Source organism: Palaemon carinicauda, chromosome 26 (assembly GCF_036898095.1).
Source record: "Palaemon carinicauda isolate YSFRI2023 chromosome 26, ASM3689809v2, whole genome shotgun sequence".
In the NCBI taxonomy this organism is placed as follows: domain Eukaryota; kingdom Metazoa; phylum Arthropoda; class Malacostraca; order Decapoda; family Palaemonidae; genus Palaemon; species Palaemon carinicauda.
The window spans coordinates 64,171,452-64,243,540 of NC_090750.1; the positions used below are offsets into that span (position 1 = coordinate 64,171,452).

General features: G+C 40.7%; 1 protein-coding gene across 2 annotated transcripts; it reads left to right on the plus strand.

The window, feature by feature from the left end:
• Positions 1–10,314: 10,314 nt before the first annotated feature.
• LOC137619549 (protein CDV3 homolog) lies at positions 10,315–49,058 on the plus strand. Of its 2 annotated transcripts, none has more exons than XM_068349645.1 (5): positions 10,315–10,602; positions 31,355–31,570; positions 31,918–32,026; positions 32,324–32,435; positions 45,748–49,058. In XM_068349645.1, exons 1-5 carry the CDS (start codon positions 10,396–10,398, stop codon positions 45,860–45,862), a joined length of 759 nt encoding a protein of 252 aa, XP_068205746.1. In that variant the 5' UTR covers positions 10,315–10,395; the 3' UTR covers positions 45,863–49,058. The 2 variants fall into 2 exon arrangements, with proteins under 2 accessions (XP_068205746.1, XP_068205747.1); XM_068349646.1 differs by having other exon boundaries at positions 31,921–32,026.
• Positions 49,059–72,089: the final 23,031 nt, after the last annotated feature.

A 72,089-nucleotide genomic window follows, 5' to 3' on the forward strand; every position in this document is an offset into this window, starting at 1 on the left:
ATATAATACTGTCTGGCCAGTCAAACTGTCAAATGACCCCATGAGTCTTTTTATAGTTTATTTATGACATATTTGTTTTTGATGTTGTTAATAGTTTATATATGACATGTCCGTTTTGACGTTGTTACTTATTTTAGAATGATTTATTGTTAATTTGTTCTCTTCATTTACTTATTTCCTTATTTCCTTTCCTCACTGGGCTATTTTTCCCTGTTGGAGCCCCTGGGCTTATAGCATCTTGCTTTTCCAACTAGGGTTGTAGCTTGGATAGCAATAATAATAATAATAATAATAATAATAATAATAACTCTCTAGCGATAGTATCTCAACAGAGGATGGTGCCCTCGACAACGTACTACCTTAACATTTTAAATATATTCTAATGTATTATTTACACACAAATAAGTATCTGTGTACTTACTTCAGGTGCCACACTTCGTTACGTCACTCGGCGTCAATGACCTTAGATGTAAGGATGCCAGAAAACTCAATCAATCAATCAATTAATCGATCGTTACGCTACTTGACCTTACATGTCAGGATGCCAGAAAACTCTCAATCAATCAATTAATCGATCGTTACGCTACTTGACCTTAGATGTCAGGATGCCAGAAAACTCTCAATCAATCAATTAATCGATCGTTACGCTACTTGACCTTAGATGTCAGGATGCCAGAAAACTCTCAACCAATCAATTAATCGATCGTTACGCTACTTGACCTTAGATGTCAGGATGCCAGAAAACTCTCAATCAATCAATTAATGCCAGAAAACTCTCAACCAATCAATTAATCGATCGTTACGCTACTTGACCTTAGATGTCAGGATGCCAGAAAACTCTCAATCAATCAATTAATCGATCGTTACGCTACTTGACCTTAGATGTCAGGATGCCAGAAAACTCTCAATCAATCAATTAATGCCAGAAAACTCTCAACCAATCAATTAATCGATCGTTACGCTACTTGACCTTAGATGTCAGGATGCCAGAAAACTCTCAATCAATCAATTAATGCCAGAAAACTCTCAACCAATCAATTAATCGATCGTTACGCTACTTGACCTTACATGTCAGGATGCCAGAAAACTCTCAATCAATCAATTAATGCCAGAAAACTCTCAACCAATCAATTAATCGATCGTTACGCTACTTGACCTTAGATGTCAGGATGCCAGAAAACTCTCAATCAATCAATTAATGCCAGAAAACTCTCAACCAATCAATTAATCGATCGTTACGCTACTTGACCTTACATGTCAGGATGCCAGAAAACTCTCAATCAATCAATTAATGCCAGAAAACTCTCAACCAATCAATTAATCGATCGTTACGCTACTTGACCTTAGATGTCAGGATGCCAGTAAACTCTCAATCAATCAATTAATCGATCGTTACGCTACTTGACCTTAGATGTCAGGATGCCAGAAAACTCTCAATCAATCAATTAATCGATCGTTACGCTACTTGACCTTAGATGTCAGGATGCCAGAAAACTCTCAATCAATCAATTAATGCCAGAAAACTCTCAACCAATCAATTAATCGATCGTTACGCTACTTGACCTTAGATGTCAGGATGCCAGAAAACTCTCAATCAATCAATTAATGCCAGAAAACTCTCAACCAATCAATTAATCGATCGTTACGCTACTTGACCTTACATGTCAGGATGCCAGAAAACTCTCAATCAATCAATTAATCGATCGTTACGCTACTTGACCTTAGATATCAGGATGCCAGAAAACTCTCAACCAATCAATTAATCGATCGTTACACTACTTGACCTTAGATGTCAGGATGCCAGAAAACTCTCAATCAATCAATTAATCGATCGTTACGCTACTTGACCTTAGATGTCAGGATGCCAGAAAACTCTCAATCAATCAATCAATCAATCAATTAATCGATCGTTACGCTACTTGACCTTAGATGTCAGGATGCCAGAAAACTCTCAATCAATCAATCAATCAATTAATCGATCGTTACGCTGCTTGACCTTAGATGTCAGGATGCCAGAAAACTCTCAATCAATCAATCAATCAATCAATTAATCGATCGTTACGCTACTTGACTTTAGATGTCAGGACGCCAGAAAACTCTCAATCAATCAATCAATCAATCGATCGTTACGCTACTTGACCTTAGATGTCAGGATGCCAGAAAACTCTCAATCAATCAATCAATCAATTAATCGATCGTTACGCTACTTGACCTTAGATGTCAGGAGGCCAGAAAACTCTCAATCAATCAATCAATCAATTAATTAATCGATCGTTACGCTACTTGACCTTAGATGTCAGGATGCCCGAAAACTCTCAATCAATCTATCAATCAATCAATTAATCGATCGTTACGCTACTTGACCTTAGATGTCAGGAGGCCAGAAAACTCTCAATCAATCAATCAATCAATTAATTAATCGATCGTTACGCTACTTGACCTTAGATGTCAGGATGCCAGAAAACTCTCAATCAATCAATCAATCAATCAATTAATCGATCGTTACGCTACTTGGTGACCGTAACAAAATCAATATTTCTATCCCTTACTTGCGCAGGGTAACTTCAGTTATTATATTCATTTATAAGTGACAAACCGCGTGCTCATAAGCGAAATATTTAAATCATTTCCAAACCACACACGTGTTTGTAAAGGAAATAGATACTTTTCATATCATGAAATCCATGAAAAAGTAACCAAATTGATTAATTAAGTTATCCATTAGATAATTAGCAAATCATATACGTTTTCTCAAAGGGAAAATGCAATTAACTTTTCTTCAAAATTCGAATATCGAAAAATAAATGAATGAATAGTTACCATTTAAAGTAATCCAGGACTATTTTGCGCATTTTGACAAGATAGAAAAATGTGTGGAACACAAATTTTAATAAGAAAATTGTGACATCTAGGATATATCAAAGTTACATTGACGATGTTTTCTGTTTCCGGTTAAGTACACAAGAACTCAAGAGTTATTTTTAATACGAGTTTTTAATCTAAAAATACTTCGACAAGAATTCGACAGAAATGTTTTAGATTTTACTAGCTGCGAGATTGGAAAAAAACAAAAAAAGAATTATCTAACATGTTTGTTTATCACACTTTATTTTCCCATGGACAAACTTAATATCGCCGACCAACTGTAGACTAATTTTCTTTGCAAGAGCAAAACAAAGTATAATCAGACAACAAACCAAATTAGGAAATCAAAGAAACTCAAGTACAATATATAAAATTCTCGTTATTTAAAGGAGTTAGCAAGTATTATCAAACAATGTCATATAATCATTCCTTTTCTACTTGCATGTCTGTATGTCTGACTGCCTATTCAAGGCTCAATATCTAACTGATGTCAGGTAAAAATTACCAAGATCTACATATATATCATTACTACGAGAGGTTGTGTGCACAATTAAGGATCTTTTGTGAAATACATACATACATATACCAAGGCCCCTCCCCCAACTTTGGGGGGTAGCCGACATCAACAATGAAACGAAAACAAAAAGGGGACCTCTACTCTCTACGTTCCTCCAGCCTAACCAGGGACTCAACCGAGTTCAGCTGGTACTGCTAGGGTGCCACAGCCCACCCTCCCACATTATCCACCACAGATGAAGCTTCATAATGCTGAATCCCCTACTGCTGCTACCTCCGCGGTCATCTAAGGCATCGGAGGCAGCAGCAGGGCCTACCGGAACTGCGTCACAATCGCTCGCCATTCATTCCTATTTCTAGCACGCTCTCTTGCCTCTCTCACATCTATCCTCCTATCACCCAGAGCTTTCTTCACACCATCCATCCACCCAAACCTTGGCCTTCCTCTTGTACTTCTCCCATCATCTCTTGCATTCATCACCTTCTTTAGCAGACAGCCATTTTCCATTCTCTCAATAGACAAAAAAAATAAATTTTCTGAAAAAAAGGAATGCAATCGCTGTATGTTCTACAGTGAAATGAAATGTAATCACATTTCGCTGGATAAGGAACTGAGTGGACCTCAAGTTTTTATCAACCATGAGATGAGAGATAGCTGCTTAAGACCAGAGAGAGGGAAACTTATCAAAACGCAGTGAAATAAAAGAATAAAATTATATCCTAAGGATCTATTAACTCCCATCTATTTTTTTCTTTTTTTTTTTTTTTTTGGTTTACATTCCTTATTCCTTTACTCAGTCCATCCATAACCAATACAAACATGGACTAAGTGGCACTCCATAAGTACTTAGCCCATCCTAGAGGCTAACCAGCTTTAACTTCCAATACTGTGCATACAATAGGTTTATATTACTGCTGTCCTTGTTCTTTTATACACCCTTTCAACCAACCTATTAACTTTTTCCTGACTTTCTTAAACACACACACACACACACACACACACACACACACACACACACACACACACACACACACAAAAAAAAAAAAAAAAAAACTCTTGGGTACTCTATCAAATGCCTTCTCAATGTCTATTAAAAACCAGTTGAACAGTTGAACTCCAGGTTAACTTTCCGTCTCTTTTCCTGTAACTGTCTCAGTATAAAGACAGCATCAACTGTACCCCTTCCTCTAATGAAACAATACTTTTTACTCATTAATTTTTATAATCGCTCATAGTCTATATTCAAGCATTATCCCTCAACTTTATGAAAAACAAGGTCCTTGTACTTGGATTTCTCTATAATTCATCTTCTCTTACGCCTATCGACGCAAAGGGCCTCAGTTAGATTTCACCAGTCATCTCTACCTTGAGCTTTTAAATCAATGCTTCTCCATTCATCATCTCCTGCCAGTAGTCATAAGATTGTCTCAAAGATTAAGCCATGAATGTGTCAATACAGACCGCTCTGAGGCGAAACCTCTATAATGAATACACTCATAATAATGGAATTCGACATAACAACATTTACTAACAGATTTTCTTCCCATATTGCCATTAACTGTCCTAGTATTCACTCTTCTCTTTCTATTCCAAATACCTTAAACATTTCATTGTTTTACCACTGCTGCTTCCTCCGGTGCCTTAGATGATCGCGGAGGTAGCAGCAGTTGGGGATTCAGCATTATGAAGCTTCATCTGTGGTGGATAATGTGGGAGGGTGGGCTGTGGCACCCTAGCAGTACCAGCTGAACTCGGTTGAGTCCCTTGTTAGGCTGGGAGGAACGTAGAGAGTAGAGGTCCCCTTTTTTGTTTTGTTTCATTGTTGATGTCGGCAACCCCCCAAAATTGGGGGAAGTGCCTTTGGTATAAGTATGTACCACTGATGTGCCTTTGTCATTCTTCGGAGTTCCTTTTACACATAGTACTCTATAATTTTGAAAATTGTATTTCCATCTCAGGTTCCTCTACCCTCTACAATTTTCGCTCTTTCATTTTCTGCTTATAATAGATCCTTATGGTGGTGGAAATATCAAAGAGAGTGCAGGAAGGGAGGCTGAGATGGTATGGACACCTGATGAGGAGAGATGAGGACCACGTTGGGAGACATACTATGGAGATGGAGGTTCAGGGAAGAAGAAGAAGAGGGAGACCAAGAAAGAGATGTAGGGACTGTGTGAGAGGAGACTTACAGGAGAAGGGGATTGATGAGGCAGAAGCGCAGAATAGAAAAAGATGAAAACGGCTCATCCACAACGGCGACCCCATATAAAAATGGGAACCAGCTGGGAAGAAGAAGAAGAATAGATCCTTATGTTCATCTGTTCATCTGCGTAATGTGTTATCATCCTTATACAAGATATTCCCTTCACAATCTTTGATGACACCTGGTGAACCAGGATCTTATCTTTACTTTTTCCTTGAGTTTGATATTCTGGACAAAAACTAAAGTTGTGATTCTTGATGGCAAATTTACTTTTATGATAACATCCAGTTCGTTTCTTCTTCTATTGCATAGAAAATTGGTTTATAGGTAAAATCTCTTAACCCTTTTACCCCCAGGCTCTTTGGAAATTTCCAACCCTTAACCCCCAAGGGGTTATTTTTTCCCCAGCACATTTTGCAGTATATTTTTATTTAAATTGCTCTAACAGCCTTAATTTTTGTTATAGAGAGGTCAGGTTGGTCTCATTCTCTTGGAAAATACCTGAATTTTCTCAAAAAATTATCAAAAATATGGAAAAAAAAAATTTATAGGATTTTTTTGCAAGGACGTACCGGTACGTCCATGGGGGTAAAGGGATGAGTTTTGTGAAACGTACCAGTACGTCCTTTGGGGGTAAAATCTCTCAAGATTTTCAGTGATCGATCCATCTAATAGAAATGTTTTAATCCTCTCAATGTTAAAAGATTATTATAGCTGAAAGGTTTAGCCAGAGGCAAGGGGCAGGACAATGTTTTTGCAGCTAACCATATTTAGGCTGCATTCGAACAGCGCTCCAGCCACTCTCCACCCAAGCTAGGATCAGGGAGAACCAGGCAATGACTGCTAATGACTCAGCAGGTAAACCTATTAGCTCCCACAAACACCCAATCCTTAGCTCACACCAATGATGAGGTTGTAAAGTACAAGAAACTATAGTCCATTTCTTTTAGCGATGCATACTTGCACCGACTCGCAGCGATGCCCTTTTAGCTCGGAAAAGTTTCCGGATCGCTGATTGGTTGGATAAGATCATTCTAACCAATCAGCGATCAGGAAACTTTTCCGAGCTAAAAGGGCATCGCCACGAGTCGGTGCAAATATGCATCGCTAAAAGAAATGGACTATACTGTATATGACTTGAGCAGATCCCACATTCCCGTCCAACAGTTTTTGCAGTTAACCGTATTTAGGCTACATCGAACAGCGCTCCAGCCACTCTCCACCCAAGCTAGGATCAGGGAGAGCCAGACAATGACTGCTAATGACTCAGCAGGTAAACCTATTAGCTCCCACAAACACCCAATCCTTAGCTCACACCAATGATGAGACTGTAAAGTACAAGAAACTATAGTCCATTTCTTTTAGCGATGCATACTTGCACCGACTCGCAGCGGTGCCCTTTTAGCTCGGAAAAGTTTCCGGATCGCTGATTGGTTGGATAAGATAATTCTAACCAATCAGCAATCAGGAAACTTTTCCGAGCTAAAAGGGCATCGCCACGAGTCGGTGCAAATATGCATCGCTAAAAGAAATGGACTATACTGTATATGACTTGAGCAGATCCCACATTCCCGTCCAACAGTTTTTGGGGCAAGGTCGTTTCCAACTGGCTACTACAGAAAGGATTGGAAAGATAACGTGAAAGATACATCCAGGAAGGAAAGGAGTTCGTGAAGCAGAGAGTTGAAGGGCGCAATATGAATTCATAGGGAGGTTCGACACGCTGTCGATGAGTCTTCATTGTAAATGTATGAAATCACTAATGCTGTGGGAGTTTTGCCACACAGGGGTTTCATCCACGGTTCAGCAGTTGAAAGATAAATGTGGCACAGAATTGCATTGTATATATATTTTTCTGAAATCCATCTCTACAATTGGAAACGGCTTATTGCTGGAACACACACACACAATATATATATATATATATATATATATATATATATATATATATATATATATATATATATATATATATATATATATATATATACATATCTATATATACATATATATATATATATATATATATATATATATATATATATATATATATATATATATATATATATATATATAGATATATATATATATATATATATATATATATATATATATATATATATATATATATATATATATATATATATATATACACACACACACATATATATATATATATATATATATATATATATATATATATATATATATATATATATATATATATATATATATATAGACCAGTGTACTATGTATGTGTAGTTGTTTTTGTAGTTTGCTCTCTATAATGTTCTATATTACCTTTATTCAATAATTATCTGGAAAGTTATACATAAACCTAATTCAATTTGTCTTTTCAATAACTAACATTAATATATGCTCTTGACATTCTTATTTGCAAGCCACAAATTCAAACTTCGTGTTTGATTACGGTCTCTCTCTCTCTCTCTCTCTCTCTCTCTCTCTCTCTCTCTCTCTCTCTCTCTCTCTCTCTCTCTCTCTCTCTCTCTCTCTCATTGCATAAAATCTTAGAGATAACATATCATAAGCATATGCAAACATATTTGGTAAGTGTAAAGAAGAGTAAACTCATTTAAAAAAAAACCCAAAAACTATGTTATTATGTGCTACAACTAAACTTGGCATCGTCTACTGAAGAATTATAGATTTCACGAATTTACATAAATGATTTTAAACCATTTACATTCGTAAAGTAACCACCCGAAAAAAAAATTACAAAAAAATTGTAGATCCGGGTAGGCCTACAAGCTCGGCATCAAAACTGGTTTTGGTTTCCTTGTGCATACACCTTGGCAGATGACCTTGACAAGGGAGCAGCAGCAGCATGTTACCGGTTGAGCTTAGTCCGAAAGGCAAAACCTTGAGAGGGAACTCTAGGAAAGTGTCTTTGCATGCCAGTTTCGTTGACCTGGCCCCAGAATATGAAATGCCATTTTTTTATATCTTTTCAACATATTCTGGCTTCTGGGCGTGACCTATTAGAGCAGAACCACTGTAGGGTACACTCAAATTAACTCAATGTACTGAGAAAACTAAGCCAACTATTCTGTCGTTGTTATAAGCAACTGAAGGAAAACGTAAAGTATTTCCTCATATCAAGAAAATGTCAATTACTCTGGAATGCAACTGCTTATACTAAGGTATTGATTTCTCTTGGCCAAAGAAAAAAAAAAAGGTTGAGACCCACATCTGTTTCCAAGTGTTCAAAATCAATTAACAATTTTCTCAGAGGAAATTAGCTGACTCGATTTGATAAATAAAGAAATGAAATTGGAAATGGCACAGATGACACATGGACACGATTTCTGAGTTATTCACAGAACATGACGTGGCAATACAAAGTGTCTACTCGGAATCCGCGTGGAAAGATTGCGTTGCCGGTTATCCAGTACTATTTACCGGTTATCCAGTATTATTGGATACTGGAAAGTAGTTGACTGTTAAATGGAAACTGGAAACTGCCCTTCTATGCAAGTTATTATACCAATAAATCATAAATGGGATGGAAAATTGTAAGCTTTAGCAATATAAAATCGTGTATTCTCTTCCAAGGTTCCTTCGGTCTTTTATCTCTTACACCAAAATAAAGAAGAAATTGGTCTTTAAATTAATTAAATAGAATATTAAGCATAATATAAGCAGAGATTTCGAAGCAGAGCATCTCTTTTATTGCTACTAAGAAGTGATAGTTGAATACCTGTACTTATGATACCAACAATGTGAAACTCATTCAATTCCAGTAATAAAATTATAGAGAAAATCATCCCACATGTTTAAAAGTAAGAAAATATCTTGAAATTCTATACAGTGGTGTCATTATATATATAAAAAATGTTGGAGAAGGAAAAACATCGTCCAAGAATTACTATAGTGGTATTATAACTTAGCCCCTTTGAACTCTTTGTTACTGGTTCTTGTTCCGGCAAAGGTCATTGTTGAAAGGCTTAATCGCGACCTGGGGTTCATACACCACCTGCTAATACCGGTCATATACCAATGAAGATTCTTGTCCTGATACCATAGGGATTGGAAAGACAGTTTGAGCTTATTATCTATTGACAATTACTAATAGAATTTCTTTATACATTAAATCCAATTCCTAGGTTAGTTAACAGCGAACCTCTTTGATAGCTTCTGCACTGGCATTGCACATTTGAATGTGCGCAATAAGTAAATCATCCCAAGACTCAGCTGCTGTGAAAATGTGAACATACTTATTTAATTGTACAACTATTCACAAAAGAGAAATGATATAAACCCGGCAAAATAATATCCCCATTTTCTTTTACAACATTAAATCATAGGGACATTAAACCCCCCATTTGTACTGGATCGCACACCCATGAGGTGAATGTTCTAAACAGACGCTTGCGCATTTAGGCCGTCACGCGATCGTCATTTGTTTAACCGTCTTGAGATCGAACTCCATCGACCGAACTCACACGTTTCCCCGATTGTCTTCGCCAGGGGTGCCATTCGTACGATAATTATCATACATGTACGTTATTTTAGGTCCAGGGCGATGTACGATACATACCTTAGGTATATACAAATGTGTGCGTGTGTGTGTTTGATTAAAGAATTATACTAAAATACCTTGAAATAAGTTATATATGTTACTCCTTAATAATCGTGTTGAAAGTGTGTACGATAATTTTGGTTAAAAAACGATAATTTTAAGGTTCATGTACGATAATCCAGTGAAAATAACCTGGTAACCCTGCTTGGTGATGTTTAGGTCCATGTGATTTTGCCATTTATTTCTCTCACATCTGGTCAGACTAAAACCATGGCGGATTTAGACAGTTTCTTCGCTAAAAAAGACAGGAAAAAGGTCAAAGGGAAAAAGTTCACCACGTCCGACGAGATCGCGAGGCGCCTCGAGGAGTCCGAGAAAAAGGACCAAATCCAAATCCTCAAGTACAAAGTAGAGCCCGTCAGGAAATTAGAAGAACCTTCGGAGGATTCCCCCGTTGTAGAAGAACCACCCCCGAAGGTAACTATGATAGACACAGACTCAACATTTAAGTTTTTGGTTTAAGACTTGGACGCCTAACGTACAGGGACTAGGCCTAGGCCTATCATATAGTGCGGTGGTGGGGGCCATAGACATTTTTGTCTGATGGTGAGCCTCGCCTTATCCCACACAGGCTTTTTTAACATAGTTTTGCCGTAGTTTTGAGTTAGCTAATTAAACAATTACATTTTACTAGTCTAGACCAACATAGCATAGGCTTTCATGTTTAGGCTGCTGCTAATATTAAGATATCCAACCACCTTGGTTTATCCATGCTAACCTGATCCCGTTTCCTACATTAGGCCTAAGATGTTCGAATTATAGGGGGTTACTGCATTTATAACCTGTCATATTAACCCAGGCTTATGTAGAGTTTAAAAGAATTCGCCTGGGTTACAGGATGACTCGGCCACCGTGTGAGGGGTCGACTCGCTCCTCCATACTAGACCTCAAAAATGGTGCGTTAGGAAAGAGGAGTAAAGGATGTGCTAACCAAAGAAACCTGGAGACCATTCCAATTCGTACTTTGAATAATTTGTTGCAGTACACAGTACACAGCGATGCAATTTATCCCAACATTTAGTTGATTATTTTTATCACTCAGATTTCATATATATATAGCTATTCATCCAGCTATTCACCCATTTTTAGAATATTCAAAGATTATAAGTATATAGTGTATATACATATGATTATTTTTTTTCCTTATCAATTGAATTTTGATAATCTTATAATTCTTTTTATCCCGATTTTATTTCGGGCCAGCCCTGTGGGAGTCAAGCTTGACTCATTGGGCTGGTAAAACTCCTTCCTTCAATAATAATATCCCAACATTTACTCACCTAACCTAGTGAAGGATGATATGCCCTTACCTGTATTGCTGCCTCTCCCTTTCTAATCTCATTGAGGAAAGTATAGAGAATGGCAAACACCCCTACAGCTATTTCATGACTTATTGATCCAGGTGACCAGATTTTGAAAATTGAAATAAGGGACGCATACACAGCCTACGTAAAGTTACCCACAGGGTATTGCAGCGAGAAGTCCTTCTCATCTGGGTCTAGATTGTCCAGAACCTACTTCATTGATTTCTTTTGTTTTTAAGTGTGTTCATTGTAGATTATGTTACAAACAGCTGTTCATTAGATGTCTCAAAGAGTTACAATATTGCAGTAGAGTGTTTTTCAGTGCTAAAGGATATCATAACTAAAGTGACTTGCCATGATTTATGGAATAAATTGCAGATCATTAAATTCACACGATGAAAACCTTCGGAGCCTTTGTATATCAGCGGCCAGTTCCTCACACATTCATTAAAAATAGATATTAATTAACCTATACTTTCCCGCCTAACCTAACCTACAGGCCGTGTCCTTACCTACTTACTTAATGGGGGGAGGGCTGACGCCCCCCGCGACCCCCTTACACTACCCTCTAAGTTAGACATAATAATACATACAGGTGGCCGCTATCATACATACACCCCAAACCTTCCCATGTATAACCGTTTTAAAATAATTTTCCTCATTGTTAATAAGTTATTTTTCATATGTTATATTTTGCACTGGATCCCGCTCTCAAGAGTTGACATTTGGTTTGAGCATGTGAGATGAACTTAAAATGGCACTATTATACCGTTTTCTTTTTTCAAATAATGAAAATAAGAAATAAAAGGCATCCCGGGGAGGGTCGATACGGGACAAATATGAATATGGGACAATCCCATCAAATTCGGTTTACAAAACCATTAAAATGAAAGTTGTTCAGCATGGTTGGAAATCTACTAAAAATAGTAATATCTATTCGATTCATAATTTTAAATGTAAGCTTTTTCTTTCGAAATGTCAGGTTAACGTTACAGAACAGCAGTTCAGAATGTTTTTAAGGTGGTAGAAAATGACAGACTGTAGTCTGTCATTGTCTTTCATAGAAAACTGCTCAATTTCTATCAATTTTGTCTACATTTACTTAGGAACACCCGCCTAGAGACCACGCCTGTCTTTTCATTCTTTCCAAACATTGTTCCTAGTGTAATAATACGAATTTGCTGAATTTGGCTTTCTTTTCCATAGTTAAAGTTTCTTACTTGTAATATTTGCAAAGTATAAACTTAATGTCCGGTGATACCACTTGTGATGATGTCCATTCTCGCCAAGTTTCCGACCCTAGACAGCCTTCTCTTTCACTAAAGCACTTTTAAGAGTTAAAGATTTACCTCGTGTACACAAACCACTATTACTGGCTTCGTAACGGGTTGATGAACTACCATGGGGCTAACCCATTTAAAGCCCCTAAATCGATAATGTGGACCAAAAATATTAGCTCTGCTAACTCACCCTGGTTGATTGACCCCCTTTTCTCACTTCCACTTTCTAGCACTTATTTTGGTAAAGTAAAATTAGTTAATAATTCTCTACTCCTCATAACTTAAATATCAACATACTGTATATAGGGAGATACGGGGGTTCTTGTTTTCTTCCATACCTAACCAATACATCCTCAGGAGTAAAAATAAATGTTTCTTGGTGTGTCGTTACTATCCTATACCTAATGTGTTGAACAAGGTCTGATGGCTGCCGGCTCTTTAATCTGATATGGACCTATTTACGCTTTCTTGCCTCTAACCTTTTATGGTAAACTCAATTACTAACAAATAGTTTCAAAAGTAGTACAGTATTTAGAATCTCTTATGGTCCATTCGGTATTTGTCTTGTGCGCTTGATAAATTTCTAGGTACGGTATCATTCACCACATGTGAAAGTGATGACATAGGGATATCTTTCTAACTTCAAATTTGGTAGTTGTTCTTTAGTTATAAGGTCTGTAACTACTTGCTACTTCCTTTGGAATACGAACCCTCGTAGGGGTATATTATGGCGAAAGGTGCTAACGACCAATGAAGAATTATAGAGGTTCGGGCAATAGGAGTGTTGGTCTGACAGTGGGCTAAGCTTCTTTTGAGATTCTGGCCATTATACTTGACAGTCATGTTCTTAATGCTCTCCAACTGGCCTGAAGATTTGTGCTGTTTTTCTAATATTTGCTTTTTCTCATCAAAGTGCGAGGGAATCTGGTAAGATGTGGACATTTCCAGGATTGCTGGATCGTTATTGTGGAACCTGCATGAGTAAGGTTAATTTTGATCATCTCGGCCAAAACAGAGGGACCCTGAATCACATGATCACAACCTTCAACCATGAGCGTGCAATATTCAACCTAGACAGCGAGATGCTCAGAAGAGAGTGCTACTCAATAACATTCGACTCCCGCCTTCCTGACGAATTTTCCTCACTAAGAAAAAGAGGCATTTGGATAGTGCGCCTCTAAACCTTCTCTTTGAGAAGGCAAAAATGAAACCAGCTCTGGCAGCAAAACGTCCAGGCCCGTCTCTAATGACATTACAACCTCTCATCAGGGTTACAGGTCATGCCCATCAAAGTGCATAGGGTAATGGCATGACAGAGTGGTGACACGCCCGTCAGAACTGTGTATTGTCCTTGTGAATGTCAAGAAAAGGCAATCATAACCAAATGGTCCACAACAGAAGCTCCCAAGGTACCAGAGAATTCAGGTTTTCGTCTTATCGGAGAAGGTCGAGTTTGATCGAGGAGGCATCTCCCCAAAGGTCTGCTGAAGACCATCACTGCAATCAGGTTAGGATCCAGATGTCTGATTTTCGCCAAGCCAGACGAACTGTGACCCCTCATCTCTCTCCCTACTCCAAAGGAGAGAGGGAAAAAGACATCGTCTCATATAGGAATTTCAAACGGTCATCTTATATATACAGAGAGAGAGAGAGATACTGTATGCTAATTTCCCGGGGCCTGCTGACGTGAGGCCCTTAGAATCAACATCAAACAAGCCTGAAGGGGAATCTTATGTTCTGAGCGTCTTGGGTCTTGGGCTCACCAGGTAAGTCGATACAGTAACTTGGTTGGCGCTCCAAAAGCTCTCTTCTCAAGAAGACTGATTCCTTTTTTCGGAAAACTCCCACCCAGTGTTACTGGCCGTATCAAACCTTTCGCACTACGGTATTCAGAAGATGGAGGAACGGGTTTCGGTAACGAAAGACTCCGAGCATGCAAGGAGCTAGTTTCTCTGTGCCAATACTGTACCTCCTGTCTTCTCTAAGCATAGGAGGTATTATGTAACAGGAGCAGCTCATCCCTCTCTGCTTCCCGTAGATACTGAAGTTAACCTCAGGGAGTCAGTCCTACAGGCCTTCTCATGGTTAGACCACTGGTCTGGTACGCACTTGCACTTTGCAGAATCTGAGATATGTCAACAAGGAGCTCGTCTTTTCCGGCACAAAAGCGGTGGAGTTCTTAGGACACCCTCCACTTCTCTGGATCAATTGCATTCTAAAGCAAAAAGAAAGTGATGAATTAAGTTTGACACATCATCAAAAGACTCATTAAGAGACACCTTGACTCAAGAGCCTCTCTCACTCCCCGACGAAGTGGATATAGCAGTGGAAAAATGGGAAAAGACCCAGCCAAGCCTCCTTCTTAAGGAGGGCCGCAACTTTTAAACAGCTGTTACCACAACCGCTTGCAGTGTCGCCAAAGTGCAAGCCCTCCCATTTGGCAGGCACCTATGAGAGAAAGGCACGAGTCTTTCCAATTCAGGAGATCTACTGACTAGAACCAGCCTTTTGTTGAAGGCCCCTCGCTAGGAGAGGCAATTCCCTCATGCCACCACCAGGGGGGTATGCCTGTCGACTCTGTGGAGGAGGTAGCAGTTCCCGTTGCCGAAACTTTGACAGTAAAGGTTCTTCGTGGCGGCTACTGCCTCCTGTTCGTCAGCTGCTTCCCTCCTCACTCCAGTGCCAATGACCCAGTCATTGTATTAGAGAGGATCCGTTAAAGATCTCCTGCTTCGGGAAGAGGTCAAACAGATGTTGGACAAGCATGTGATCTAGGAGGTCTATTACTAGAGAAATCTGGAAACAAGACAGAGACCTCCCTCCTTAAGTTTTGTCAGGATTTATGGATCCGATTAAATCTTGAGAAATCTTATCACCCCAAGTCAAAACATCGTCTACTTGGGAATGGACATCGACATGGTCCAAGACGAAGTGTTCTCATCACAAGACTGGTTGCAGAGGTTGAGCAGAGTCACGACACCTTTCTTAATACAAAAATATCACGGAAGAGACTGCTCAAGAATCTGTTTTGCAATGAACGTCTGGTTCCACATAGGTTATACTTGTGTTCCATTCAGTGGAATCTAAAGTCGAATTGGCAGCAGAGATCCGACTCCCTAGCTATGCTAGTCTAGGTGACACAGGAAGTCTGAGAATATCTGTTCTGATGGCTAAAGGGGAGGAACATTATGTTAGGAACTCCATTACAATTATTCTTTCCAGAACTCATACAAGGGAGATAGGGAAGCCTCCTCCTCATTCACTCCACGTAAGTATGTGGACAGAAGTTGAAAGCTAACCAGAGTTTGAGTGGGTCCGTTTAAGAAAATTTAAGACTTAAAAAATGCTCCAAGTGGCTTGAGCTCTAGCAGGTAGACTTAAAAATGCTTCTCCAAGTGGCTTGTGCTCTTTAGGAGGTAGAGACTATCACCCACCTCGGTCCCTTAAAGTCTTGTCAATTCTCATGATGAATCCAGGTCTGAAGCAAAGTTGAACACTTCGATCGGGGACTGTGCTGTAGCTTTACTGCATAATTTGATGAGCTTCCCTGATGAAAGAAGAGAGAGAGAGAGCTGATCTGGGTACCATGCGGCCTGTGGGGGCAATCAGGGTCCTTCTGTATCTTGGTGTTTTGTACTAATGACAAGGAATCGGAGAAACTGGGAAAGAAGGGTGGAAAGGCTGAAGCATCTATGATTCCCTGAGATATTGGAAGGCATCTTCAAACATTGCTGGCTGTCTGTATTTGAGAGAACCATGGAAGTTTTGTATCTTACTGCAAGACAATCGGGTCAAGTGATGTTGAGAAAATGAAGCAGTTTTGCGGTGAAATGAGGAAGGAATAACATAAAACCCATTGACCTAGACTGTCGATTGAGCTTTTATGCTCGAACAGTGCTTTTTGTCTGACAGGTCTTTTAAAGCTGCATTGCGTCATATACTCACAAGAGTCCACCTGCTTGAGAAGAGTTTGTGATCAGGTTTCCTTTGTAAATTTGGACACGAATGTCAGCTTTGTCGGCTGTCATCGCTACCAAGAGCTCTCTCAAACACTTTGGAAAACTTGAAAAGTAGAAGCAATGCAAAAATTTGTAGTAGATTGAGAGCAGGTGCATTCCTTCCATCGATCACACCCTCTACATGGAAACAACCTCAGGGGAGCACCTTATCCCTCTTCTTCTAAGTCTTTGGCCAGTAGATTAGGAGGAGAGAAGTACTCACAACACAGTTTGTCATGCAACTACTGTGTTAAATCGCCCCGTATTCCTGTCTTCTCTCAACCTGAATGCTGATTGTAAACCAGTATAACTTCAGAAACTACTGTGGTGATCGCTGGCATGCGACTGTGTGGAAGTAGCCTTCTTGTCAACGGAGGAATTCTCTAAAGGCGTTGTCTTTGTCAAATGTGAGAGTAGTGTAGGAACAGTTATGTTTGCACTGTTACTATGATTGTTTGTTGGAGAGGCCCCATAGCTGTCATGCTAAGGTATTCTGAGAGGCAGGGAGTCTGTCTTGATGTAGAAAGTTGAAAATGGCCATGGTAGCTAGTCTAAAGTACCGTACTTTGAATTGGTGGCTACTTTTCCCAATGACAAAGCTGAGAAAACCTCCTGTAGAACAGATAAAATAGATCTGAGGGTACGTGGCCTACAGGTCTATGGGGACGGATTGGTCATTATCATTATGGACCGTACACTGCTAGGCAGGGCTGTCCTAAATTGCTTCTCTGTAACAAAGCAGGAAGACCGATGACCGGTCTCAAATTCCCCATCCAACATTTAATTTGTAAGAGGAGTATATATACCTTGGCAGCCCTCCTGTATGTCCATTTTGACTAGTAGGGGCGGGGAGTTCTGGTAGGTCACGAGCGGCTTGTACTTGCTCATAGAATTCACTGATTTCTGTGATCCTTTCTGCCTTTCATATACCTGAAAGACCAGGTTGGGGGTGAACGGATGGAGTGCTGTCCGAGCCTCTCCAAGGGTGGAATAGCTTGGAGTAGCCGAGTGGACTTTTAGTTTGCTATATTCTTCCTCTGCACCCGTTAAAGGTGCGATAGGATCTCAGAGTAGTTTTCGAGGAAGGGTCTGGACCCCTAGCGGTAACTGATCGGCGGAAGAGGAGACCTGTTTGTGCCTTCTTTCACCATACCCCTTCCCCCAGATGTCTGCTCCCTCTGTGGGAACTGTGGCACAGCTCTTTTATAAATGTTTTGCTAGGTATGCAAACTTTGACTTCACTATCTGGCAAAGCAGGAGGCAATCGTATTCCTCTTCTCTTGGTTTCGAATGAGCCATAAGATATTGAAAGAAGCATCAAGAAGACTTTGTTTTTGTCATTTGATCCGATCAAATCTATGTACTGTACTTCCTCGTTCTTGGGTTTTGACAAACGTGGGTCATAGTACTGTACATCACGTGGCTGTGATCACCCAACAATCAAACCTTGATGTAGTATGGACATCTGAATGGTGCATCAAGAAAGTTCTGTTCTGTTGACCTTTGACCTGATCAAATCTGTTTCCTTCTTTGCACTTGGGCTTTGACAAACTGTGGAGCCTGGCTATGAAAGTAGCTTCCACAGCAGCAGACTTAGGTGTCGGTACGTCATGTCCTTGCGCTGGAGTCTCCATCAGGGTCCCTACTATCAATGTGGATGCTTTTGATTTGATCGATAGGGGAGGGTGTCTGTGAAATGCTCAAGAATTAGTATCCTATCGATAGATATCCCCAAGAACCATGATCCTATTGATCGTTATGTTAAAAATTCCATTACTAAGAGAAAGTATGAACTGCCAATCTAAGCAACCCTAAGAGTAGTCGTCTGGTGCTTCCTCCTTCAAGAAAGTACACAAGAGAATTAGGTTTGGAGAAAATCCTTGCCTTTAACCGAGTCTTCATGATGTCGCATCTCAAGTGCTTTTATGAGTACTGTACTGAAATCAGATTTGAGGAGTTACTTATTCCAACTCTTCAAGCATGATTTAGATGGTAGATCTTGGTGTCTGGGAAAACTCATTCCTGCATAGGGGTCTTGAGTGTGTTAAAATCTAGATCGAGTAGTATTGTCGAGTTGGTAGATCTCGTGTGATGGTGTCACTGAAACATCTTGAACGTCCTGAGGCAGGAGAAGGATGATGGCAGCTGCTGACATTCAGACCAGCAGTGCTTGTGCTCTGCCTCTGTACATAATAGACAGAGTACTGGTATATGAGCTCGTATACCCTACACCTAAAAGCCCTCCTGAAGATTGGGGTTTTGGTACAGTGCTGCTTTTCCTCCCACAAAAGCATGAAGAGGGGGAGAGAGTAAGCCAGATCAATAAGTCTGTGCTTCTCTGATTTCTACCTCTTCTACAGTAGGAGTGATATGATGGTAAAGGGAACAGGAGCACTAGTTCTCTGGTGTCTCAAAGGTGATGAACCTTTGAGACATGAGTTTAAATTCCAATCGTTGTTCCAGATCATGTGGTTTCTGATGTCTGTAACTGATTGTAAGGTTCCCGATAGCTGTATTGTACACGATTGTAAGTGTCCTGATCTCAATAACTGATTGTTTAGTTCCCGATTGCGGTAATCGATCTGATCGTAAGTTGTCTGATTGGGGCGCATGGCATCAGTATTGCAGGGAGCGAACACAATTGGAACGTTCTTGAGACAAAATGAGAAAGTGCTGAACACAAGGATACTGTACCTCGGTGCTTGTGCCGGTAAGATCTTGTATTCTGTACATGTGATGAGAACTGTTTTATGTTCCTCTTTCATCGTATCGTGTAATAGAAGGGCAGGGACGAAGCAGATGTCAGAAGTTGTGTGTCCCGAAAATTACTGAAAAAGATATTGAAAGTGTCCAATTGCGTAGCGTCTTGAGTATAGTGAACACCTGAATCTTGTACCTAAAGGTATTCTTGGTAAGTGAGTATTTCTGGTGTGTAACCTGAACTAACTAGATATCAAACATACTGCAGTTGGTTAGTGGCCTTTTCCCCAATCGCGAAAACAAGATATCGATCTTGTACAAAGCTGAGTACTAGAAGCAGGATTGTGAGCACTTGTATTTTCCAAACTTCTTGGCGCTGGGCATGATCTTGGTATGAACTGCTTAGCAATAAGTACTGTACTGTACTATCCTAGTGGTATGGCTTTTCATGCTAAATACTGCCCTCGCATACTCCTAGATTGTCAGCGAGAGACAACTATCTAGATATCTTTTGGTGAAGTAGCAACCTTTGGGTGAGGGCACTGTATTCGTTATGAGACTAACCCCAGTTGCTAAACATGTATCGATATCTGTTCCCATAGGAACAACTTCCGTTATGCATCTTTTCTCTCTCCAGAAAGGTAGAGGAGTTTGTGCAGAAAAGTGTGAAGGGTGAGGTCTTACTCTCATCAGTAGTGTGCGTGCTTGTTCTTTCGAGAAAGGCCGCAAGTAGCCGGTGTGTAAGCATTTGTATTGCTATGAAGAATTAATGTTCCTGGTACGTATTTTCTCATTTCTTGAAATTTGTGTGAACATAGCTTTCTAGGAGGTCGAGGTGAGGATGATTGCTAACAGTTGATTGCTTGTGATTTGGAGATCACATACCAGCAGTATTATTATTATTATTATTATTATTATTATTATTATTATTATTTTTATTTGCTAAGTTACAACCCTAGTTGGTGAAGCAGGATGCTATAAGCCCAGGGGCTCCAACAGGGAAAATAGCTCGGTGAGGAAAGGAAACAAGGAAAAATAAAATATTTAAGAAGAGTAACAACATTAGAATAAATATCTCCTATATAAACTTTAACAAAACAAGAGGAAGAGAAATGAAATAGAATAGTGTGCCCGAGTGTACCCTCAAGCAAGAGAACTCAAACCCAAGACAGTGGAAGACCATGGTACAGAGGCTATGGCTCAACTCAAGACTAGAGAACAATGGTTTGATTTTGGAGTGTCCTCCTGGAAGAGGTGCTTACCATAGCTAGAGAGAGTCTTCTACCCTTAGAAAGGGGAAAGAGGCCACTGAAGGGCATTTGAGCGCGACATCAAGATCCGATGAGTACTGTACATGCAAGTGAATAGCTAGGTTCCAAGTCCGATAAATGCATAGCATCAGTGGTCTGTGCTCGACTAAGTGAATGCTCAACAATGGCTGTATGTATGGCAATTAAAGAGTATGTGCGATCGCAAACAGAAGAGCGAACTTTATCAGGGGTGCAGATATAGACAGGAGTGTACAGTATTCCAAGTCCGAAGAATGCAGGCTAAAATTCGAGCACAAGTACAATTGTCTTGTAGTAGAGAGTACAAATAGGTGATTGCTCATAAGTATGAAATTACGGCTCGCGTATGTCTTTCGAAGTTTTTGTTGTAATTTTCTCTGTGAAGAAGATTCGTCGTCTTATGACATTAAACTACGCCTCATCAGCTGGAGAGAAGGGTTCCCTGGAAGAGGGAATGACATTCTTGTCATGCTTCCGAGAAGTCAACAAACTGACCGCAAACAGGTGAGGCGAGCTCATATACTAGCGTGCCAGTGGATGTATGTGTGACTGTGCGTGGTAACGTTCCCGTAATAGCTTGGCCATCCGCGAACAGTAGCGGTGGCGCTGTTATAGGAGCTCACACATGTTATTACATTAATCTTGTAATTTCTCTGGGTTGCCTTATTTTTTAGTGAAAAATACAGTAGTAGGAGTCATTTACAGTATACAGGAGGTCCTCAAGTTATGAACAAGATTTTTTTTAATATGAGGCGGTCAAATTTTTTCGTAAGTTGGATTTTGTATACCGTGCATAACATAATTTATATACATACATACTGTACCTACTGTATATATATGTATAAAATACACTTCAGTGAGAAAATTTTCCCTTGACATTCATAAATTACTATACTGTACCCTCGACCAAATACTTGAACCCTAAACAATAGTGTACCTACACTAATACAATACCAGTAGACAAAAAGTATACTGTATGTAATACATTATACAGAGACAGTTCTTCCTCTTTATTCCTCTTTTTCATTTCTCTACCATGTCCACTTTCAGTTCCATCATAATGTCTTTCCTCTTCTTGGACGCACTGCTATCAAAGGTCTCTTCCTTACGCTTTCCAGACATGTTGCACCGCAAAAAGAAAAAAAAAAAAAATCCAAATAGGAGCAGCACCGAAATCCCAAATGCATATCATAAATGAAATTGGCAAACTAATGTGCGGGTCCGTAGTTACGTCCGACATGAAAGTCCCACAAGGACGACTGGCAACTCCAGGGCATGTACGCATTGTAAAGTAATAATAATGAAGGTCAACTTCCAACCAACACACCCGCTGTAAAGAGAAAGCAGAAAATTAAAGGCTGTCACGAGGACGATGAGCAGACACGTCTGATCACCGCCGAGCCAAAAGTGAAGTGAAGCAAGTCACCGGTGTGTGGAGGGGGGAGGGGTAGCAATGAAGTCAAGATCATTGACGAGTTAACGCACACTTATGGCCAGTAGGCGGTGTTAGCTGTGCCTCGTGTTGGCAAGTACAATGAACCAAACATAGTAACTAAAATGAGTTACGAGAATTTTTTTTTTCAAGTACCATAACGGAGAATCTTATGAAGTCAAGAGTCATAACCTGAGGACCTCCTATGCACTATACAGTATGGTTTTATGGGATTACTTCATCTGTAAGGGGAAAGAGAAGAGCTGATCCCTTTCCTTCCGACCTGAATGCTCGAAAAGGCAAAGGTGTGATGGAGGTGAAAGAGTACCACGACGTTCTTCTATTGATGGTGCGCAACGATGTCCCACTGCCTCATGTACAGTGACATTGTTGTCACTAATCCACACTTTTAAGGGAATATATTGCAACAAAAATTTTATATCTGCCCATTACACAGAAACTGTTGGGCAACTACAACTGATATGTAAACTGCAAAACCTTTCAACTTCCTAGATTTCCCTCTCCCACAATGAACTGCTAACCATAAAACAAAAAATTAGAACTGCCAGTTGGCAGTGCCGGGATTATGTCTTGTGTACTGGGTGGGGGAACAGGGCCTCCCTGTCACTCGCCAATAACTACCGACACATTATAATTTTTAAATATAAAACTTACCCGCTGGTTATATAAAAGAGCTGAAGTCCCTGACGCCAGGGCAGAAAATTCAAATCTCGCGCTATCGAAGATACGCCAGGTGTACCAACCGCACCCTAGCGGTAGAACAGGTGGAACTACACACCAACTCCAGTTCTTCTCTCTGCCGTCATAGCTGACTGACATACAGAAGTTCGCTCTCGTGTTTTTACTCTCTTGGGAAGTTGTTTGGTGATGTACAACGTTCTTTTTTGAGTTTAAGCTATCGTTGATTAATTTTCCTTGGTTCTTATCTTGAAATCTTTTTGTTTGAGATTTTCTTTATTGTTTTTTCCCTTACTTTTTGCTTGTCGGTCTCTCACGTTAACTTTAAAATGGCCGACTCCTCCCCTGCTCAGCGTAGGTGTGTTAGTGAGGGTTGTCGTACACGACTTCCTAATGGATCTATTGATCCTCATTCTATTTGTGTAAAATGTAGGGGTAAATTTTGTTCATTAGATGATAGGTGTAATGAGTGTCTTTCCTTAACTAATGATGATTTTGTTACTTACGATCGTTATGTTAGGAGATTAGAGAGAGATAGAGTTAGGCGTAGTTCTTCCCGATCTGTGGATAGAACCTTACCTAATTTACCTGTTCCTAATCCTGTTCCTTCCCCTGTGGTGGTAGATCAGGAACCTACTATGAAGGACATGTTTACTGCTATTTTGTCTCTTGGTGAGAAAGTTGAGTCCTTAGCAGCCGATAGAAATACTATCTTTTCAGAGTTAAAGGTATTGAAAAACCGTGATCCTATCGGAACTGTGGAAAGTGTTTCAGTGTCTGATGTGGTACCGAAGAATCGTGACTCTCTCGGTGTTGTGACAAGTGTTGATAATGTGGTTAGTGTTGCGGAAGGTGCGTCGACACGGGTGTCTGATGTGGTACCGAAGAATCGTGACTCTCTCGGTGTTGTGACAAGTGTTGATAATGTGTTAGTGTTGCGGAGGGTGCGTCGGCACGATCTTGTCGTTCACCTAGCCTTAGACCTCTTTCGAGCTCTCGAACCCATGGGAGAAGTAATGTCGAACGGCTTAAGGGAACGAGAAGCATCATCAATCGTGCAGACGTCCCCTCGAACGTTCCTGTTGCCGTAGCTCAGGTCGTTCACCCTCATCGTAGGAAAGGTGAGGTTCATACGTTATCCCCGTCTTCCGATGAAGGGTCGGGGAGTGAGATCTGGCGGCGAGCGTCGAGACCGCTTAAACGCTCCCATGTTGATTCACAGCGTCGGGAATCGCCTGTGCGGCCAGGATGTAGTTCGTGGGGTTCACCGGAACGTTTCCGTTCTCCCAGCGCTTGCACTCCGGCCAAACGTTCAGATCACCGTGTTCGTGCGGATATGATTCCTTCCGATTCGGACCTTGTAACTATTCATGCACCTCCTCTTCCATCGGATTGGCTTTCTTCCCCTGAAATGCGTGGTGACATTAGTGCGAATCTTCCTTCTAGGAGTTCTGTTGATCCGAAATGGACTGCGCTTTTGTCTATGAAAGAACAACTCTCGTCGTTGATGGATTCTTATCAACCAGGTGTTGGCGTTGTGTCTGGGCGTTCGATGTCAGACCAGTTATCGCACAAACGTTCGATGGTATATGGCCTTGACGAGTTGTCACTTAGACGGTCTCCCATTCACAGTGTTCAACGCCAGGTTGATTTTGATGAGTCGCGTCAGAGAGTTTTGGTTGACCAGTTTGCGTTTTCTGGTCGCGGGGAAGAGCATCGGCGTCGACAAGTGGACGAGACGCGGCAACAATTTGAAGTAGTGGATCGCCCGCGGCAACAATTTTTGGACGCGGCGCGTCAAAACATTGGTTTACAGCGGCGACATCCTGACTACTTTGATCGCTCGCAGCAACAGTCCTCGGACTTTACGCGACCTCGCGGCGATCTTCAACAGTTACCTTCTGATTTCAAGCGTTCTTCTGTTCAACAACAGTCGAATTCTAAGCGGTGTAAGCAGTTGTTGGTTGAGGATGATCGTCTACATGTCCGTGTTTCGCATCAATCTACTTCTACTTCTCCCCACCTAATTGACTCAGATGTTGGCCTTGACAGGCAGTCCCATCCAGACGTTGTTCCTTCGGTTCAGGCTGCAGCTGTTGCTGCACTGCCAGAAGACGAACCAGAGGAAAAGTCGGATGAGGATAATCCTATTGAGGAAGTCTCTGAGAATGAGGAGGAGAAGCATTATCAGCATGCTGTGGACCTTCGCAAGTTTATGCTTATTTTGACTGGTATTTTCCCGGATTCTTTTACCCCTGTGGCCCCTCGTTCTCCGCCTTCTGAATTCATCTTAGGTAAAGCTACTAAGGTTCCAGTTTACACCAAGATGGTTCTTTCTCGATCTTCTAAGCGGGCCTTGAAGTTAATGGGTTCTTGGTTGGACTCCAAGAAAGCTTTTGGCAAGACGGCCTTTGCCTTTCCTCCCGCTAGGTTAGCCTCTAAATCTAGTGTGTGGTATGAGACTGGTGAAGTGTTGGGCTTGAGTTTTCCTTCTTCTGCACAAGGGGATTTTTCAAGTTTGGTAGATGCTTCTCGTCGTCTTGCCTTAAGGAAGACGAAGATTTGGTGGTCCATTCCAGAGTTCGACCATTTGCTTAAAGGTCTTTTCAGGGCCTTCGAAGTTTTTAATTTTTTGGACTGGGCTTTGGGGGCTTTGAGTAAGAGGGTCTCTGATATGACGGAAACGGACACTAGTGGTTTGGTTCATTTGATGTCCTGCTTGGACAAAGGTGTGAGAGATGGCTCCAACGAACTTGCTGCCTTGTTTACAGCTGGAATTCTCAAGAAAAGGGCCACGATGTGCTCCTTCCTCTCCGCAGGAGTGTCTCCTTATCAGAAGACAGGCCTTCTTTTCGCACCTTTGTCTAATTCTTTATTTCCTCAGGAATTAGTGGGCGAGGTGGCTACTGCTCTCACTCAGAAGGCCACACATGACTTAGTTACTCATTCGACTAGGAAAGTTTTGCCTCCGTCATTCTCCTCTCGAAAACCTAAGGAATCTTCTTCTGGGTTTCGTCCTCAGTCCTTTCGTGGGAAGCCCTCTGGAAGAGGCTCTTTTAAACCAGAAGGAAGGAAACCTAGAGGCAGAGGGGGCAAGTCCGGCCGAGGTAAAGTCTGACTGCCCTCTCCTTCAGACAGCAGTGGGGGCCAGGTTGACTCACTTTTGGGAGGCTTGGGAGAGGAATGGAGCGGACCCCTGGTCCGTCCAGGTGTTAAAGGAAGGCTACAAGATCCCCTTCCTGACCAATCCTCCTTTAGTCACAGATCCAGTGGATCTTTCGCCCAAATACAGAGAGGGTCCCAAGAAACAAGCCATGCTTCTACAGATGTCTCTTTTATTAGAGAAACGAGCAATAGAGGAAGTGCAAGATGTTACGTCTCCGGGGTTTTACAACCGCCTTTTTCTAGTACCCAAGAGTTCCGGGGGGTGGAGACCGGTTCTGGACGTAAGTGTGCTCAATGGTTATGTCCAAAACTCGACGTTCACCATGGAGACTCAGAAAACAGTTCTGGCAGCTGTGAGGAAGGACGATTGGATGGTCTCTTTAGATCTTCAGGATGCCTATTTCCACCTTCCGATTCATCCCAGCTGCAGACGTTATCTGAGGTTCATGGACGGAAACAAGGTCTTCCAGTTCAGGGCTCTTTGTTTCGGACTCTGCACGGCTCCTCTATTGTTCACCAAGATCATGCTGAACGTGGCAAGCATGCTGCATTCGAGGGGAATCAGGGCCTCTCTGTATCTGGACGATTGCCTGATAAGAGCCTCCTCAGCCGATTGTTGTTTGAAGGACCTCAAGATGACTTTGGATCTCTCCAGAGAACTGGGTCTCCTGGTGAGCTCGAAAAAATCACAACTCATTCCATCCCAGGAGATTCTTTATTTGGGGATGGAGATTCACAGTCGGAGTTTTCGGGCTTTTCCGTCGTCGGTGAGAATCCAAGCAGCCCTCCTAAAAGTACGAACGTTCCTGAAGAGAGATCTTTGCTCCGTCAGAGATTGGATGAGTCTTCTGGTGACTCTCTCGTCGTTAGAGAAGTTCGTGACCCTGGGGAAGTTGTTCTTGCGTCCTCTTCAGTTTCATCTCAACCGCCATTGGAAGAAAGGGGACAGCCTCGACAGGGATTGCATTCCCATCTCGACTTCCATCAAGTCTCATCTTCAATGGTGGAACAACGAGCCCAGACTGAAAGAAGGCTTGTCTTTACTTCAGAGGAACCCAAACCTCGTGTTGTGTTGCGACGCCTCCAACTCGGGGTGGGGAGCCACTCTAGAGAAGCAGGAACTTTCGGGGACTTGGACGGTGGAGCAAACCTCTCTCCACATCAATCAAAAAGAGCTTTTAGCTATTCATCTGGCTCTCATCGGCTTCGAAAAGCAGATCAGGGGCAAGGTAGTCCAAGTCAATTCGGACAGCACGACAGCTCTGGCCTATATTGCGAAACAAGGCGGGACCCACTCTTGGTCTCTGTTCGAGATTGCAAGACTGCTCCTCATCTGGGCGGAGGAAAGGAAGGTGACTCTTTTGACGCGGTTCATCCAGGGAGTCAACAATGTGAGCGCAGACAGACTCAGCAGGAAAGGTCAGGTTCTCTCCACAGAATGGATTCTGCACCCGGACATCTGCAAGAGTCTGTGGCAGTTATGGGGTCGACCTCTCGTGGATCTCTTTGCCACCGCGAAGACCAAACGACTAGAGTGTTACTGCTCTCCGGTTCCAGATCCCGAAGCTTTTCACATAGACGCTTTTCTGATGAACTGGTCTCACATGGAGGTTTATGCCTTTCCTCCGTTCAAGATCCTTTACAAAGTGATTCAGAAGTTCGTTTCACACGAGGAGACCAGAATGACACTGATAGCTCCGTTCTGGCCGTCAAGGAGCTGGTTTCCAGAGGTACTGGAATGGATGGTGGATGTCCCGAGAAGCCTTCCCATGAGACCCGATCTTCTCAGACAACCTCACTTGGCCCGAAATCATCAAAACCTCCGAGCTCTACGTCTGACTGCCTTCAGACTATCGAAAAACTCGCTAGAGCTAGAGGATTTTCGAAGAAGGCAGCCAAGGCAATTGCAAGGGCAAGAAGGTCTTCAACCATCAAGGTGTATCAGTCCAAGTGGGAGTTGTTCAGGGAATGGTGTAGAACTAACGCGATTTCCTCTTCCAGTACATCGCTTTCCCAAATAGCTGATTTTTTCTTGGACCTTAAAACTAAGCATAACTTCTCGTCGTCAACTATTAAAGGTTACAGGAGTATGTTGGCGACGGTTTTTCGACACAGGAACCTAGACCTTTCTGATAATAAGGATCTACGAGATTTACTTAGGTCTTTTGATACGACCAAGAAGATTCAAACGGCTCCCATCGCCTGGAATTTGGATGTTGTCCTTAAATTTCTCATGAGTGACAGATTTGAGCCTTTACACTCGGCTTCATTTAAGGACTTAACCTTGAAAACCCTTTTTCTAGTTACCCTCGCCACTGCGAAAAGAGTTAGTGAAGTTCACGCTTTAAGCAAGAACATTGGTTTTCGGAATGGGAAAGCCATTTGTTCTTTGCAACTGGGGTTTCTGGCCAAGAACGAAAACCCTTCTCGACCATGGCCCAAATCCTTCGAGATTTCTAACCTTTCGGATTTGGCTGGCGATGAATTGGAAAGGGTTCTCTGTCCAGTTAGAGCTCTACGGTGTTATGTGGACAGAACTAAGAATCTGAGAGGTAACTCAGACGCTCTGTGGTGTGCAGTTCGGAAACCCTCGATGCCCATGTCCAAGAATGCCTTGTCTTTTTTCGTTAGATTGTTGATTCGAGAAGCTCATGCTCAGTGTGATGAGTCGGATCAGAGGCTCCTCAAAGTCAAGACACATGAAGTCAGAGCGGTAGCGACTTCAGTGGCCTTTAAACAGAACCGTTCTCTGCAAAGTCTGATGGATACAACATTTTGGAGAAGTAAGTCTGTTTTTGCATCCCATTATTTGAAGAATGTTCAGACTCGCTATGAGGACCTTTTTACGTTGGGTCCTTTTATAGCTGCTAATGCGATAGTAGGTGAATGATCTACCACTACGTTCCCTTTTTTTTCCTAATACCCCTTTTCTATCTCTTGGAACTCGTTTGTTATGGTTGTTTGTGGAGATTGGGCGTCAGTCTTCCGCAATCTTTGATTTGGCTAGGTGGTCAATTTGTTCCTTGAGTGCACCCGGAACAAGGGTATTGGTTGAGGTCCTGTCATGTTATAGGTGTTTGTACCGTTTGACAGCTCCTAGAGATTTTCAGCCCGAGTGGATTACTGGATCTCTTAAGGATAGCGGACGAAATGAGGCAGAGTATCATTGCTGTCAGCTTCCTTATCAGGTGAGAACTGCTTAAGTTTATTGTATGTAACCCTTAAGTGAATTTTCTGTATGTAGCTGTCTCTGACCCGCCACCAAGGGGTGTCAATCAGCTCTTTTATATAACCAGCGGGTAAGTTTTATATTTAAAAATGATATTTTCATAATAAAATAAATTTTTGAATATACTTACCCGCTGGTTATATAAATTTAACACCCTCCCTCCTCCCCTCTAGAGACTACCTATGGTATGGCTATGAGGCATGGAAGAACTGGAGTTGGTGTGTAGTTCCACCTGTTCTACCGCTAGGGTGCGGTTGGTACACCTGGCGTATCTTCGATAGCGCGAGATTTGAATTTTCTGCCCTGGCGTCAGGGACTTCAGCTCTTTTATATAACCAGCGGGTAAGTATATTCAAAAATTTATTTTATTATGAAAATATCATTTTTGATATCCGAGTTCCAGCTGAGCTGAAAACCCTCCTAATACAGGAGAAAGATTTGCATTTGGGAACAATTAAGTATTTAAAGAATTTGTCAGGAACACTAATGAAGTCAAGATCATAAAGTTCTATTAGTTTTGGATAAAGTTTTTCATACATGCCTACAAAATCACTGCCTTTTGTAGTTAAACTTGTGAAGTTGCAACCATCCGTGTTAGCGGTCAGTGTATGGGATGCTGGGTGAATTAAGCAGACGTCAGGTCTCCAAAAGGTTTTGGTATGGTGAACGATTATGATTGGTGCGATTTAAAATTACGCGCTGATGAACAGTAGACCTACAAGAGTACAGTCTCAGCTTCTGTTCAACCAGTTGAATCATTAGCTACAGTTTTATGTTACTAATTTTAACCCTTTTACCCCCCAAAGGACGTACTGTTACGTTTCACAAAACCCATCCCTTTACCCCCTTGGACATACCGGTACGTCCTTGCAAAAAAATGCTATAACATTTTTTTTTTTTTCATATTTTTGATAATTTTTTTTGAAAAAAATTCAGGCATTTTCCAAGAGAATGAGACCAATCTGACCTCTCTATGACAAAAATTAAGGCTGTAAGAGCAATTTAAAAAAAATCTACTGCAAAATGTGCTGGGAAAAAATAACCCCTTGGGGGTTAAGGGTTGAAAATTTCCAAAGAGCCTGGGGGTAAAAGGGTTAACTATCCTAAATGCTAGTCCCTAACCTGCCCTTTCCTTGGGTAGAAGGAAATGTTTACATCTAAAAAGATACACGAGTATCAAACTTGGCAAATACTTGTAATATACTTATCTGAGAAACACGCCTGGTAAACACTTGGAATGTACTGTATTTTATTTTCAGATAAAAGCATCTGGATTGAAAGCTTACAATATCTTTAGATGTGGGTTTTTGTTTTAAACTTAAAGTTCCATTGTTCCTGGAATAAACAAAAATTCTTACATCTTGTGTTTGTTGTAAGTCTGTTTTCATGCAGTCCACAGCAGGACGTGTTTTGGTTACTAGAATATCCCTGTGGGACGCTGGGTAACGGTTATTACACAATACAGTATGTAAAGAGGCCACTCAGTGTCTTGCAATAATGATATTACTTCTTACAGTATTTGTTTCATGTTTTTGTTTCTATAAAAGCTTAATAAAATGGTTACAAGTTTAATAATTTTTGGGTTCCACTTTAAAAGTTAGTTACCTGATATTTTAAAGTTTGTCAGTAACTCATTTCCATTGCCAGCGAGAGCCAGCAATTTTCCATATACAGTAGGCTAAATGCTTGAAATTTATTCAAGCATGCATAGGGTAGTCTTGAATTGGTTATTAAGGGTGTTCTTTCATGGTTTGCTGTAATTTTTGGCAATGGGGGGGGGGGGGGGGGGGTTTCTTGTCTAATCTGAATAGAGAGCTCTTTGAGTATTGTATTTTTTTTTTTTTTTTTAACAAAATGTGATATTGGGGAAATTAGTTACGCTGTTGTGCATAAAGTTGTGTTTCAAATTATCAGTACTGTAAAGTAAATTAGGATTTGGAACAGCTGAAGACAAATTAGTCTATATTTAATTTAAATTACTTCATGGTGTACGAAAGGTTTTTACACATTTTTGTCATGAATTTATGGATGTCCTGCTTTTGTAGAATAAACATTTACCTTTTTTCTTTTTAGACATTTTTACAAGAGGAGGAAGAATGGAATGATTTTGAAGATGACAAAGACAAAGACTTAACAAATTTGAAAATCAACAAATTACAAATAGAGGACGAAGAAGATAATGGTGGTGGCTCAGCTGATGATGATTGTGAGAAGGGCGAACATGGCGACAAGAGAGATGGTGTTTGGAAGACAGAAAGTATGCAACAACCAGCACCTGCTGCACCACCAGTAAGAATTACCTCATAATATATAAATGGTTTAAGTTTCATGAAAAAAAATTTCACCAGTGATTGCATCAACCTATAGTCCATTTCTTTTAGCGATGCATATTTGCACCGACTCGCGGCGGTGCCCTTTTAGCTCGGAAAAGTTTCCTGATCGCTGATTGGTTAGAATTATCTCGTCCAACCAATCAGCGATCAGGAAACTTTTCCGAGCTAAAAGGGCACCGCTGCGAGTCGGTGCAAATATGCCTCGATAAAAGAAATGGACTATAGTACATTATTTTATTTCATCATTGATTGTGTTAGCTGGAGATATAGTACAGAGCTTTTTATATAATTCTTGCTTTTCAGCAGGTGGTTACCGTAGAACCGGAGGAAAAGGGAAGGCCAATGGTAGGCAATTCATCATATGTGCCACCTCATATGCGCAATGTTTCTGCTTCACCTTTGCCAAAGTCAAGTAAGTTATCACTCGCCTAAATTTTATATATACCTCTTAATTTATCTTACAGCAATGTGGTGCCAGTACTCATTACTATCATGGTTAAACCTCTTATCTAAAGCCTCATGCAACATACATAAGACGACAGTGTTGGTTCCTTTACCATGTGCCGAAACTTAATACTGTTGTTTTATAAAGTAATTTCTTCTAACTTCATCATAATTTTTATTTGTTGTAGAGTAATGCAAATGAAAGATGAAAATTTAACATTATAACTTTTTTAGGCTTTTATGTTATTAAGTCTTTTCTTTGCAGCTCCTAGGCGAAATAAAACTGCTCCTGATATAAACAACGAGATGGCATTCCCATCCCTTTCTGATGCTCAGGCTGCTAATCCAATGGGTGCTTGGGGAAAGAAGAGATTTAAGTACGTATGCATATTGAATTTTTATGATCTTTATAAGATTTTATTTTTCTTTCATTTGCAGTGTATTAATTCCTCATCACTGACCAAACCAGGTTGAAACCCCCAATTATCCAAGCAAAAATCATATACAAATTGAGTCTTTAGAACATCTGCTGAAATGCAAATAATATACATAAGTACTGTACAAGATTAACAAGAGACACAAGGGAAAGGGGTAAGGATACGGGTACAGGAACCACGTGGTAAACACAAATGGTCGGGGACACAAAGGGTCGCACTGGGTAAGAGAGAGCGCGGCGGGATGTGAATCACGTCGCGACCAGAAACTTACTGAGGAGCACGACCTAATCTAGCACGCTCTCTGACCCCGGGTCGCCTCAGGGTGCGTATCACTCCGCCTGAGGTCACCCATAGAAAATGGGAATAGGGTAAACTACACAAAATTCTGGTCGGTTGGGAAGAGTTACCAGTAACTCCTAAGAAAGTAGTTCTAGGTAAGTATGTTAGAAAAAATACAAATTACTTAAAATTTGTGATATTTTATGTTCATGTAGAAGAAAGTTTTTAATGTGTTCCAAATGTACAGTACTGCATTAATGGTAAATTATTAGTTTCACCACTTAGAGTTACAGACAGAATAGGAAGTTTTGCTTTTCCTGTACTTATTTCCATTTCTGAAATTAACTGAACATTAGGAATTTAATATTTTTATATATATTAATTTTGAAAAATCAAATAATTAGCTGGAATAGCATGTGCAATCGATTAAGCAACCTGATTCCTAACTCCCTCCCCCAGCAATTGTTTTCACCAATTCAACAAAACCTAACAGCATTTTTAAACCATACTAGTTCTCAAAACAAAATTTCAGGCATGACCCAATTTTGATCTCTTGGGTAATGAAAATTCCTCCAAGATTCTGGTGTTGGAAAAATATCAACATTAAGGCTTGAAAAATTTACCTTTTAATAGATATCCTATAAGAGATGTATGTCATTCAGACATATCAAAGAAAACTTAAGGTTGCTTTTAACTGCACTAAAAGCCTTTGAAATGTACGATGAAAAGTATAGAAAGTATGATGTTATGAGTATGGTGCAAGACAAAGTAATAATATCAGAAGTATAGAAAGTATGATGTTATGAGTATGGTGCAAGACAAAGTAATAATATCAGAAGTATAGAAAGTTGATGTTATGTGTATGGTGCAAGACAAAGTAATAATATCAAAGTATAGAAAGTATGATGTTATGAGTATGGTGCAAGACAAAGTAATAGTACTATACAACAAAGTGGAGAATATGACAAAAGCCTAATGCCAGGCCCATTACAACAGAAATATAACTATACAGAAGATTGTGGATTATCCAATATTCCCCGCAAGAAAAGTAAAAAATTAGCTCAGGGCAAACTCTTCAACTATCTTAAGTTCTCGGTCTAAATGGATGAATATGACTATTTTGTCGTAAACCCCTCTAGTGTACAAACTACTGTAGATATTGCCTGACAACCAAAAATGGTCTCTGTTACGCCCCTTCCTTTTGATAAAGGAATGATCTAAATGGAAGACAGCCTGTGAATAGTGGTTTTCACACGCCCCTGCTTTATACACGACGCCCACTGGGTGTTCGCGCGAGGGTAGTAACCTCTGCATTCCATACTTTAAATTTCTCTGGTATATTTGGAAGTATTTATATCAGAAAAGTGTAAAGAAGGACTCTTTTCACCGGGCGTCACAGGTCGACCCAGAAATAATGTAATAAGAACTGTAAAACTCGGAAATGCATAAAATGGAGTAAAAACCAACATGTATAATTGTTGTGTACAACATTTTTGAAAGGGAGACGAGGCATGTTTTACCAAAGAAGCTAAACTAAAGCTGTAAATATTTAATCCATCAAAGAAACCAGCATACAGAATATTTTACCCAAATAAAGAATGAAATCCAGTATAAATAAAATCAACAACCCTCAACTAGCCACTAATATATCATAAGGTACTAGAATAATTTTGCAAAAGTCAGAGGAGGAATTCCTGACCCAAAACAAGTATGAAGCCTTTAATGATGTAAAAAAAAAAAAAAAAAAAAAAAACCAGATTTATTTCTCCAGAATTGATCCATAAACAGAACATTTATTTGATGATGATGATGACATGTTAAGGGCGCTTCACCCAATTTTTGAGGGGACTTCTCTTTGCTCCCCCAGCCTAACAAGGGATCCAGCTTAGTTTGGTTGGTACCGTTGGGGTGCCACAGCCCACTCTCCCCCATTATCCACATCAAAAGAAGCTTCTTATTCTGAATCTCCTGCTAACGCTACGTCAGCAGTCACTAAGGTGACCGGAGGAAGCAGTATTTACTATTGGAACTAAATCACAAGCGCTTGCCATTTATTCCTATTTCTATCTTACTCCTTTGTCTCTCCTCCCATCTATCCTCCTATCACCTAGAGCTTTCTTCATTCCATCCATCCACCCAAACCATGGCCTTCCTCTTGTGAATTTTTGCTTCTCCCATCAACTCTTGCATTCAGCACCTTCCTCAGCAGACAGCCATTTCCATTCTGTCTACATGGCCAACCACCTCAACACATTCATATCCACTCTAGCTGCTAATTCATATCTGACACCTGTTATCGACCTCACTACTTCGTTTCTAACCCTATGTAATTGAGATACACCAGCCATACTCCTCAGACACTTCATCTCAAACACATTCAATTTCTGTCTCTCCGTCACTTTCATTCCCCACAAAATTCATTACTAACCTTCTATGCTTTACCACTCCCTTCACTGCCCCCTACACTTTACATCCTTCATCCACTCTGACGCACATATGCTTCCACTCCACCATTTGCAGCAACAACAGACCCCACGTATTTGAAATGATCTACTTCCTCAAGTAACTCTCCATTCAACCTAACACCACGCTCCCTTCTCATTTATCGTACCACATTAACTCAACTTCTTTCTGTCACTAATTGACCCAGCTTCTCCTCTTGAGTCTGCAACCAATACAGTATTATCCGCAAATAACAACTGATTCATTCTCAGTCATGATCACTCTTATCTATCGATTTCAATCCTTGACCAACCATTCAAGCATTCATTTCTCTCACAACTCCATCAACAAAGAAATTGAACAACCTTGGTACCATCACACATCCTTGTCTCAGCACCACTCGCACTGGAAACTACTCACTCACTTCATTTCCTATCGTAACACATGGTTTACTGCCGATGTATAAACTTTTCACTGCTTGCAACAACCTTCCACCAATTCCATATAACCTCATCACATTCCACATTGCTTCCCTATCAACTCTCTCATAAGCTTTCTCCAGATCCATAAATGCGACATACTCCTCTTTACCTTTTCCTAAATATTTCTCGCATATCTAACTAAAAATCTGATCCATACATTACGTACCTCTTCTAAAACTACACTGCACTGCTAAGATTGCATCCTCTTTTATCCGTAATCCTATTAATTAGCACTCTACCGTACACTTTTCCAACTACACAGCAAACTAATACCCCCTTGAATTACAACTGATGCACATCTCCTGTATTTACCAAATACAGTCACATCCCCTTCCTGTAACATCTCAGGCCTAAGACCATCCATACAAGGTGCTTTTATTACTCTCATTTCATCTAGTGCTCTCTTCACTTCCTGTCTTGTAATCTCTCTCATTCTAATCTCCCATCACTGGCACCTCAACACCTCTAACAGCATTTATATCTGCCTCCCTATTATCCTCAAAATACAGCATCCTATCAAAATATTCAGCTTACCTTATTGCCTCCTCTCCTTTCAACAACTTTCCATTTTCATCTTTCACTGTCTTCATTTTGCCTCGGCTACCTTACGTTTTACAGTACAGTACTTCCTCATTTTCCTCTATATCTTTCATACTTCTCTACATTATTACTCTGCAGCCAATCTTCAAATGCCCTCTTTTTCTTGACCACTTTCGTCTTCACTCCTTCATTCCACCATTCACTACTTTCTCATGCTGCCTCCAACAATCCTCTTGTCGCACACATCACTGGCAGTCCCCCCAAAATTTTCTTTTACTAATTCTTATTATTATTACTTACATTATTATTACTAGTAAAGCTACAACCCTTGTTGAAAAAGAAGGATGCTATAACCCCAAGGGCTCGAACCGGGAAAATAGCCCTGTGAGGAAAGGAAATATGGAAAAAAAAAAAACAGAATAGTGTGCTTGAGTGTACCCTAGCCCAAGACAGTGGGAGACCATGGTGCAGAGGCTATGATACTACCCAAGAATAAGGATTTGATTTTGCAGTGTCCAACCAGAAGAGCTGCTTACCATATCTTGAGTCTCTCTTCTACTCATACCAAGTGGAAAGTAGCCACTGAACAATTACAGTATAGAAGTTAACCCCTTGAGTGAAGAAGAATTGTTTGGATAGCTTAGTGTTGTCGGGTTTATAAGGAAAGAGGAGAAGGTGTAAAGAATAAGCCAGCTTATTTGGTGTATTGGTAGGCAGAGGAAAAATGAGTTGTAACTCGAGAGGGATCCAATGTACTATCTGGCCAGTCAAAGGATCCAATAATAGCTTAAAGGAAATATCTTATGAGTAGAAAGATTATCATAAATTAATAATCGTCAGAAACTTGGATGGGTCCATCAATTTGAATTAAAGACAATTTGTAAAATTTTATATCCAAGCCTTTGAACCAATATCTAATTAGATGTCAGGAAAATTTAGAAAGTAATAAAAGGATAAATCATTTAATGGAAATATTGACAGAACTCGCAACACACTGAAGCGATATGAACATAACTCGCAACACTGATTACCGAATGTATTGGGCAAAGAGTTAGACACTTGCAATATCTAATACATTTGAAAGAGTGAAATTTGGCTATACAGTTTGGCCAAAATTCATAAATTCTATCTGAAGGACACTTTTAGTAGGCAGTATTAGCAGGAAGAAAAATCTTCATACATTTGTAAACACACAAAAATATCAGATTCTGAGATTGTAATGTTTGAAAATGCTTTAGATCTCAATAAATGGATCACTGTGGAAGAACTAGAAATTTCTATATGTTCCTACACGAATATGCACAGTCTTTTAATAGGAGATTGATATTAGCATTGCTGGAAATCAGCCATTCTAATTCATAACAAGGTGTGTCTATTTACTGTTGGGGGGCGAGGAAGGCCTTTCCACTCACCAGCATACTGAGTAGCCACTTGGATGTACATCCTCTGTAGACAGACTCGATGCAGAAACTATGGTTTTTCATTGTATGAATCTTCTTTCATGGAAGCCATCTATATGACTAGTTTTCAGGCAAACTCCTGGTTACACCATTGGTTTAGGGGTGTGACCTACTTAACATTTTTTCACGACCTTGCTGATTTTAAAAATAGGAAGAAATTTATGGGCCTAGTTCTAGGGAGCGAAGGTGGTCACGTTCCTACCCCAACCATTGGGCCAACTGGGTGCTTAAGTGAAGTGACTCTATAGTGGCAAAGTTTACTCGACAAATCAGACGGGGGGAGGCCTTGGCACACCGTAACTCTTCAGTCCGACAAAGTCCAGCCCTCTTTCCAGCTTGTGAATTTAACAAGATGGTGGAACAATGGAGGAATAGTCATGACTCCCTATTCCATTGGGCAGACATGTTAATGTTTAGGGCCATTGAGAACGATCGCAAAATCTACAAAATTAACCCATTTGAAATCCACACTTAATTAAGTAAACACCAGTGTCTTTGAGGTCACAAAGGCTTGGATGCCATCCCTGCCTTTGGTTCCCCTTCTGGCTAGACCAGATATAGTGATAGTAGAGGACACTGGGGCCGACACTCCCTTCATGTGGCTACCACAAGTGGGGGGAAAAGACTTGAAAGGCAATGGGCAAGGTGGTAGTACCGTGGAGCCTACAAGTGGATGCTAAGGGAACTGCCACCTGATCATGAGCTCTCATCCTCCCTCACTGAATCTAATGAAAATTATATTGTATCGCCTAACTTGGGACAAACTACTTGCTTAAGTTGAGGGGAAGAAAATTTAGACAAGGAAACGTTGCAGATTGTATGGGACGGGTCCCTGGCTACTAAAGTCATCTGTTCCTAGTAGAGAAGTCAACTGGAGGCTCAAAAGTGAGGTGTCTGACAGGCAGGGGGGTGGGGCTGCTTGCCCTTGCTCGCCACCTGTCGTTAAATACCTCATCAGCCATTCCAGCTTCGCTTAAGATACTCCTTGCATTAAGACTCAAGTTTTGTATAGTTAGATAAAATACAAATTACTTTTAAGATTTCCATTTTTTTTTTTTTTTTTTTTTTTTTTTTTTTTTTTTTTTTTTTTTTTGAAAGAATCAAACATCACCTTTCCCTTAATATGGCTAGCAGACTTCTTGAGTCAATAAATGTAAACCTAACTTCCCCCCCCAATACTAGATTGTATACGTTAGTATGTTTTGTTTTTGGTATCCCCAAAATTATACATATACTCCTGAGCATCATAAGCAGTATGCAATAGAACCTACTGTAGAAGATATAAATGGCCAGGTTTTGCTGCAAATTATTTATGTTGATGGATCCAAATTTCTTGGGTGTATTTGATGCTACTGTACATTATCTAATGAAACAAAACTATTTTTTTTTTTCCGCCTAATAATGCTTCTCTTTTCTCAGGCGAAATACCTTTATTTAAAGCATGCCACCCCAAAAATTTTTCATTTCCTGTGACTGCGAGTACATTAAAATCCCACAAATATTAGTCCTAATGACCCTTTGTTCAAGCAATCATACATTTAATCTACTAATTATTTTATATGAAAGGGGCACAGTTGTTGAAATATGTTTGACCCTTTCACTTCTAGACATTTAAGAGATAAAAGATGTTGATAAAGCAGCCAAATCTCCTTTTACTCTTGAATAGATCAAGTGTGTATCTTCCCGTCTGTGATTTGTTGCTCTTAAAATATGTCGTACTACATAAAATGGCAGACATAGTTGAATAATTGGTTGGACGATAATAAATTTCAATGTTAAAGCGTCTAGACTGTGCCATACATTATTTCATAAAAAATTGCCACTTTGAAATATCTTGTCTTTGAATCAGTTAACCTAATACCAGTGCAGATAATGCAGAACAATAATTATAATAAAAGAATGATTATCCAGTTTACAATTCGCCATGTACTGTACACAGTACTGGATTGAGTATTGAAAGCAAATCCTTAAAAATATTTTGTTTAAAATTAATAATTTTAAACACAAGACTTACCGGGTAGTTATATATATATAGCTTACATCTCTGACGTCACAACAGAAAATTCAAAACTCGCGGCAATCGCCGATCGGATAGCCAGGTGTACCACCTGCTCACCCTAATGAGGTACCTTGGAACCATCCCCTGTTCCCTCATATTTTCTCTGTCGCCGCTAGCGACAACATTGTTGGAGATTCTCCTCGCCTTCTTCCTGATTTTATTGCTGTCACTTGGTGAAGTACAATAATTTAGTTTTTGACTCTCGTTTGCGCTTGATTGGATTTTCGACTGGATACTCTTGATTTATGATTTGAAACTGATATTTTGACCCTTGCTTGTTGTGATCTCTTAACAATTTTTTAAAATGCCTCCCCCCCCACTAACCTTTAGTGTGTGTGAATGGGTGTAAGACCCGGTTGCCAAAGGCCTCCATTGATCCTCATTCTCTCCTCTGTGTAAGGTTTGCAAGCTAGATGATAGATGTGTCAAATGCCTTCTATTATCTGATCGTGAGTGGCTTGAATTCGATCGCTATTCGCAAAGGTTAGAAAGAGATAGGTTAAGGCGTAGTTCTTCTCGCTCTTCTAGAGATTTTTCCTCTTCCCATATCACTGAACCTATTCCTTCCCCTGTAGTGGTAGTACCAGATCCTGCTACGAGTACCACTAACGAGCCTACACTTAAAGACAAAGACATGATGTTGGCTATTCAGGCGTTGGGCGTGAAGGTTGAGTCTATCGCTGCTGATAGGACGCAGTTAATGGCTGACGGTAAGCAGCTTAAAAGTGAAAGTGCGAGAAGTGCAGTGAGTGTTATTAGTGCTGTGGAGGGTGCGCCTGCTCGGGCTTGTCGTTCTCTTAGTCCTAGACCTCTTCCAAGCTCCCCAACCCCTAGAAGAAGGAATGTTGAAAGACGAACGGAAACGAGAGGCTTTAGCTCCCGAGCAGACGTCCCCTAGAGCGTTCCTGTTGACGTTTCCCAGGACATTCGCCCTCACCATAGGAAAGGTGAGGTTAAGGTTTTTTTTATTCATCTTCGGGTGACGATGTTCCTAAAAGAGGCTGGCGTCATGCGTCCAGACCTCTTAAGAGGAAGTTTTGATTCTGGCAACCAGCGTCCTTTCAGGACGTCTCAAGGTCCAAGCTATAGCCATTGGAGTGTCCCAGAACGCTTTCATTCCAACGATGAGAGCTCGCCTACCAAGCGTCCTGCTAGGACGCTAGATTCTGTTAAGAATCGTCTTGTGGTTGAGCAGTTGGCTGAACCAAGTATGTCCTCGGTTCATGCTCCTCCGCCTCCTTCAGATTGGCTTGACTTTGATGTGTCGTTTCCTGTTTCGATAGACGACCCTAAAAGACCCTAATATTAATATGTTGAAAGAGATGCAGCAAAAGCTTTCGTCCTTCATGCAAAGCTATCAAGCTATGGAAGCTTCCGCTCTGGATGCCAAGCGACGCAAGGCGATGAGTTATGAGACTTTAGTAGACGAACGGCTAGTTTCGGGACGCATTGAGCATTCTACAGCGCATAGTGTTCAGCGTCCTGGTGAACAGGACGTTAAACGTCCTACTTCACGCGACGTTGAACGCCCTGCTTTCCAGGAAGTCGAGCGTCCTTCAAAACAGAGCGCCGGACATCCTAATAGGAGTGATAGTGAGCGTCCTTCTGCAAGTGCTTTCGAGCGTTCAGCAAGACGAGAAGCCGAGCGTCCTCCAGAGCGAGGCGGCGAGCGCTCTTCTTTTTCTAAGAAGGACGTTGAGCGTCCTTCCAAGCATGTAGTCGAGCGTCCTTCCAGGCATGTAGTCGAGCGTCCAGCAAGTCGGGAGGTTGAACGTCCTCCAGGACGCGACATCGAGCAACGAACATCCAGACAGGACGTTGAGCAAGATCCAGAACCCCTTGGCTCTGATCGCGTGGACCGCGAGCGTGTTACTGAGCATCAAGGGACTTTATCTGATGAAGAGGTTGATGTTCTCCTTTCTCCTGTCGAACACTTTGAGGAGTTATCTGAAGAGGAAGACTCAAAATCTTTTCGCCCTTCAGCGGATTTGAAGAAACTCGTTAAGGTATTCAATGATGAGTTCCCAGTCATTTGTTCCCGTTGCTCTACGTTCGCCTCCACCAGAATTCACGCTTGGGAAACCTAAGAAGAAAGTCTCTATTTACTAGAATGGTGCGCTCTCGTTCGTCAAAGAGAGCTCTTAAGTTGATGGGAGACTGGATGGGATCCAAGAAGGATCAAGGGAAAGCAGCATTTGCTTTTCCCCCACTAGATTAGCGTCTTCTGGGTCCAGTATATGGTATGATACGGGAGAAGTTCTCAGCTTGGGAGTTCTTGCCTCTGCTCAGGGAGACTTCTCAAGCCTGGTAGACTCTCCCCGTAGATCGGCCATGAGGAAGACCAAGGTTCTCTTGTCTACTTCAGAGTTCGACCATCTACTCAAAGGTGTCTTTAGAGCCTTCGAGGTATTTAACTGCTTCGATTGGACTCTGGGGGCCTTGGGTAAAAAGGTTGCTGTACTTAAAGAAGAAGACTCTTCTAGTTTGATCCATGTCATGTCCTGCATGGATAAGGCTTTGCGAGACAGTTCGAATGAACTGGCAGCGATTTTTACAGTAGGCGTCCTTACGAAGAGAGCCGAGTTGTGTTCTTTTCTGTCTCTAGGGGTTACTCCCTTCCAGAAATCTGAGCTACTGTATGCTCCGCTGTCTTCATCTCTTTTCTCGCAGGACCTGGTTAGGGAGATTTCTTCAGCTTTTACTTAAAAGGCCACCCAAGACCTAGTCTCTAAGACGGCAAGAAAATTCTTACCGTCGTCCTTTCCTAGACGCAAGCCTAAAGACGATACACCTTTTCCAAAGTTTTCCCAGCCCTTTCGAGGAAAGCCCTCTAGTAGGAGTATCTCTAGGAAAGATGGAAGGGGAGCTAAGAGGAGGAGCTAGGACAGGGCGAAGCAGAGTCTGACTGCTTTTGCCTTCAGGCAGTAGGAGCCAGACTACACACCTTCTGGCAGGCATGGGAGAAGAGGGGGCAGACCTTTGGTCGGTCCAACTTCTCAAGGAAGGTTACAGGATCCATTATTTAAGGCAACCGCCCTGTGATTTGTTCACCAGTGGATCTCTCTCCCAGGTACAGAGGAGTTAAAGAGGCAAGCGTTACAGCTTCAAGTGTGTCTTGTTGGAGAAGGGGGCTATAGAAAGGGTACAGGACTTGAAGTCACCAGGGTTTTACAACCGCCTATTCCTGGTTCCCAAGAACTCGGGGAGGATGGTGTCCAGTTCTGGACGTAACTGTTCTCAACGCTTGTTTCCATGTCCCCATTCGTCCGAGCTTCAAACATTATCTAAGGTTCGTATTCCATGGAAATGTTTTTCAGTTTCGAGCCCTGTGTTTCGGCCTCAACACCGCCCCTCAGATTTTTACGAAACACTCCACTCAACAGGCATCAGAGCCTCCCTTTACTTAAACGATTGGCTTCTCAGAGCTCATCTCACGATCTCTGCCTGAAGGACCTTCAGACAACACTGATGCTGACAGAAGAATTGGGTCTTCTGGTCAACAAGGGCAAATCATCTCTTGACACCATCTCAAGAGCTTCTCTATTTAGGGATGGTGATTCAGAGTCGAGTTTTTCGGGCTTTTCCGTCTCCCTTAAGGACGGAGCAAGCCATCCGTAAAGTTCAGTCTTTCCTGGGAGAGCAGAAGTGTTCTGCGAGGAAGTGGATTAGTCTGGTGGGAATCCTCACCTCGTTAGAACAGTTTGTCTCCCTAGGAAGACTGAATCTTTGACCTCTGCAGTTTCACCTAAATTCTCATTGGAACAGGAAGCAGGATTTAGACTCAATATGTTCCAGTCACAGAGTCAATAAGAAGTTGTCCTCAGTGCTGGAACGATCCAGTCAAGTTCCAGGTAGGTTACCTACTAGATCTAAGGAACCCGGACCTTGTGTTGTGTTCCGACGCCTCAGACTCGGGGTGGGGAGCAACACTAGGAAAGCTGGAAGTATCGGGGTTGTGGACAGAGACTCAAAAGCTCTTCCACATAAACCATAAGGAGCTGCTAGCAGTCCTCTTGGCTCTAGAAGCTTCGAAGGGTCAGTCCAGAACAAGGTAGTACAAGTCAATGCCAACAACGCCACGGCATTGGCTTACATTGCCAAGCAAGGAGGAACTCACTCGATCTCCCTTTACGAGATGGCGAGAAATCTGCTCTTCTGGGCAAACGAAAGACAGGTAATTTTGATGAAAAGGTTCATCCAAGGGGAGAACAATGTTTTGGCAGACAGTCTTAGCAGGAGGGGGAAATCCTACCCACAGAGTGGACTCTCCATCTGGAAGTATGCAAAAGTCTGCGGAAACTTTGGGGTCGGCCTTGCATAGACCTTTTCGCGACCTTAAGACCAAGAGGCTAAAGACGTATTGCTCCCCAGTGCCAAATCCCAAAGCAGCACACACGGAAGCGTTCCTACTAAATTGGTCAAATCTAGACGCGGACGCTTTTCCACCTTTCAGTAAGGACGTGGGTTTTCAGGATAGCAAAGCTATCTGCTCTTTACAGTTGGGTTTTCTCGCCAAGTAGCGTCCTTTGCATCCTTGGCCTAAGGCCTTTGAAATTCTGAATCTTTCGGATGTAGTTGGCAATGAGTAAGAGTTCTATGTCCAGTAAGGGCCCTTAAGTTTTACTTGGACAGGACGAAGAAGTTAAGAGGCAAGTCGGAAGCACTATGGTGCTTAGTCAAGAAACCCTCCTTGCAAATGTCTAAGAATGCACTGGCATTCTTTATCAGACTTTTAATTAAAGAGGCTTATACACATTGCAGTGAGGCAGACTTTAGTCTCTTAAAGGTCAAGACTCATGAGGTGAGAGCTGTAGCAACCTTAGTGGCCTTCAAACATAATCGTTCATTGCAAAGCATTATGGACACAACCTTTTGGAGGAGCAAATCTGTGTTTGCTTCACATTATTTGAAAAGTGTCCAGACTTTATATGAGGACGGGTACACTCTGGGACCGTTCGTAGCAGCGAGTACAGTAGTGGGGGAAGGATCTTCCACCACATTCCCTTAATCCTAATACCTTTTCTTCTCTTGGAACTTTTGATTTGTTTTTATGGTTGTCTTGTGGAGATTGCGACAGTCTTCCACAATCATTGATTGGTCAGGTGGTTAGTTTTGTTCCTTGAGAGCACCCAGCACAGAGAGGTGTGGGCACCGGTTTGATAGCTCCTAGGGATTTTCAGCTCCCTGAAAGGACCGCTGGATCTCATAAGGAAAGCGGACATAATGGCAGAGTATCATTGAAGTCAGCTTCCTTATCAGGTACGAACCCTTAAGCTTGTTTTATATTTAAACTCTTAAGCAGAATTCCAACTATATTGGCTGTCTCTAACCCTCCACCAAAGGTGTTAATCAGCTATATATATATATAACTACCAGGTAAGTCTTGTTTAAAAATGTTATTTTCATTATAAAATAAATTTTTGAACATACTTACCTGGTAGTTATATATAATTAAATTCCCACCCTCCTCCCCTCTAGAGACTAGAGGCATAGAAAATATGAGGGAATAGGGGATGGTTCCAAGGTACTTCACTAGGATGCGCAGGTGGTACACCTGGCTATCCGATTGGCAATTGCCGCGAGTTTTGAATTTTCTGTCATGACGTCAGGATCGTAAGCTATATATATATAACTACGAGGTAAGTATGTTAAAAAATTTATTTTATAATGAAAATAAAATTTTTCAAGTAATCTATGGATTATATTTTTTAGAAGCTAATATGCATGGAACAAGGTATATATTTTAATTCAAATCAAACCCTTCAGACCAGTCCTATGGGAGTTTATGATATGAATTTGTAGGTGAGGCTTGACTAATTTTTTTATCAATAATCATAAAATAGGAAGCCCAAGAAATTTTCTGGGTCTACAAATTCATTGCATAATGGAGATTCTTGTTGCTCAATATACGAGTGAAATTTTACTCTTTATTTTGTTATATGAGTGAATTTGAATTGAGATTTACTTATTTGTAATGGTTTCTCTTTCAGCAATGAAGGATTTGAAAGCGTAAGACATGGATCTACGCGAGTTATGGCAGAGGACCACGCACCTCCTAAACTTAGTACTGCTAATCGCTTTGATGCTCTGAGTGACAACAGCTGAGGGGCCTTAACTTAGACTATATCAGTACATAAGTTGGCTTTGAGGCACGTCCCATAGTTTGAAATGGAATTTCTCATATTTACTATATTTTCTAAGGGACAACATGAACTCCGAAAAGGGTGTGGTTAGTGCAATTGGAAAAGTACCAACTTTAAATATGATTTTATAGATCATAAGGATAGATTGACTACCTTCCACTTGAATATTATGATATTCCATTTAAAAGGGAGAATGTATGTATACTATTACTAACTTCCCAGTAAATTTGATTCGTGCAAATCTGTGGACGCATACAATGCTACTACACCTGTCAGTGTTTTTAAAACCAGTGAAAATAAAAAGAAATGCAAAATCTGTAGGATGAATTTCTATTTGCTAAAAACAGTTGTTTTCTATTATGCACCCGGCTAACTTACCTGGTACGTGTCATTTGATGTGAAAAGTGAAAATCTAAAGGCCATAAATTTATTGTATGTATTTAGTGTTAAAAAGAAAACTGTATTGGTTATTGGTCACTGTGAGTGTGAAGACAATATGAAAATTTTTTTATAGGCAGGTTGCTAAAAGCTTGACAATTTGATTTCATTTTCCACATGGTCTGCCAGCACTAAGTAAAAGAACTTTGGCTTTAGATTAATCTAAAGGGCAGTTCCATCTTTTTAATTTTACATGGCATAATCAAAGTTTCACCATAAATCCTAAATTAGATCAGACAGTTAGGCGAGCAATTTTGTCTTTTTAGTGTACTGTAGTGAAAAAGAGAAACCTTGTGAAATTTTTTAAATATACTCTATAATTCTGTTGGAAATAGTTTGCCTCTGGTAAGGCTTGGTAATCCATGAGATGAATAATTATTGATTTGTTTGGAGATGTAAATACTGGTTTGGCAAGTTTTTCTTTGGTGATCTTGTTCCGTACATTACCTTTATTGAGTTGGGTAGATTGGGCATTTTACAACCATACTTACTTTATCAAAGAATACCTTTGTAAAGATATTCCCAAAGCAGTTTTATTTTTTTAATATAGTGCCTATTTTCTAGTGAACTGCTTGATGAACACTTGACCTATGCATAAAATGTAATAGAAATACTTACATGATACCTTGTATAGAGTTTGCCTTGAAAATCTAAACAACTCATCGGTATCATTGTACGGAACTGGATCCAAGTGTACAGCCAGTTAATCCATAAAATCTCTACTGTATGCTGAGAATAAACCCAGTATTCATTTGAACTTTATTGACTTTTTCCTTGCGAATAAGATGACATCTGCATGGGATATTTCATCTGCATGGGATATTTCTTGTGTGGTACCACTGCTGTCTAATTTTTGTGATAACTAAATTGACCTGAAATAGCTGATGGTTCCTATATTGTAAGTAATAGCTCTCAGATGATATAGAGCATAAATATTAATTGCTGGGTGTACATTTTAATCTTTGTTTTGTATAATGTAAGTTTATATGTATAAATGTGTTTTTGATTGAGAATGGGTCTATGTGGGAGATGAAGCCAAACTAGTGGCTTTTGTCAGGCTGTGCCACCAAGGTATGTATGCTCAATGATACAGTAGAGATTGGAAGCTTGTTTTTGCATGAAGTACTCCTTTTTTACCTTGGCTGTACACAATAAAATGGACTTCTCTGTTTATATACATCATTGGTCAAGACAATCTAATCTTTTGGACAGCAAGTGTTCTGTAGTTGTTAATTTCTTTAGTGAAAGGTATTTTTATGAAGGAAGTTGAGTAGATGTGAATGATGTTATAGTAATACGTAAGGATATAGGTTGGGAAACATATATGGTTGGATGAAATATTATGCTAGTGTCATTATATGTTTTAGTAGCTCAGGTAGGTAGTATAGTAAAATGAATTGGAATGATTGGAGTTACAGTACTACCAGATGGAACTGTAATCCCTACGAGGGTTGTAATTGGTTTTGAATTGCGTTATGAGGCCTTTGGTGGTTGTAGATATGTTTATTGGTACAGGGCAGTAATTTGATTTCTTTCAAGGCACTAAAACGTTTTTAGTAAGGATCGTGGAAAAAGCTAGTGATAAACTATTTGCTCGATATTAGTAAAGTTTTTAATATATTTAGTGCTTTGAAATATAAGCAATTAGGTGTTGATCAGATCTGGTTTTTTAACAGTTAGTTTTTTGGATAATGAAAATGATGTTGCCTGTACTTTCCTCCACATGATAACGAGTAGAGGGGTTATTAAGATTGAGAAGGGCAGTTCTCTTATATAGTGGTGTTTATGATCTTTTGGCATTTGAAGGGGGTTTCTAAAATTATAGGTTTACTGAATAATGGACCTCCTTATAAAATAACCCTCTGGTCTTCCTGGAGCTGTTTGTGGAGTATGATAGAATGTCCCCTGTGCTTCTCTTCCCAGTGTGACAAGTGGTCTTTTTGAGCTTTGTGGTTAGTCTAGTATATTTTTAAAAGAGTGACGGTGATAAAAATTAACTTTTCTTCAGTGAATGCTGCTTTTTTTTAGCACTGGAGATGCTGGGGCTTTTTTTAAAGAACATTTAACCCAACTTCTTAGCAATGGCTTCTGTCAGCTATCAAACTGGCTACCTCTATCTTAGCCTGCCTCTTTCTCTTTGATTTGTATAATGTGGTCTACCTCTTGTTTTTTATTAGTAATGCTTATGCAGAAGCTCTTGCCTATTTTGAATACTTTGTTTCTTATTCTTCAATTGATTTGGCAGTGTTCTTATCGGTTTCCTGCCTAATCATAATGAAGATTCTATATGTCTTGGTGTGCAACAAAAATTTTAATTCTAAAATCAAACTAAAAGCAAGGAATGTTTTCTTCAGCTGTAGTCTCTTTTAAGGCTATAAAGTATTTACTGCACTTCACGTTTGGTGTGCAGTAAACCAGCTTTCCCCCAAAGAAATTGAAAATAGTGTCAGTGCTGTGATTTTAGAGAGACCATTATTTTTCATTTCACTGGTTCATTCACGGCACTGTGGTGCTGAGTAGGTCCAAACAGATTAGGTGTTCATATAAACTGTTTCAAAGTTCAGGTCCATTTCTATGTAGAACAGGTAGAATGGGCAACTGAATTATTGTTAAAAGATTAGCCAAGTATTATTTTGAACTTCAAAACACTTGGCTTTCAGATTGTAGGCTGTATAAATTAAGAAAGATATTGAACATTTATTAAAATTTTGTGGAAAGGGTTAAGTGGTTTCATATCCTTTTAGCTGATAGTAATATGAAATTATTGAATTTACAAGTAGTGGAAATTTATTTAGGTCATTGTAAAATGTTTTATGGCGAGTTATTTTACTGTAATTCCTTTTTAAGCAAATTACAGAAAAGATTTTTTGACAATGACGATGGTGTCTGGGTCAAGAATACATTGTTTTTATAAAACTAAAACATTATTAAAAGTAAAGAAAATGGGCTACTAAATACTAGAAAAAGCTTGTGATGAAGTCATGAGAGGCATTTTGGAATATAATTTGAGAATGCTTGGTTTAAAGTCACTCATTTTATGATGGAAGCAGTACGTTGAAATAACGTTAGTGACTCGATTGTTTAAAAGTTTATCCTGAGATAAGGTTGTGTTATTGTCCATAGTTTGAGTGATGGAGATACAGTAGATGTATTAGTGATGCAAGATATTAACCCTTTTACCCACAAAGGACGTACTGGTACGTTTCACAAAACTCATCCCTTTACCCCCATTGACGTACCGGTACGTCCTTGCAAAAAAATGCTATTTAAAATTTTTTTTGCAAATTTTTGTCAATTTTTTTGAGAAAATTCAGGCATTTTCCAAGAGAATGAGACCAACCTGACACCTCTATGACAAAAATTAAGGCTGTTAGAGCAATTTAAAAAAAATATACTGCTAAATGTGCTTGAGAAAAAAATAACCCTTGGGGGTTAAGGGTTGGAAATTTCCAAATACCTTGGGGGTTAAAGGGTTAAAATACTGTAGATTTATCTGATGAAGTTAAGAAATAGATGTCAGTGATGTAAGAACTGTAGATTTGATTTATCTGTGGTACAAGATTTTAAAATATAATGTAGCAGGGATGCAATAAGTTGAAGAACTATATGTATTAGTAATAATAGAAGTTTAGAGAAAATAATGCAGGAAGTTAGAAAAAGTACAGTACAGTATACTGTATGTATTAGTGATGCAAGTAAGAAAGGACATTATATGTATTGGCAATGAAAGATGTTTCATGGTAGATGGCGTATCAGGGTTGCAAGAAGTTAGAAAAAAGTAATATCAGGATAAAGAGAGAGAACAAGAGATATATCTGATATGAGAAGTTATAGAAATAAATCTCAGTGATCAGAATCGAGATATACATACGAATTTAATCCGTTCCACAACCGACTTCGGATGTAGAAACTAATTTTCCCATAAGAATACATTGAAATAGGATTAATCCGTGGTTGAGCCCAAAAACCTATGATAACTTCTTGATAAATTACTACACATAATTACACATGACAATATGCACTCTAATTTAGATAATAGACATGTAAAAAAATAATTATCAAGAAATAATAAATAAGAAACGGGTTTTTAGCGTCACTTTACCTTAGAAAGTCCAGCGCTGGTGATGGTCTTGCTACGCAGAGAGGAGAAAGACGGGCGGCGAGGAGGTAGAGAGGTTGACTACGATAAACGTACACTACCGTAACTTATTCTAACTTACACTAAGTGAACTTTAACCTAACTTAGCTTATTTATTTTTATATCTTATATTTTTTTTTACATTTTCTTTTTTTCTTTTTGATTATTGATTTTAATCACTTTCACTCTACACTTAATATTGATTGAACTTTTTTCTCTTCAATCTTTGCCATTTTCTTTGTTTCACTTTCTTTCGCTTCACTCTTTGCCGTTTTCTTTGAACCACTTCCTTCCTCTTCATCACGAGTTCGCTTCGTAGTTTTTTTAAAGAAGCTATCGATAGAAAGTTGCTTGGTACAGCTTTTCAGAATGTTTCGAAAATAAATTAGGGAAACATCATCAAACTGCGCAACTACACGACAAACCTGCAATTTCTTTGGATGGTATTTGTCGATGAAGTCGACCACGTCTTGATATTTTCTTAACACCTTTTATTTGCGCCGAACCTAACACATGTTCTACCTCCTCGATCCCTTCCTTGTCATCATTCATGTGCTCAGACATAGCATGGAGTTCCTTGAGCTCCTCTGTATGTTCTTTTTCAAGTTCACTCATGCTTTTCAATAATTTCTTGCTTTACTTCTAAAGAAAGCATTTCCTTATTCCTTTTCTAACCACTACCACTACCACTTGCGAAACTAAGCCTTTTAGGACCCATGATTTACGTAAAATACCGTAAAAGGATGAAAGTAAAAAATCACGATTAAAACACAGATAATAGCAGAACGCACAGGGCACAACCACACAAAGCCGACGAGAACAGAGGAATGTCCCAAGCCACGCTAATTAATGTCCCTCCGAGGTAGAAATGCTGCCTTCTATCGGCGGAAATAAAAAATACATCCGGCGCTATGAGTACCATCTACGTGCACGGGTATTGTTTACTTCGGGTGTCGAAAAAAAATTCGGGTGTAGAGTAGGAACGTGTTCGAATTGTACTTCGTGTGTCGAAAAATTTGGATACAACCGGTACGACGAAAATTGCTTACTTTGTGTATCGAAATAAAATTCGGGTGTAGAGCCGAAAAATTGCTCGAATTTTACTTCGGATGTTGGAAAATTTGGATGTAGATACGTTCGTGTGTAGAGGTTCCACTGTATCTGCGATGCCATTAATTAGTGAAAGGACAATAGATGTATTAGTGATCAGAAGTTAATTGTATTCATGATGCAAGTAGTTGGTGAAAGGACAATAATGTATCAGTGATCATAAGTTAGAGAAAGTTGCATGTATGAAAGTAATTAGAGAAAGGACAGTATATGTATTGGTGATAAAATAAGTTGGAGGAAGGACAGTTGACATATCGGAGATGCAAGAGGTTACAATGACCATACAGTATGTACAGTATGTTTCTTTAAATTTGTATGACTCTTTCAAAATTTTAGGCGTGATTCTTGACAGCAAATTTACTTTTGAGAAACATATAAGGTCTGTGTCTTCTTCAATTGCACAAAAAATTGGCTTATTGAGAAAGTCTTTTAAGATATTCGGTGATCAATCTATTCTGAAGAAATGTTTTAATTCTTTTATTCTACCTTGTTTTGAGTATTGTTCTCCTGTCTGGTCTTCAGCTGCTGATTCTCATCTTAATTTGTTGGACAGAAACTTACGGTCTATTAAATTTCTTATTCCTGATCTAGATATTAATCTCTGGCACCGTCGATCAATTAGTTCATTATGCATGTTGCATAAGATTTTTCATAACTCTGACCATCCTTTACATTCAGATCTCCCTGGACAATTCTATCCTGTTCGTAATACTAGGCAGGCAGTTAATTCTAATAGCCAGGCCTTCTCCATCATAAGACTCAATACTATGCAGTACTCTAGAAGTTTTATTCCAGCTGTTACCAAGTTGTGGAATGATCTTCCTAATCGGGTTGTTGAATCAGTAGAACTTCAAAAGTTCAAAGTTGGAGCAAATGCTTTTTTGTTGACCAGGCGGACATGAGTCTTTTTATAGTTTATATATGACATATTTGTTGTTGACGTTGTTAATAGTTTATATATGATATATCTCTTTTGACATTACTTTTTTTAGAATGATTTATTGTTAATTTGTTCTCTTCAGTTATTTATTTCCTTATTTCCTTTCCTCACTGGGCTATTTTTCCCTGTTGGAGCCCCTGGGCTTATAGCATCTTGCTTTTCCAATTAGGGTTGTAGCTTGGATAGTAATAATAATAATAATAATAATATAGCAATGCAAGAATTAGAGAAAGCACAGTACATGTATAAGTGATATAGAAAGTTATACGATGTAAGAATTTAGCAAAGAGACAGATGTGTCCGTGATGCTAATACACTAGTAACATGTTAGTCTTGCATTCGGAAGGACAGCAGATAGTCATGGTTGGGCCTATGAATTTGTGGGAAATTAGCCTTCCGGGAGATCTCCCCACAAGTCATCTAAAATCCTCCCTGGGGGAATTGGAGTACCATTACACCCCATGGCACCTGAGAAAATGTATAGGATGTTGTTCATATACCATACATACAAAATTAATGTCCAGATAATGATGGATATATTCTGGATTTGTCTGTACCATTACCACATCAATGTTCAAGAACTATGCCAGCTTCAGAATAGTACAACCCAACTGAGAGTGCTGGAAAAATTAATGAATTTATGTACAATGCCTCAAAGAATGACAAATAGAGCAGCAGTGTATGTTTTTTTTTTTTTTTTTAATTTAATGAAGAATCTTCCTGCTGACTTAAATTTAGATTGAGGATTGTTCACTTCAACAACTTCATGAAGAGCTCACCTTGATTTAAATGCTATTTTAACCAACCATACCAACTCTTTTTTTCAAATTTCAATCCTTTGAATAGTGTAGTTGGACCATGTAATAATTTTAAATACCACTGAGGGAGAGAAATAGAGTATGTGAATACATGAATATCCTTCCAGTAAACATTATTTGGGCTAGAAAAAAATTTTTTTTTTCTTAATCTAATATTCCATTATTACAAGTCAGTCATCTTAACAGGTGATACAAAATTTAATGATGAAACAAAGGGTTAGTAAAAAAAAATGTGAAGCACACAGAAAATCAACAAATAATATTGGTAATGCCAAGTGACAAGTGGATAGTCAAATACATAGAAATACAATAGGATCCTTTGACCAGAGGTCTATTTGATTGCCCAAAGAATTAATAAGGTTTAATCAAACAAGTAGACAACTGTCTATAGAAAGGTGTGTCTATAGAAAGGTGGAGTCCATCTGTAAAGTTATGAAATAAAAAGGAAAGATAAATTTACAACAAACTTCACATGCATGCCAGAATATTCTAAGCAAGCAGAGTTCTAGAATTATAAAGTTATTTTTAATGGGGAATGTGACCATATAGAGACACCTCTCTAACTCGGGTTCCAATGCCCGGGTGTGCTCCAAAGAAGGTGTTTGTTGAGGTCACTGGTAGTTTCCTGGGCCTGTCCTCAAGAGACTCCTAGTTAACAGAGAAAACAGGATAAGGGAAGTTTTGGCACTTCTCAGCTTTTACTGCTTCCAGATTGTCTACTTCCTCTTCTAGACACACCAGATAGAGGCTTGGAAAGATATTTACGATGGACAGACCGTGTGGGACCTGAATAGTGCGACTAAGTTCAGCGTTCTCCACACGCTTTTCATTGGAGAGTGAGCCGTTTGCAAGGGGGAATCCTTTCCCTTCACCTTCCAAACAGCGGAATAAAAGCATGCACCTTCTTAGCCCTACCCGGCCTGATGGATATCAGCATTATTAAATGTGTTTAATTTTACTATAGAAGGAGAGGTCTTATAGGGTATCTAGGATACAAGGAGTAACCTTCCAGCTCCAGGAGAATATATCTTAGAATAAACCTAACTACTGTATCTAACATATACAATAATTGATTTATTGAAAGAGAAATCAACAAAGGCAGTGCATGGTGGACAAAAATTTTTCCGGACAAATAACTAAAATACTGTACACAAATAATAATGCATAATTTGCAACCAAAATCAGAAAAATCGTGTCATGAAATATGCTGCTTAAGAACCATTTCATACAGATAGCCAAGTACTTCACTACCCATAAATGGGATAGAAAATGGAGAGGATAACAAATAAATTGTACAAGAGTCATAAAGGAACTAAATAAAAATAATATACAAATAAAATTGAAGAGAAGATAATTCTTCCCCGAATTTAAACCATTTAATGGGGAGATTACAGATGTGGTTCGCCTTGCCTGGATGACTTTCTAAAGAGCATCTCAGAGGAAATTAGAATAGAAACCAGCAGAGGAAGGAAAGTGGATGTATCTGATGCAAGAAATTAGAAGTTTTCTGATTGTAATGAGATTACAAGATCTACATTGATGTTCATTGTGAGAAAGCAGAGCGCCGACTAACTACCACAACGGTAACCTGGTTATCGCCCAATAAGTTAGCAGCACATAATTACAACATATCGTACATCTCCCCCCTCCCCCCCAAGATTATACATGGTAATAATTAACATGATGGATCACATATGCTTCAATCTTGGTAGATTGGTTACATGAAACAGACAATATGGTTTTATAATATAGGATAACTCATCATTAAGCAAGAATATATCATACTTAGTCTTTTAGCCATTTGGGTTTACCAGCAGCTCTTCTAGGCCTGCTGACAATACTAAGCTCCTGCTGGGAATGTGAGACTGGCTCTGAAGGTGTAGTAAATCCCACGGGGCTGCAGGGTTGGAACACCAGTGTGCTTGATGACTGAGTGATGACTCTCAAATGCGGTTTGTTCCTCTTTGAAAGCCGGCGTTCCTGTCGAATATAACTGCGTAGGCCTGATTTCTGAGATTATGCCTGCCGCTGTCCTACTATTCGTTAGCTTGGTTCTGCGTATGGACCCAAGTTCTTGGTTTGATGGGTGTGTGTCCTGGTGGTGTTGAGAGCATGTATAGGCTCCTTTGATTTTGTCACTTGCAATTCCCTTTGACGTACAGTATCGTCCATCTCCAGTACTGTAACTGTCTACCAACAGGTGCCTTTTGGCTGTAGGAACCCCGTTGTGTACTTGGCAGCCTGTTGCAAACTGAGACAGAGAATTGTTGACCCCTTGAGAAGCGTGTTGAGATACTGAACTATTGCCAAGGCTTTTCTTGTCATTCAAGGGCGCCACCTCTTGAAGTGTTTTCTCAAAGGAGCGATTTTGCCGATTTGACAGCAGTTCTGCCCTGCTTTTGGACTGGAGGTATTGGGTTGATTACAAATGACCCTTGACCTCCCATCTTCTGAAGAAGGCGTCCATCTCATCACTAGCTAAGTTCATACCTCTGTCAGTTGTTATTTGTTCTGGGACCCCCAAGGTGAAAAGTAGGACCAAAGGTTGTACTTATTTTGATAGATGTGGCACGATTAAGGAAATGATCTACTTCCAACCAGCCCGTTAGTCTGTCTTTATATGCCATGTATATGTTGCCTCATACCTGAAACATCTGCAATGACCTGCTGTAAGGGGTATTCTGCTGGGGGCATGAGTCCTAGTGCCTCACAAGGCAATAAAGAGGCATGCTCATCACATGAGGGGTATTGGGCCCGGCGATGCTGAAGATTGACCTGCGCTTAGTCGGACGCCCAAAATGATAATGTAAATCTTCAGGAATGACCAAACATTTGCATCCTTGATCCACTGAGTAAATTACAATCATCTCGAATACTGAAGAAGGGGCGAAGGCAGTTGACTTCTTGTGACTTCTGTTGAGCCAATCACCAGTTCTGATACACCTTGTCATTGGATATGGTGCTCCTGACGTACTCTTTATCCAATACAATGACATTCTGACCCGAAGCAACAACTGTTTGGCACACTACCACCACTTGAATCTCGTCATCCAAGTACACCAAAAGCTTCATAGGATGATCTCATATTTGGGTATCTTGAGAGAAGAAAATCATCAGCAGAGTTCTTTCTTCTGGGCCGATATTTCATGTAGAACTTGAATTGGAGCGTCTTCTGATCCAGGTTGAACAACCTCGGGTTGATGACATCCTTAAAGGTCCTATCATCCAACAGTCTGATGTGTGGTGGTGGTTTGTTATGATGGTGAGATTAGGGCACCCAAGCAGGGACCCCCTGGCCTTCTGTGAGTGCCAAGTGACTACAAGGGCTTCTCCTTCTATAGGGGTGTGGCTGGCTTCAGTGGGGGTGAGGTGTCAACTGACGTATAGGGTGACACGCCAGCTGCCATTGCAACAGAAGGGCTGTCAGCTAACTGACTAGTACAATACATACTGCTAGAAGAGGACAAAGCTGATGCCCTCCTTGCTCCAATCCGTCATGATTACCATAGGGTGTGCTTTTTCATAATATGCCAAGCCATCTTTGGTCAGTTGGCAGATGACTTCCTGTGCTTGCTGGAGTTTGTTGCGCAGCTTACTATCCCAATACTCTATACATTTCTTAACATGGCCTTCTGGAGGAGGATCCATAATTGGTGCCGTTGCGAGGAAGGGGCTAAATGATTCACAAATCTGTACTAGTGATGAAGGACTTTTCTGGCACATAACCATTACAAATTACATCTATACGTTCATAGGCAGGCTTGTAAGCCTCCCATTCCAGGTGGTATCTGTCAAAGGTAACTTCTCTTGCAAAATTTAAATTTCTCTGGCTTGAGCATTATCCGTGGAGGTACAAATTGAAAGAAATGTACCAAAACATCTCTTCAATGGTGTGATCATATAATAAAGTGTCGTCGAAGCATTTATGCTTCCTGGTGATGTCTTGCAGGGTATCAAACCATTTTGTGTAGGTGTTGAAGGCCGAATAATGACCCATGGGTGTCCTACAGTAATGATACCATCCCCATGGGGTGATGAAGATCATGAGTGGGCAGCTATCCTCGTCTAGCTCCACTTGACGGAAATCCCATTGGGCATCCGCTGTGGTTTTATACATGTGTATATGGATGCTTGAAATCATGTCGGAGGGCGCCTGTGTATGATGAGTCTCTGGGAGACAGTGGGCGTTGTCATTGGAAGTTTACTGTGTGGCGAGGCAGCCCTGTCTTCTTACCTAAAACAACCATCCTCGCACACCACTCCATCACATCCCCAGCTGGGATTGGTTCTATCATGCCCTTCTAAACATCTTTGTCCAGCTAGATCTTGACCTCCTCTTCTCAATGCTTGGGGATTGCTGCCGGCATATGATATGGCATTAAGTAATAAATGCATGGGGGTGTTACTTATTTCATCATTACAGGTACAGGTACTCTAGTCGTATCAAAGATTGTGGACGTAAAGTGAAAAAAGAGCCATTCTTCTAGTCTTGGGATGGTATCCTTCACAGTCAGGATTGGTGCTGTATTTGGCTTTGTTGTCTGAGAGAAGAGTGGGGCTATGAGAAATCCTGGTAACACCAATCCCAACTCTTTACAGGCACTCAGTGACTTATAAAAGTTCTAGGCCATAAGTATGAAATAAACCTGCTTCGTATGTCGCCCACCTACTTCAATACACTAGTGCATGCCGTTGACCCAAGGCATTTCACTTGCAAATTGGCTATGTCCCTCAGGTCTATTTGAGGTTGCAATTCTGGCAGTTTGATTTGCAGGCTTGAAAGCAACAAGGGCCTGGCAACGCAGATCTGTGCTCCTGTATCTGCTATGGTGAATGCGAACACCTATCTCCCCCAACCATGGCAACCCTAGCCTTGATGGTGTGGTGAAACGAGAGGTGCTTTTCTGCAATGATCACCACACGTGAAACAAACAGTGCCTTCTTGGTGCTTCTGCAGGATCTTCAGAAGTACTTTACCTTTAGCACCCATGACATGTCACACCTTTTGTTGGGCATGATGTTTGGTCAGGGCAATGACGTTCTCTGCAGTTTCCACTTTGCTTTACATTTGAATCCCCATGCAACACAGCTACAGCTGGTTCATCATCACTGGGTGTGACGTCATTATTCGAGGCATTGGGTGATTCCCATCCAACATCACCCAAGGCACACTCAATGTCTTGGCATGCAGATTCAAATGTACAACACAAGGCCTGAAGAGCATCTACACTTTTGAATATGTCACACACTTGAAATACATATCTTCTTAATACAGGATCACTAAGACCTACCATTATTTCACGTAATAGCTTATATTCAATTAAACACTCCCCACACTTTGGGAACTGAAAATCACTCTGTCCTTTTGAGCATACCTGACGCTCCTCGACAAGGTCATTCACGTCTTCCTTGTCTACCTCCAGCCCATGGACTTTCCAAGAGACATTATTTCATCCATCACATCAGGTTCGGGGTCATCAGGGTCTGTCATATCGAACCCTTCAAAGTCCCTCTCAGCGACACCCTGCCATGCATCCTCTATAATTTTCAAACAATGGACGATGTTGAAGTGTTCTTTCCAAATTTCCAGAGGGGTGAGATTGGTGTTGTCTGTGATATCAAACCATTTCTTGAACAAATGCTTCGTGTACAGTTTTTTAAAGTTGGAAATAACTTGTTGGTCCTTGGGCTGTAGGAGTGGCGTGGTGTTGGGCAGGAGATAAAGGACCTTGATGAACCTGAATTCATCAAGAATGTCCTCTTCGAGACCAGGAGGGTGACCTGGGGAATTGTCGAGGACCAAGAGACATTTCAATGGTAGGTTTTTCGTAGCCAAATATTTTTTGACTGCCGGACCAAAGTACATATTAACCCATTCTGTGAAGAAATGCCGGGTAACCCAAGCCTTAGCATTAGCGCGCCACATCACTTGCAGTTTCTGTTTCAAGATCCTTTGGCTCTTGAAAGCATGTGGGTTTTCAGAGTGGTACACCAGCGGTGGCTTGACCTTACAGTCACCGCTGGCATTAGCACACAGGGCTAGAGTTAATCGGTCCTTCATGCATTTATGGCCCGGTAGTCTCTTCTCCTCTGCCGTGATGAAAGTCCTCCTGGGCATCTTCTTCCAGAAAAGGCCAGTTTCATCGCAGTTGAAGACTCGTTGGGGGATGAACCCATGTTGGGCGATAACCGAGGCAAAGGTTGAGCCTCTCCATCTCGTCCTGAATATCACTACGCAGCTTGGAAAGGATGAAAACTCCTTTGGAAGGCTTGGTGTTCTTCATAGCATCCTTCTGCTTGAGGCTGGTACATATAGTCAAGTACTCCTCTCGTAATGGCGCACCAGCTCAGTCACTCTTACGCCACTCTCATGTTTTGTGATTATTTCATGCTTCATCTCCATTGTAATCATACGCTTTTTCTTCTCACTACCTTTGTTTGCACTCGCTTGCTTTGGACCCATTGTTTATTCACTTAATTCTGCACTGATTTACGTAAAAAAAGTAAACAATACGGCCGATGCTCAGAGATAATTTTAAATATTTAACTTAGCCGGTGAATATATAATAGCTGGAACTCTGCGGCTCGACAGACACATACATAAAAAACTCGCGAGCGATCGCTATGCAGGTTGCGGGTGTGCCCACCAGCGCCAACTGTCGGCCAGATACCACTCTCGGATGTAAACAAAACCTTCAATTTCTTCTCTGTCGACGTTGACGACAAGACGTACTTTTACTCGCTGTAGAACCTGGAGTTTTTCCCATCATATTTGGTGAAGCACTTTAATTTGGTTTGAGCTTTCGCAGTACAGGTGTTTTTCTTCAAAATAAACCCTTGAACTCTTTTTTGATACGGATTATTTGTTGATGACTTAGATCGTTTTTTGGAATTTTCCCTTGACTAATTCAAAATGGCTGACCCTTCTCAAGTTCCCAAGTTTCGAAAGTGTAATGCTAGGGACTGTAATAGGCGTCTTCCAAAGGCTTCTCTCGACCCTCACACTGTTTGTTCCAATTGTCGGGGTAAAACCTGTCAATTGGGAGATCGATGTGAGGAATGCGTGGGCCTTTCGGAATTCGATTGGATCGAATTTGATAAATATACACGCAGACTAGAGAGAGATAGGGTAAGGAGAAGTTCTTCTAGGTCCGTAGATTTTTCCTCTCCACATGCCCCTGAACCTAATCCTTCCCCTGTAGTGGTTGTTCCTAACCCCCCTCCTAGCACTCAGGAACCGTCTATGCAAGACATGATGCGTGCTATTCATGCCTTGGGGGAGAGAGTTGAGGCTTTAGCAAGTGACCGGAATCAACTCATGGCGGACGTGAAGGAACTCAAGTGTCAAAGTGCCACGGCGGAAAGTGGGAAAGTGCCAAGTGTTGCGCAAAGTGTTGTGAACAGTGTTGCGACCGAGGGTTCGTCTGTTCGTGCCTGTCGTCCACCTAGTCCGGGACCTCTTGCAAGCTCCCAAGCCCAGGGGAGAAGCAATGTCGTACGACTTATGAGTTCGAGAGGCCTTGATCAGCGAACAGACGTTCCCTCTTTGGTATCAGGCGTATCTCGTCAAGATCGCCCCTACCATAAGACGAGAGAGCCCATTTTTACCTCGTCGTCCGAAGGTGTTTCACGTAAGAAACCTTGGACCAAGGTCTCTAGACCGTTAAAACGCAAGTCGGTCCCTTCAGGACAAGTCCAACGTCCCGGATGTAGCCACTGGGACAGTTCGGACCCGTTGCCGTCTCAGTCGCTAACCCCGTCTGTTACGCACCTGCTTCCGTAGACCCTAAATGGATGTTGCTACAAGACATGCAGTCTAAGCTTGCGTCCTTGATGGAGGACTACAACGCTGAGAAGGTTTCCGTTGAACCTACTGGCCATCAGCCATCCAAGCGTTCTGTTGTGCGTCCTGTTGACGTTGATGTAGCTTTCTCGCGTCAACCAGTTGGGGTTGTACCTCCCCCGATGCGATCCAGTGTGGATTTCCAGCCGCACGTTGACGTTAGGCAACGCACTGATGCGATTGGTGACGTTCAGGATGTTCACCAACCATCAGAGTTGACTTGTTTTGACGCGGTGCGTCAACCTCCGCAACCCGGTATGGTGTTGACTGCACAACCCAGACGGTCTAAACAGTCTCGGGTGGACGCGGTGCGTCCTCGCGCACCTGTTGTTGTTGACAGTTCCCAGACTGTTCAGCAGTGTCAGGACGCTGCGTCCTGCTCCGTCACGTATGCACCAGTGCGACCGGACTCTGCGAGTCAAACGTTGCCTACACCTTTGCCGTTTTCTCATCAGTTATCAGATGAGGAACTGTCAGATGAGGACGTTGCTGAACCACAGCCTGAGGATCAGCCTTCAGAATTAGATGAGCCTAAAGCAGTTCCACCATCTTTGGACTTTAGAAAAGTCATGGTTGTTTTTAAAGAGTTGTTCCCTGATCACTTTATTTCTGTGGCTCCTCGTTCGCCGCCATCCGAGTTTGTTTTAGGCGTTCCTGCTACCATGCCAGCCTTTACGAAACTCGTTCTCTCTCGCTCATCCAAGAGAGCTTTACGGCTGTTAGGCGATTGGTTAGAGACCAAGAGGAGTTTAGGGAAGACGGCTTTTGCCTTCCCCCCATCTAAACTCTCGTCTAGATCGAGCGTCTGGTATGCCACGGGAGAAGTTCTCGGCTTGGGAGTTCCTGCCTCTGCCCAGGGCGACTTCTCAAGTCTTGTAGACTCTCCCCGTCGCCTTGCCATGAGACGCTCGAAGATTAGTTGGTCACCTTCGGACCTGGACCACCTTCTTAAAGGCATATTTAGGGCGTTTGAAGTCTTTAACTTCCTGGACTGGTGTTTGGGAGCCCTGAGAAGGAAAATCTCATCTGCCGATAGGGATGTTTCCTTACTCATTATGTCCTGCATGGACAAGGCCGTCCGCGATGGGTCCAACGAGCTTGCCGCTTCATTCACGTCCGGAGTCCTTAAGAAACGAGAGTCTCTGTGCTCTTTTCTGTCAGCAGGAGTGACGCCATGCCAAAGATCTGAGCTACTCTTTGCGCCCTTGTCTAAGTGCTTGTTTCCTGAAGTCTTAGTTAAGGAAATTGCCTTGTCTTTAGTGCAGAAGGACACCCACGATTTAGTTGCGTCCTCGGCTCGCAAAGCTCCCCCTTTGCCTGCCTTGTCTGCTAGACCTAGGATAGACACTCCAGCGTCCAGGTTTATCCCGCCCTTTCGTGGCAGAGCCTCCAGCAGGGGAGGTGCTCGTGCCGAAGGGAAGAGAGGAAAGAGGAAAGGATCCAAGTCCTCTCGGGGCAGAGTCTGACTGCCCGCAACTTCAGACAGCAGTAGGTGCTAGACTCAAGAACTTCTGGCAAGCCTGGGAGAAGAGAGGCGCAGATCAACAATCTGTGAGGTTGCTCAGAGAGGGGTACAAAATCCCTTTTGTACGCAGACCTCCTCTAGCGACGTCCCCCATCGATCTCTCTCCCAGGTACCGAGAGGAAGCAAAGAGACAAGCCCTGAAACTGGAAGTGTCTCTTTTACTAGAGAAGGGAGCGGTGGTCAAAGTCTCGGACCTTCAATCACCGGGGTTTTACAACCGTCTCTTCCTAGTATCAAAGAAGACAGGAGGTTGGAGACCGGTGCTAGACGTCAGTGCTCTGAATGTCTTTGTCACAAAGACGAAGTTTACCATGGAGACCACAAAGTCAGTCCTAGCAGCGGTCAGAAAAGGAGACTGGATGGTATCTCTAGACCTAAGGGACGCTTACTTCCACATCCCCATTCACTCAGACTCCCAACCTTTTCTGAGATTCGTCTTCGACGATGTGGTGTACCAGTTTTGGGCCCTGTGCTTTAGCCTAAGCACGGCTCCTCTCGTGTTTACGAGGCTTATGAGGAATGTGGCAAAATTCCTCCATTTATCGGACATCCGAGCCTCCCTTTATTTGGACGACTGGCTTCTCAGAGCCTCTTCCAGTCATCGCTGTCTGAAGGATCTCAATTGGACTCTAGATCTGACCAAGGAATTGGGACTCCTAGTCAACTTGGAAGGGTCACAGCTGGTCCCATCCCAAACTATTCTGTATTTAGGGATGGAGATTCACAGTCAAGTTTTTCGGGCTTTTCTGTCGGCCCCCAGAATAGATCAAGCCCTGCTCGTCATCCAGAAGATGTTGAAGAAAGAACGCTGCTCAGTCAGGCTTTGGATGAGTCTGGTAGGAACGCTGTCATCCCTGGAGCAATTTGTCTCGCTAGGAAGGCTACACCTCCGACCTCTACAATTCCATCTAGCTTTTCACTGGAAAAAGGACAAGACGCTAGAGGCGGTCTCGATCCCGATTTCCGAAAAGATAAAGACTTGTCTGACTTGGTGGAGAGACAATATCAGTCTACGAGAGGGTCTTCCCCTAGCAGTTCAGAAACCCAACCACGTTCTCTTCTCGGACGCATCGGACTTGGGCTGGGGCGCGACGCTGGACGGTCGGGAATGCTCAGGTCTGTGGAACTCGAGTCAGAGGAGCATGCATATCAACAGCAAGGAGCTTTTGGCGGTTCACCTGGCCTTGATAAGCTTCGAGAATCTCCTTCGAGGCAAGGTGGTGGAGGTCAACTCGGACAACACCACGGCCTTGGCGTACATTTCCAAACAGGGAGGTACCCACTCACTGAATCTGTACGAGATCGCAAGGGACCTGCTCATCTGGTCAAAAGATCGAGGCATCTCCCTAGTAACGAGGTTCATCCAGGGCGACTTGAACGTCCTAGCAGATTGTCTCAGTCGGAAAGGGCAAATAATTCCAACCGAATGGACCCTCCACAAGGATGTGTGCAAGAGACTTTGGGCGACTTGGGGTAAACCATCCATAGATCTCTTTGCAACCTCGCTGACCAAGAGGCTTCCAATCTATTGCTCTCCAGTCCCAGACCCAGCAGCAATACATATAGATGCCTTCCTCCTAGATTGGTAACACCTAGATCTTTACGCATTCCCACCATTCAAGATTGTCAACAAGGTACTGCAGAAATTCGCCTCTCACGAAGGGACAAGGTTGACGTTAGTTGCTCCCCTCTGGCCCGCGAGAGAATGGTTCACCGAGGTACTTCGATGGCTGGTAGACGTTCCCAGAAGTCTTCCTCTAAGAGTAGACCTTTTACGTCAGCCACACGTAAAGAAGGTACACCAAAGCCTCCACGCTCTTCGTCTGACTGCCTTCAGACTATCGAAAGACTCTCGAGAGCTAGAGGCTTTTCGAAGGAGGCAGCCAGTGCGATTGCTAGAGCGAGGAGAGCGTCTACCATTAGAGTCTACCAATCGAAGTGGGAAGTCTTCCGAGACTGGTGCAAGTCAGTTTCCGTATCCTCGTCCAGTACCTCTGTAGCCCAAATACCTGATTTTCTCTTATACCTGAGAAAAGTTCGCTCCCTTTCAGCTCCTACGATCAAGGGTTACAGAAGCATGTTGGCCTCGGTCTTCCGGCATAGAGGCTTAGATCTTTCCAACAATAAAGATCTGCAAGACCTCCTTAAGTCTTTTGAGACCTCTAAGGAACGTCGTTTGGCTACACCTGGGTGGAATTTAGACGTGGTCCTAAGATTCCTCATGTCAGACAGGTTTGAGCCTTTACATTCAGCCTCCCTGAAAGATCTCACTCTTAAGACTCTTTTCCTGGTATGCTTGGCCTCGGCTAAAAGAGTCAGTGAGCTTCATGCCTTCAGCAAGAACATCGGGTTTTCGTCAGAAAAAGCTACTTGTTCTCTGCAGCTTGGTTTCCTAGCTAAGAATGAGCTACTTTTTCGTCCTTGGCCTAAATCTTTCGATATTCCTAGCTTATCGGAGATCGTAGGCAATGAACTAGAAAGAGTATTATGCCCTGTTAGAGCTCTTAAGTTCTACTTAACTCGTACTAAACCTTTACGAGGCAAATCTGAAGCGTTATGGTGTTCGGTTAAGAAACCATCCTTGCCTATGTCAAAGAATGCTTTGTCATATTTTATCAGATTGTTAATACGAGAAGCTCATTCACACTTGAGTGAGGAAGACCGATCTTTGCTTAAGGTTAAGACGCACGAGGTTAGAGCTGTAGCAACTTCCGTGGCCTTTAAGCAAAATAGATCTCTGCAAAGTATCACGGACGCAACCTATTGGAGAAGCAAGTCAGTGTTCGCGTCATTTTACTTGAAAGATGTCCAGACTCTTTACGAGAACTGCTACACACTGGGACCATTCGTAGCAGCGAGTGCAGTAGTGGGTGAGGGCTCAACCACTACAATTCCCTAATTCCATATCCTTTTAATCTGTCTCTTGAAATGTTTTTAATGTTGTTTTTATGGGTTGTTCGGAAGGCTAAGAAGCCTTTCGCATCCTGGTTGATTTGGCGGGTGGTCAAAGTCATTTCTTGAGAGCGCCAAGATTAGGGGTTTGATGAGGTCCTGTTGTATGGGTTGCAGCCCTTGATACTTCAGCTCCTGGGAGTCTGTCAGCATCCTAAGAGGATCGCTGGGCTCCGTAAGGAAGACAGACTTACAAGGCAGAGTAATCGTCTAAGTCAACTTCCTTACCAGGTACCTATTTATTTTGGTTTTGTTATATTGATAACTGTCAAAATGAAAAAACTCTTAGCTTATACGATGTAAACATATTTAACTCTGGTCTCTACCCACCTCCTTGGGTGTGAATCAGCTATTATATATTCACCGGCTAAGTTAAATATTTAAAAATGATATTTTAATTATAAAATAAATTTTTGAATATACTTACCCGGTGAATATATAAATTAAACGACCCTCCCTTCCTCCCCAATAGAGACGCAGTGGGACGAGAAGAAATTGAAGGTTTTGTTTACATCTGAGAGTGGTATCTGGCCAACAGTTGGCGCTGGTGGGCACACCCGCAACCTGCATAGCGATCGCTCGCGAGTTTTTTATGTATGTGTCTGTCGAGCCGCAGAGTTGCAGCTATTATATATTCACCGGGTAAGTATATTCAAAAATTTATTTTATAATTAAAATATCATTTTTACACGACGGATATCCGACAGGAAAGACCGAGTGATGCTGTCCCCATAAGCAGCCTCTTGCACATGCGGCCACATAGGGAACTACTGTACCTCGTATCTCGAATTTTTCCTCGTATCTCAGAATAAAAATTTGCTCGGAACTCTCCTCATATCTCAATTTTTTTGTATGTTGGGTCGCTCGTATCTCAAGGTATTACTATACTCAGGACCTCATCGCATACTAGGTGTACAGTGAAAATAAAGTGCTCTAAAATTTCAGTGGAAGGCAGAACTACACAGGACATCACAGAGGATGCTAGAGTCACCCGAGTCTTTTTTTTTTTTGGGGGGGGGGCAGGGGAAGTATTGTAAAAACCATTACCCAGCATCTCACAGCAATATTCTGATCACCAAAACATAACCTCCCATGGATAGCATGAAAATGGACTTATATCAAATATAAAGACGACATCGAAGATATTTTTTGTTTATTCCAGGAACGATGGCATTTTGTCTTTAAAACTGAAACTAATATTAAATAATGAATATTGTAAGCTATTTATTCAGATGTTATAAATGGCTTTGTTCCTGCAAATAAAATTTATTCCAAGCATTTTAACAGGTGTGCAGAAGCATCTGGACTGTTATTATGTGCCTTTTCAGATGTAAATATTTCCTACTACTTTTATGCTTACAAGAAGTGGCTTTATGTCAGATTTTTGTGTAAATAAACTAGATAATCCCAGCCATTGTTTCTGTCTAAACCCTGACTAGCAAAATCCCAACCTCTTCAAAGGTTGAAGCATATGCTCTTGAAAGTCTCACATATTCAGAAAGAGACATGTTCCGTGACACCACTTTCTTGGTTCTGCCAATGCTACTGAAGAGATGGTGACACGAAGACATGAGAAGCTAGGTCCTCTTCAGAAGCTACAACTACCAGAAAAGTAGTTCTTTTAAACAGAAGATGGCTCACCTTCCCAGTTATCTAGAAATCTGTGCAGACCTAGTAAAAAGCCTTCAGCTAGGGGAAGCTGGATAGCCTCCAACCATGAATAGATGTACCTCTGAAGAGGTAGCTGACAAGGAAGGGTGATCTAGTTTTAGAAGTGCAACAGATTGTAAACCATTCAGCATGCGGTCATCTAGGAGCAACCAGAGTCATCCTGAGGACTGGTGTGATCAACATTCAGAAGGACAGCTGAAAATACATGCTGAACGGAGGAAAACAACTTGCCTGGTGACTGAAACTGTGTGCCAATACATCCATTTGACTGCCACTTGACTGGACTACCAGACTGACAGGCCTATAGCGTTGGTACACCGCCCAGATGTGCATCTGGTACTATGATGGCGTTGTCGCCCAACAGCACTAACGAGAGCCTCCTAAAACGTTCTTGGAATTATTATTTTTACTAGCTAAGCTACAACCCTAGTTGGAAAAGCAGGATGCTATAGGCCCAAGGGCTCCAACAGGGAAAAATAGCCCAGCAAGGAAAGGAAATAAGGAAATAAATAAACTATATGAGAAGTAATGAACAATTGAAATAAAATACTATAAGAACAGTAACAACTTTAAATCTGAATCTTTCATATATAAACTATAAAAAGACTAATGTCAACCTGTTTAACATAAAAACATTTGCATCAAGTTTGAACTTTTAAAGTTCTACCGATTTAACTATCAGATTATTAAGATCATTCCACAACTTGGTCACAGCTGGAATAAAACTAGAATACTTTGTAGTATTAAGTCTCATGGTGAAGAAAGCCTGATTATTTGAATTAACTTCATACCTAGTATTACAAACAGGAAGGAACTCTTCGGGAAGATCTGAATGTAAAGGATGGTCAGAATTATGAAAAATCTTACGCAACATGCATAATGAACTAATTGAACGACAGTGCCAGAGATTAATATCTAGATCAGGAGTAAAAAATTTAATAGACCGTGAGTTCCTGATCAACAAATTAAGATGAGAATCAGCAGCTGAAGGCCAGAGAGGAGAACAATACTTGAAACAAGGTAGAATGAAAGAATTAAAACTCCTTCAGAATAGATTGATTACTAAAAATCTTAAAAGACTTTCTCAATAAGCCAATTTTTTTTTGCAATTGAAGACAGACAGAATGGGTTTCTCAAAAGTAAATTTTCCACCAAGACTCACACCTAAAATTTTAAGTCATAGAGTTAAAGAAACATTATCAATGCTGACATCCGCACGTTGAGGAGTACCTGTCCTTTACCTACTTACAATCATACTTTGAGTTTTGTTAGGATTCAATTTCATGCCCCATAATTTGCACCATGCACTTATCTTAGCTATAGCTCTATTAAGGGATTCAGCAACACCAGATCTACATTCAGGAGATGGAATTGATGCATAGAGAGTAGCATCATCTTCATATGCAACAAGCTTTTTTTTCTAGGCCAAAACACATGACATGTGTATATAGGATGAAAAGTAATGGGCCAAGAACACTACCCTGAGTAACACCAGATATCACATTCCTAAACTGTACTTACTATGGTACCCATCAACAACTCCTCTTTGCAATCTATTACTTAAAAATTCAATAATGATGCTAAGAAAAGACCCACACACTCCCAACTGTTTGAACACAGTCAAATACAGCTCTAAAATCAAGGCCAATCACACGAACTTCCTGACCACAATCAAGGGATTTCTGTACAACATTGGAGATTGCAAGTGGGGCATCACATGCTCCAAGGCCTTTATCAAAGCCAAATTGAAAATTAGGGAACAGATGATTACCTTCAGCAAATCTATTTAGACATTTTGCCAAAACACATTAAAAACGTGAGATAATATGGGAGTTATGGATATTGGGTGGTAATCAGTCGGACTTGAGCTACCACAAACACATTTACATAATTACAGTAACATTACCAGTTCTCCAACAAGTTCTAAGAGCTCTTCTTCTTGATAACTTGCTCAAAATAACAGATATTTTGAAGCTAAGAAATCTGCAGTCTTTATAAAAACAAAGGAAAAAATACCATTTGGGTTTACACTTCCATAAGCATTAGGATCCAACAAGAGAGCTTTAATTTCACAAGATCAAAAAGCTAAATTGGTTAGTTTACCCTCATGAAAACAGGAATGAGGAAGATCAAGTTTTTCATTACCCTGCTTACCGTCAAACACATCAGCCAAAACGGTTGCCTTTTCCCTTGGATAGCGAGTGACAGCGCCACCAAGTTTAAATAAAGCAGGAACTGTTGTATCAACACCAAAGAGTGCAGATTTAAGGGTAGCCCACCACTTACATTCTTGAGTTGTACCAGGAAGGGTTTCTTTTATGGTTGATTTGTATACCTATAAAGTTGAAGCATAAACTCTCTGAGCACAATCTCTAAGCCAAGTTGTTATTCTAAGTCAAATCTGATCTGTTACCCTCCTGCTTCTCCAAATATGCATGTCTACAATCACAATTGAACCATGGTTTGTCTTTCACTTGGTACCTTAGCAAACAAGAACGGATATGCCTATCAATTATGTTGACCAGATTGTCATTCAAAGAAACAACAGGATCAACACTATTATACAAATGTGACCAATTCAAGCCCAAAATTCATGCCATTCCAGTTCGCTTGAGATTTTATATAAATTTTATGAGTATGATACATCACAGACAGGCTACTCAGTCTTCACCACTAATGAAATCAAGGCATGATCAGATGTCCCAACTGGAGAACAACCCTTATTTGTTATAACGCCAGGGGAGTAAGTGTATAAGAGGTCCAAGCAGTTACTAGACCTGCGAGTAGCTTCACTTATGATTTGCTTACAGCCTGATTCAGAGGCAAAATCCAAAGCTCTTGTACCATGGCCATCAGTAGGAGAAACAGAATTTGACCACTCCCTATGGTAAGTATTAATATAAAAAAAAGGAGGCCTTTCTATCATCTTGTACTTTATCTTAGCCATAATGGTAAGAAAAGTTGAAGATAAAATCATCCATGTCTGGAGTCAGGATTCCGGTAGAATGTATACAAATAGAAGTTGTTATACCTGCCACAAATTTTTATTACCTGAATCTCATGACATCCACATTCATAGCAGGACTTATGAGATGCAGGGTACTCAGTCCTAATATACACCGCCATTCCCGTGGCCCTAGGAATAGTATCCCATTTAAAAATTTCGGCTTCTTAAAACCAGTTATAAGGAGCTTAGATGAGTGCCTTATATCAGAAACCAAAGTTCCTGAGTGCAAAAGAATATCATAGAGTCCTGTCTGAAAGCAACTATAAGGTATTGAATATTTGTATGCAGACCATGAATATTGCAATACAGTAGACAATAGTCACGATACTGACGAAGTCTGGGACAAACTGGTCTCGAATTTTGCTCAATGTCTCTAGACACCATAAGAATTAATGGCAATGAAAAAGATACATTATACTTGAAAACTAAATTAACAATTAATGATAACAAAAACAATATGGACAAAATATAAATAGGAGTGATTGATAAAATCCATAGAATTTAGATAAAGTAAGAAAAACTGTTCATGGGGGAGCTGATACACCATGCAAGGCTGAATACCCTCTAGGATAACCACTTCAACTGAAGGGAGGACAGTAAGGAAGGTTTTAAAAAGGAAAAGAAACTGATAAGGAAAAGACAATTTCGCGATAAACTACCAGGCATCCATGGCTCTTCTATTAAGCCTGTCCAACACACTATTTAAAAAAAAGGGGGAAGAAAAAAAAATAGAATAGTGTGCCTGGGATTATTCTTGTGGCTTTAGGCAGGCTCTAGTGACGTAAGGTTGCCAACGATCAGGTCTGAGATGCACACCAACCAGGCGACTCTCTCGCGGCTAACTTCACCCACCTTCCTCCTCAAAACTTTAAAAAAGGATAAAACTAATGCTTGGGTTTTCAAGAACCTTCCAAACATGTGGAAATGTAACACTTGCGTAAGTTCTCACAACCATGACGCAATACCTCATGGAAAAAAAAAGTTACATAAGCCCTCGTTCATACCTTGTATGTTTCGTACAGCATACTTAATCGAGATTGCATAAAACTTTGTAGCAAAACACGTGAACTAAAAAGTTAAATCTTGAATATAACTTAAATTTACATATACTGTACTGTACTGACTTGAATGAAAAATACACTGAAATGAACGACAAAAGTCTTTCACAATTTACATACAATTATTTATACCAACATGAGAGGAGCTCATCTTACGAGCTGGCTACACACTTTGTAAATATACAAATGAAATACATGAATAAAATATGTAGTGTACACTAGACGAGCTTCGTAAGAATATATATAATATATATATCATATATATTATATATATATATTATATATATATCATATATATATTATATATATATACTGTACATATATATATATTATATATACATACATACATACATATATATAAATTATATGTATTTACATACATATACATACATGTATATAATCATATATCATATATATATGTATATATAATATATATATATATATATATATATACGTATATAATATATATATATATATATATATATATATATATATATATATACAGTATATATATATATATATATATATATATATATATATATATATATATATATATATATATATATATATTAAATCAGGACTTTGCAGGCATATTAAAGAGGTGTTCAAACTCCTTAGAGTTTAATCACATCATCACACTCAAAAGGTTTGTATTCAAGAATCTAATTCTGTATTAGAATGCATACTAT

What these genes read in the sequence shown, in the direction of transcription:
- LOC137619549 (XM_068349645.1), top strand. Translation starts at nt 10,396, where the DNA reads ATGGCGGATTTAGACAGTTTCTTCGCTAAAAAAGACAGGAAAAAGGTC. An exon ending in CAGCACCTGCTGCACCACCA is followed by an intron (nt 31,571 to 31,917) that starts GTAAGAATTACC and finishes CTTGCTTTTCAG; the next exon opens with CAGGTGGTTACCGTAGAACC. An exon ending in TTCACCTTTGCCAAAGTCAA is followed by an intron (nt 32,027 to 32,323) that starts GTAAGTTATCAC and finishes TTTTCTTTGCAG; the next exon opens with CTCCTAGGCGAAATAAAACT.